Source organism: Phragmites australis, chromosome 3 (assembly GCF_958298935.1).
Source record: "Phragmites australis chromosome 3, lpPhrAust1.1, whole genome shotgun sequence".
NCBI lineage: Eukaryota > Viridiplantae > Streptophyta > Magnoliopsida > Poales > Poaceae > Phragmites > Phragmites australis.
In genome coordinates this window covers 50452211-50524299 of record NC_084923.1, presented here as the reverse complement: position 1 = coordinate 50524299, position 72089 = coordinate 50452211, and the positions used below count along the sequence as shown (strand labels likewise).

General features: G+C 42.5%; 3 protein-coding genes and 1 pseudogene across 4 annotated transcripts; 1 reads left to right on the top strand and 3 right to left on the bottom strand.

Moving 5' to 3' along the window:
• Window positions 1-248: 248 nt before the first annotated feature.
• On the bottom strand, window positions 249-4500 carry LOC133910846 (aquaporin PIP2-5-like; annotated as a pseudogene).
• A 12542-nt stretch (window positions 4501-17042) lies between these two features.
• Window positions 17043-26564, bottom strand: LOC133913854 (COP1-interacting protein 7-like). Its single transcript, XM_062357137.1, has 13 exons — window positions 26023-26564; window positions 25445-25624; window positions 25238-25358; window positions 25122-25161; window positions 24399-24451; window positions 24242-24303; window positions 23708-23860; window positions 22349-22557; window positions 20443-21926; window positions 18593-19513; window positions 18038-18413; window positions 17624-17677; window positions 17043-17524 (listed from the first exon to the last, which is right to left on the bottom strand). The coding sequence occupies exons 1-13, from the start codon at window positions 26079-26081 to the stop codon at window positions 17463-17465; spliced, it is 3774 nt and encodes a 1257-aa protein (XP_062213121.1). The 5' UTR covers window positions 26082-26564; the 3' UTR covers window positions 17043-17462.
• Window positions 26565-35562: 8998 nt separating this feature from the next.
• LOC133913853 (uncharacterized) lies at window positions 35563-36187 on the top strand. The gene is made up of 2 exons (XM_062357136.1): window positions 35563-35806; window positions 35927-36187. The coding sequence occupies exons 1-2, from the start codon at window positions 35626-35628 to the stop codon at window positions 36040-36042; spliced, it is 297 nt and encodes a 98-aa protein (XP_062213120.1). The 5' UTR covers window positions 35563-35625; the 3' UTR covers window positions 36043-36187.
• Window positions 36188-36219: 32 nt separating this feature from the next.
• Window positions 36220-50800, bottom strand: LOC133913852 (transcriptional corepressor LEUNIG_HOMOLOG-like). 2 transcript variants are annotated; one of them, XM_062357134.1, is made up of 16 exons: window positions 50517-50800; window positions 50113-50380; window positions 49785-50032; window positions 49632-49707; window positions 49412-49517; window positions 49063-49112; window positions 48786-48986; window positions 48434-48511; window positions 48125-48334; window positions 47908-48040; window positions 47726-47835; window positions 46108-46257; window positions 45061-45216; window positions 44843-44971; window positions 44560-44757; window positions 36220-36815 (listed from the first exon to the last, which is right to left on the bottom strand). In XM_062357134.1, exons 1-16 carry the CDS (start codon window positions 50549-50551, stop codon window positions 36672-36674), a joined length of 2292 nt encoding a protein of 763 aa, XP_062213118.1. In that variant the 5' UTR covers window positions 50552-50800; the 3' UTR covers window positions 36220-36671. The 2 variants fall into 2 exon arrangements, with proteins under 2 accessions (XP_062213118.1, XP_062213119.1); XM_062357135.1 differs by having other exon boundaries at window positions 50116-50380.
• Between the last annotated feature and the right edge of the window lie 21289 nt (window positions 50801-72089).

The window sequence follows — 72089 nt, the reverse complement described above, 5'->3', positions numbered from 1 at the left end:
GAAGCCCAGATTTTGCCACGACGGAGTACAACCAGTGGGGGAAGGAGAGGAAAGGAGGGAGCTCGGGGGAGAGAAGAACTGGCGGCGGGGTTTGCGGCGCTCGTTAATGGCCTTAACGGATAGAATCGTTATTCTACGATCCGATCCTATCAAACAAAAAATGATTTTAATGGACTCAACGGATCGATGCAGCACACAATGACACAATGAAATCAGATCGACGGATCGCAGATAGATAGATCGATTCATCAGGCGTAGTAGCTGTTGTTGCGCAGGGACACCGGGGCCTTGGCTGCGCCGGCGCGGAGGACGAACTGGTGGTAGAGCATGGCGACGGCGGCTCCGACGAGAGGTCCCACCCAGAGCATCCACTGATCCTCCCACGCCTTCAGCTGGTTGTACACCACGGCCGTTCCCAGGCTCCTTGCCGGGTTGATGCCCGTCCCCGTCACCGGGATGGTGGCCAGGTGCACCATGAACACCGCGAAACCGATGGGCAGCGGCGCCAGCACCGGATCGTGCGAGTCCCTGGCCTTGCGCTTCGGATAGGTGGCCGAGAAGACGGTGTAGACGAGCACGAAGGTGCCGATGATCTCCGCGCCCAAGCCCGCGCCCTTGGAGTAGCCTGCGGCGAGCTCGTTGGCGCCGCCGCCGTAGCGCGCGTAGTGGTAGCCTTGGAAGGCCCCGACGAGGCCGGCACAGCAGATGGCGGGGAGGCACTGCGCGACCATGTAGAGCGCGGCGCGCACCAGCGACACCTTGCGCGCAAGCAGCAGGCCGAAGGTGACGGCCGGATTGACGTGGCCGCCGGAGATGCCGGCGGTGCAGTAGACGAGCACGAAGATCATGCCACCAAAGGACCAGGCGATGCCCAGGACTCCGACGCCGCCGCCACACGCTCCCGACTCTGCCTGTTGGTCCTTGTGGCCGATGACACGGTGGCGAGCGTAACGTAGACGAAGAGCAGCGTGGCGACGAACTCGGCGATGATGGCGCGGTAGAGAGACCACTTGCCCAGCTCGCCGGAGTTGACAAGCTGCGCCGGGGGAGGGTCGCGGTAGTCCTTGTTGGCAGCCGCGGTCCCATGGTGGATGGATCGACTTGGTATATACGTATGTATATGATATTTTGCCGTATATTTTTGCATCAGCGTATACTCATAAACATAAAAGAAAAAAGTTAAAAAAGGAGAAAAAAGAAAAAAAAAAAAAGGTGCAGCTCGACTGGCCTTCTGCCTTTTGGGCCCGGCCGGTCTTTCTCCATTCTCCTTTTTCCCGGCCTCCGGCCCAGCCCGGCTCCTCCCTCTCTTATGCACCTGCCTGGGCGTCCTGTGCTTCTTCCCGAGCCGCACACGCCGACCGCTTTCCTCACACAAGCCGCCTGCCACTCGCCAGCTCTCCTCACACGCACAGCCCGCTGCTCGACCCTCTCTTGGGCCCTAGCCACTCCACCGCACTGGCAACCCGAGTTACCACGCCGCTCGATCCCCTAGGCCCGAGGCCGTCTGACCGCGTTGCCTTGCTTAGGCCCGTGCCGCCCATCTCCCTCTCCCTATCCCCCTCTAATCTCCAACAAACTAGATCCGGTCGGACTCTATCTTTTCTTCCCGATACCAAATCAGTTTGGGAATCGATGGGGATAAGCTCGTCTGCTGTGAATCTTGGCCGGGCAGAACTCTATCTACTTGGCCGAATCAATCCATATCTCCTCCGGCTTGAGGGGCCCAGTAGCCTCTATAAAAGGCAGGGGAGGGTGCCTAGCCGAGGGGATCGACGAATTGGAGAACCAGCGAAGCTCTACTGCATCGAAGCTTTGTCGCTACACTGACTCGTTGCCGTCAACCTGCCACCGACGCGCCGTCACCACCGTTGATCATCATCGCCGGTCTGAGCTCCTCTGTTCCCGCCGCCGCTTCGCAAGGTGAGCCCTAGCCGTGACTTCCCCGTGCTACTTCTCTCTGTGATGCTGGCCATCGAGTTGTGCTTGTGTCGGTGTGCCATGCTGTTATGCTGCATATGGTCATCCCCGGCCTTCGCTTCAGCGTGCTCTCGCTCTATGTGCTCGTTGTTGTCCTTTTGAGGCCGGTCAGCACCGCACCATGCTCCGATCGACCCCTGGCCGAGGCCAAGTCGGTGAGCCTCTGACAGTGCTGGTGCAGTGTCGTGGATCTCATGCCGAGCGTGCTACTGTCATGTTGCCACTTATGATCTTGCGCTCGAGCTAGCCGTTGTGCCTCATTCAGGCCCGACTGCTCGTGGTGTTGCCTATGATGTCATCTTACCGTTGCGCCCTTGGCTCATGATGTTGTTGATGTCTGTTATAGCGATCCATATGTGTTGAGGCTGCGCATCTGTTGCCTTTTGCTGATGCTGTGATGGGGCTTGCTGTTGCTTGCCCAGTGCTTGCATTGTTGGATGTTTAGTGTTGTTGGAATCCCTTTGTTGGTGCTATATGATTGTGCTAGTTGCTATTGCTATCTTTATTACCGGACGAGTGTGGGCTATTCTCCTACAGCCCCATTAATTCCAATGTTCATTGATAGTTGATTGCAGAGTATACATTTTGATTCTCGGCTGTTGTATGATGGCTTGAGATGCTTGATAGACCTGTTGTTGTGATGGCTCGAGATGCTTGATTGACTTTCTGTTGGTGATGTCTGCTGATGGCTCGAAATGTTCTGATCTTGGTGCTAACCGCAAAAAAATACAGTGCTCTTGCTGCTGATGGCCTTTGTGGCTTTAGTGTTATCACCCCACCTGTGTGGATGTGCCTAAGTGGCTGTACGATCATACTGATCACCAAAAAAACAAATATGCCATTGCGCCAGGAGCCTACATGGCCCAAAAAGTGATCACCCCGCCTTTGTGGCTCGTTGCCTGTTGCCTTCGAAGACGACCGATGAGGATATGTCTGACGCCCTGAAGAGGGAGTTAGTGAGTCAAGCACGATGTCGGAGCTCCTGGTTGTGGCCAAGCTACCACTTCTAGTAGAAGCTACACGTCGTGCTAGGCCCCTAGCTCACTTCTTCATATAAACACAATTCTGAGGCCTACGTGGCCAATGATGACCCGGGATACATAAATAGTCCAAAAAGCTTATTCTAGGCTGTTATCCCGTCTTCTTTACTGCTTTTGTTTCTAATGCTTACTTTGCTTGGTCTGTGTTACATGTGACTACAGCCTTACAGACTCGGAGACAACCTCGATAGGACGACCGCCAGCACAACTTAATCGGAGATAGCCCGAAGATGGGCGTAATTAACCGGAGAGCTTCACGAAGCCCTAGGAACCAAGACAAAGTAATCACCAAAAAATATGAAAAAGTCAGATAGCGTGTGCGTTGTGGAGTAAAATGTATAATGAGAAACTGTACTTTATGATTTCGACATGAATGAATAAAGTTTACATGTTTCGATTATTACATCCTCCTCTCTCTTGTATACTTTGTATACTGGCACGTCCGCAAACATTACATACACAGTTTCCAATACAAACTCAACGCGAGTTTCCCTTGCGCGAAACAACGTACGTGTGATGCAGCTAGATATAGCACAACACTACTACTGATGCAGCAATGAAGCAAGCTAGGTAGCTAGCGTGTCGGCTATCCTATGATCTCTGTCTCGCATCATCTCATGTATGTATATATGTATAGGCAGGCCGGCCAGGGCGGAATTTTTATTTTTTAGCCCTTTTGGAAAACATATTTTACAGATAGATCTTCCTAAAAATTTAACAAAAAAATAGATTATTTTCACGGCACCATGACATCAGCGCCCTAGGTACATGTTACGGTGCCAAATCCCATGCCGCCAAGATGTGCCACATCGGATCTGTGCGCTTGAATATTTGGATGATGTGTCAATTCACGGCGCCATTTCCTTTGACGTCGTAGTTTAGTATCATAGTGGCACTATCCTTGGCTCCATGCTCTAGGACTTAGCATCGAGTAAGGTTGGACAAAAAACCTCGAGGCTCATGAGCTAGCTCGGGCTCGTGAAAGTATGGCTCGGCTCAGCTCAGCTCTTTGTCCAAATGAGTCGAGTCTGAGCCACCTTACTGGCTTGTTGTCCAAACCGAGCCGAGCCGAGCTAGCTCGCGAGCCAAAACGAGTAGCCGAGTAGGGATAGGGGAGGGAGAAGAGCATGAGAGCCGAAGGGGAAGGACACACGGGGCTTCTCTGACCGGATTCCACCGCTCTCCCTGTCGAATCAAGCCACACACCCATTGAGAATGGATCTTTCGTGTCTCTAGTGTCTCTGTTGAGTTGAGCATGGATCTTTCGTGTCTCCGGCGTCAAGATCCACCCATAGGCGGCCGATGGAGGCTGTGCGTACGCGACCGAGGCGGAGTTGGGAGCATAGGCGGCCGATTGGGTGACCTCACTGGAGAGGAGCTTAGAGAAGGGGATGTGGACCTTGCCGATGTTGCGATCACCCAAGGCACGCTTAACGCGGAGGAGGACGTGGAGGGAGCCAGTGCTGAAGGGAGCCCGCGCCATGCAGGACGTTATCGCTTGGCAAGCTCATGAGCCCTCGCGAGCTAGCTCGAGCCAACAAATGCACCGAGATAACATTTTAGCTCAGTTTGCAAACCAAGCCAAGCTGAGCCGAGCCAATATTCCACCGAGCTTTCATGAGCTGAGCCGAGCCAGGCTCGGCTCGGCTCGTTTCCAGCCCTAGCATCAGGTTTGCTTCTCTACCTGCCTTATCTCTTGTCACTCACCCAAATCCCCGATGCTACCCTCTCGAGATGTCGCCCCACAGACCGCTGCCACCCTCACCCGTTGCTGCCCCGTACCTCCGTCACTGCCCTCCCCTGTCCCTGGCCCGATGCGTAAGGAGGCAGCCTCCCTAACGCTACCCCGTTCCTCCACCACAGCCCTCTGATGTGTGTTTTCCCAATCTTCTGAAGGTAATATGATAAGTTGATTGGTGGAGTTTCAACGTTAATGATCCAAAGGCTCCGACCAGAACGGATCGAGAACCCTCGCAACCACTACACTACTATTCTGTGGTTATCAACCGCAACCGTGCCAAGACACGGTTGACCTCGCCAAGAAAGCTTTTCCTACAAGCAAATCGAGAACACAAGCAAAAACAGGTGGATGCAATATGAATATTCCTAATTACCGAAATGCTTGAGTTGGGGTTCCACAAACCGAACAAGCGGTAAAACTGTATAAAACAAAATAATCTAAGCAAAACTTGAGCCTAAACTATACATAGGGGGGACATGAGGAGGTTGATCTAGGGTTGTGCATCCATGGAAAGAGGTGTACACAATTTGGACTCCGACCCCAACACGATTACAAGACCTAACTAGGTCCAAAACAGTGGTGCAGCACCTTATTTCTTTGACTCTAACTAAACTATATGGAGTATTTGGTCGAGCTCATATCCATTGGAAAGGGATCGTTGTAATCTTTCCAGAATGTCCAAGATTGCCTAAAATGGACTTCATATGAGAGAGTTATGCCCGTTTTACTGATGTGTTGTCCTGTGACTCGACCACGACCACGACTAGAGCTCAGCCTCGAGTCCAAGTAGACTTGGCCTTTGAGGGGTGACGCCCGGGTAAGGTTGTGGTGCTTCTCCCACGTTACTAAGAAATAAAACATCACAATAATTTAGTAGGAATCCATCCAAGGAAGCATGAACAGCGTGTAACGAGTTCACCTGGTGGTCTAATTGTCATGCACATGCTCTTGTAATTGGATGTTGTATGATTTTAGGATTATTGGCGGTATTGATTGTATCCGAAGGAGTCATGGGCTCATCACTACACCACTATTCTGTGGTTATCAACCGTGCCAAGACACGGTTGACCTCGTCAAGAAGGCTTTTTCTGTAAGCAAATCAAGAACACAAGCAAGAACAGGTAGATGCAATCTAAATATTGCTAATTATCAATGAAGTGCTCGAGTTGGGGTTCTACAAACTAAACAAGCCATGAACCACCTTCTCTGCACAACGTCCTATACATGTTCACAAGGTTCTTGTTCTTGAATTAGCGGAAGAAATTTGCATCCAAATGCCTCATGCACCACCTACTCCACATATCTGGCCACACATGTCCCATCATTTCATCATCTGTTCCATTCTACATATCCTAAATTGCCTTGAGCGTCCCTACATGCCAGTCATGTACAAGGAAGATGTTCGGATGAGCACCAACAATTATCATCTTGACATGGTACAGGAACCAATACCAACTACTGGTGTTCTCACTCTCTACAAATGCAAAGGATAACGGTAGCACTTGGTTGTTCCCATCAACCCCAATAGCATTCAAGATCTGTTCCTTGTACATACTGGTAAGAAAAGTGTTGTCGATGTAGAGGATATGTCGACAATGATCAAAAGCTTTGATACATAGTCCTAATGCGAAGAAGCGTCGCTTCAGGACATTCTTGTCAAGTTTGGACATCAATAGGTACTTATCAATATTGTAAGATGTCCTTGGGTTCCTCCGCGTGATGGTTGGCAGCAAGTGTGGAATATTGTCATATGACGCTTTGTAGGTCTCGAACCTCATCTCAATTGCCTTTCTCTTCGCCCTTAATGCCTCGTTGTAGCTGATAGTGTACTTGTACCCCTCCTCAATTTGCCTGATTATGGACCCTGGTTCATAGTTTAGGTTGTTCACAATCTGGGTATACATCACAATGGCAACAAAGCCTAAGGTGATGTTCTATGACTGGACTCAAGTTCGTCCATCGTGCAAGTATGGCTGGGCGTAAATCACATTGGTGTACGTCATAGTCTTTCTTGCCTGACTTGACAACACAAAACTATCGTCTAAGCGATGTCGCCCATTGAGTCATTGCATCCTTCATGGCCTTATGATGCGCGTTTGCCCGATCTTCTAAAGATAATATGATAAGTCGATTGGTAGAGTTTCGACGTTAACGATTCAAAGGCTCTGAACAGAACAGATCGAGAACCCTCGCAACCACTACACCACTATTACGTGGTTATCAACCGTGCCAAGACGCGGTTGACCTTGTCAAGAAGGCTTTTCCTACAAGAGAATCGAGAACACAAGCAAGAACAGGTAGATGCAATCTGAATATTGCTAATTACCAATAAAGTACTCAAGTTGGGGTTCTACAAACCGAACAAGCAGTGAAACTATATAAAACAGAATAATCTAAGCAAAACCCAAGCCTAAACTATGACGGGTACTGTGTATATATAGGGGGACGTGAGAAGGTCGACCTAGGGTTGTGCAACCATGGAAAGAGGCGTGCACAACCTGGACTTCGACCCCGACACGATTACAAGACCCAACTAGGTCCAAAACGATGGTGCAACACCTTATTTCTTTGACTCTGACTAAAGTATAAGGAATATTTGATCGAGCTCATATCCATTCGAAAGGGCTCATCGTAAGATTTTCAGAATGTCCAAGATTGCCTAAAAAGACTTCATATGAGAGAGTTATGCCTATTTTACTGATGTGTTGTTCTGCGACTCGACCATGACCACGACTTCGACTACGACCGCGACTAGAGCTCAGCCTCGAGTTCGAGTAGACTTGGCCTTCAAGGGGTGATGTTGTGGTGCTTCTCCCATGTTCCTAAGCAATAAAACATCACAGGAATTAGTAAGAATCCATCCAAGAAAGTATGAACAGCGAGAAACGAGTTCACCTGGTGCTCTAATTGTCATGCACGTGCTCTTGTAATTGAACCTTATATGATTTGAGGATTATTGGAGATATTGATAGTATCCGAAGGAGCCATGGGCTCATCATGACCACTAGAAACACTAGAGTGGTGCGCCTTCTGGTTGCAGTAATGGATGCTAAGCATATTCCAGATGCTATAGATATTGTGGTTGATGATGGAATCTATAAGATATTTTTTAAGGTTGAATCGATTGTCAATGGTGGTGGTAGGGCTGTGTATCTGACATCATATCATGGAAATGATGACTTGGAAAATCCGAACAATGATGAAAGTTACAAGGATTCTGATAGAGATCCTAAACAACCCAAAACCATTGAAAAGGGAGACTCTTTAGCGACACAGGAGAATGCCCACAAGGAGGATGTTATGCAGGAGGATGATCAAAATTTGCAACCGGTGGAGGGTTTGGAAAAAATTGATTGTGCAAGTGCCGCAGCGATGACAATGCCTGGAGTTGCTTCCTCTGTTCCTGTTTCATAGGCGTATTTGGCTTCTCTTGTCGAGGAGGCTATCTCAACGGCAGTTGATTCACTCCTTATACAGGTGGCTGACTGGGTGATCGAAGAAGATAACTCATAGGGGGACTCTAACGAGGTGCTTGTGGACACTACATTCTATAATGACTTAGTTAAGAATGGTCTGGCTGATGCTGTGCAGGTAGCACCCATGAATACGGCTAGTGATGTTGTGGAACAGGCAGCAGCTTTCCCTCCTCCGAGCTCTGCTGATCTTGGCGATCAACTTGAGCTTCTGGGCTTCAGACAGGCTGGTAGCCTGGTGGACAGGGTGGTTGTTGGCCTGGATGTTCCTGCTGCAGACGAGCCTCCAATGCTTGTCACTTTGGCTGTAGCAGCATCCGTGACTACCTGTGATGGCTACAACTTGTCACCGGCCATGCCGTCGGTGCTGGATGCCGCGGCGACGGTCAAGGTGCGGGTGCTTTCTACGTTGGCTTCCGTCGAAACTTTCGTCACGTCCCAAATCCTTAATCACGCAATCAAGCATAATCATGCTTTTTAAGCATTATGTTTAATTTTGCGTAATTGTAATTCAGAATACTAATGTACTTCGTTAAAAGTCAACTGGATGAGAGAAAAGAAATTTGGGAGGGAAAAGAATGAAATTCGCAGTCAAGACGGACCATTTTCTCTAAAACGTGGGCCCCACACGTGGGCCAACCACCCCACCTCTCTATGAGCAGCAGCCCCACCTACCCTCTCTCTCCTCCCTCACCCTCCCGTGCTCTCTCTCCACCCGTGCAGCAGCTAGGAGCTCCCCCTCTCACCCCCTCTCTCTCAAACTCTCTCTTCCTCCCTCAAATCCGAGCTCAAGAGGAGGATTTAAGATATGCATATGGTACCATTGCATTCTCTAGCTCATGAGCTGCTCATCTATCCACTTCATTTTCATTTTCATGGAAGATTCGAGTAGTTCTTGAAGTTCTTGGCATTCTTGAGCTTTTTGGAGAAAAAATGGAGTTTTGGCCGAATATGAGCTCTAGAGTCGTGTTGTTAGTTGATGAGTAAGTTCCAGGACCATTGGACTATCCCTAACATATTCCCTTTAGGCTCGGAAAAGATCGCAACTCGAATCGACCCAAAATCCACTCGAGAGCAATTTTCTAGGCTGACCCGGATATTCCGGCCTCACCCAGATACTTCGGGTTCAGCAGAAATCGTCCGTAGAATTATGTTCAAAATTAGTTAGGTTTTAGAATGCAAGATGGGTTTAGAATCCTTTGGATAGGGAATATACACGTTTGTGTAGCACAGATTGTAAAGTGAGTTGAATCACCGAGGGGAAAAGTGGTGGTAGAACCCAAATCTGTATCACCCGGATAATCCGGGTAAGCCCGAAGACTCCAGGTAGCTGCGTTAACGAATAACCGAGAGCCTCTCCCGGAGCCTCACCCGGAGTGTCCGGCACATCCCGGATAGTCCGGACCAACCCGAAGGTTCTAGGTTAAGTTAGAATAGTGGCTAACCGAGAGCCTTCACCGGAGGGTGGCCTGGAGACTCCGGAACCCGGATATTCTGGATTCACCTGGATACTCCGGGTCAGACAAGCGAAAGGCGGTAACAGAGCGCCTCTTCCGAAGGTTCACCCGGAGGGTCTGAACCCGGATACGCCGGATGACTATTATTTTCCGGATTTCGTTTAGATCGTTTAGTATTGCATTGATTCGCATATCTTATACTTCTAGAATGTTGTTAAGCATTGTGGCATACCTTGTTGCATTCATTCATGCTCATCATTGCACGCATTCTTGTTTAGTGAACAAGGAGCCGGAGCGGGAGACGACCGTGGTTGAAGACTACTCCAATCTTCCGGATTTCTGCGAGTATTGCGTGGGTAACTTTAGGCAGCCACCTAAGCATCAAGGCAAGCATCTATCATATTGCACCTTTGTCGAATTGAATGAAATCTAAATATTGATAAACTATGCTTATGTATAGGTTTGCATGTATGGGGAGTCGATGTCGGGTTTTTATGGGTAGAACCTATGTTGATTGCATAATCCCTACCTTGAATTGTTCATCTATATCCTTGTAGCCTTGGTAACGTGGTAAATGTCTAAGAGTCGATCAAAATGCTTAGCAATGCATAGGTCCTCGGTAGAAGACGAGCAATGGTTCCATCGTTGTTCGCGAGCTTAGGGCTTACTACTTGTTCACATGTATGGTTATGTGGATGTTGGTTGGATGAGTGGTGAGTATGAGACGAGATGTGGGCGGTGTTAGGGGTGACGTCTGCCTCGAAGGAAAGTCCTAGGGGCAGTTCGGGAGAGGAACCCGGACATCGAAGACCGCTTGCATCGTTTAAGGCCAATCATCGAGGTAGTTGGTTTTAGCACTTACCTTACTCACCACATGCCGATCTAATGGTAAGGCGAGCCGAATAGCTTTGCAATTGTGGCTTTGTGGGTCTGAACATTGACGGTTTGAGCGGGCGGGCTTGTAAGTGGTATTAGTTTACTCCGGGAGTAGTTCTAGTACCATTGCGCCGAGCAATGCATGATCCACACGGTTGGGGTTGGTTGGGAAAGGTTATCACGAGTACCCCCTTGTGTGCACTTTAGCGGGTGGCACAAGCCATATGATCCTCGTGTCGTGTGGGTCCAGGAGTATCCTCCTGCAGAGTGTATAAACAGTTCAAACTACCGCGCTCTCGGTCATGAGCATGTTATTGTTTCATTTGCACCCGGTCGTAGAGTTCTCATTTGTGGGTGATGGTTCAGATATGTGGTTGATGGTTCGGTTATTATGGTGGTGAATGAGTTGGTTCAGTTTACTTATATGTTCAAGTACGTATGTTACATTTACATTACAATTTCATTCATGTTTAGTTGGTTATTGCAGGGTAGAATGGCATGTTTGGTTAAGTATAGATGCTCACACATATGTTTCTAGGTTGCCTACCGCATATGTTTTACTTAACCTTATGGTCTTTCCTTGCTAACAGCTCAATGCATAATCCTTAGAGTCGAAATATTATATACTCATATTGTGTAAGTCTTGCGAGTACCTTCGTACTCAGGGTGCTACCCTTAAATTGATGCAGGTATTGCTGCTGCCGAGGAAGAGGCTGTCTTTGGCTACTTCGTGCCTGCCGATCAGGGTGGTGGGCAAGAGTAGTTCATCCTACTCTAGGAGGTTGTGCTTTTGGGACGGTGCCTAAGAGCATGTTGCACCACTCTCTCTTTTGTTGTATAGGTTTCTTCCGCTGTGTAGTTGTTATTTCCGTTTTGCTGTAAATTGTTGGAAACCGTTCATGTTTAAAGAACTTGTAATATAATGTTAATTACTCACTCTTTATTAAGCTATGTTGTGATGTATCATGTTGGAAGGCATGTGTTCCGATCTTGAGCGCAAAACACGTGTCAGGACTACCGGAGTGGTATTCGGGTTAATCGTTGAAGTCGTGATTAAGTAAATAATCGACTTAATGATTAATTCAAATATTATTTGAACGGTTCCTCACACCTTTCCTGCTCGAGGGCTCTATGGGGTTGGCCAATGCGGAGATGTCTGCGCTTCTGGTGTCGAATCCTGTGTTGATTCCTTCCCATGTCAAAGATGTGACTCCGATCGAGGCGATGATGGCACTAGTTTTAGTCTCTGGTACCTTCTGCTCAGGTAATGCATTGCCGGTTGGGGCACTGACTGCGCGAGATTACCGACATGCAGGAGAGAGATGTGGTGCGGGCAATGAGGGCCTTGTTGGGTAGCTTCTAAGGGACGCTATGCTCGGGATGCCACTGCTTGCTACTGCTCATTATGTGAAGCTTTCATATGCTGAAGCTCTGCTCAAGGTGGTTCCTAAGAGGCCGACTGAATCTATGGTTGATGTGCCGGCAAAAATAAATCTATCCGGCATTATCTTCTATTCTCTACCTCGGAACAAGTTGTAGGCATTATGCAAAGCAAATGGCATTAGGGCGAATATGACCAATAATGCTATGGCCGAGGCACTCCAGGCCCTACATTCTAAGGGACTGGATGAGCGTATTGCCGAGTTATCGGGACACAACATGTTCACTGTCCCGGTAGGGAACACTGGTGGCATGTGATCCAGTAGGCGAGTTGCAGCTCAAGATGATGAAGACGCATTGTCAAAAGCAAAACAAATAGCAGCGAGGAGAAATCTTGACGAAGGTATGCCCAGTTTTTTAGTTAAGTCTTTTAATTATTTACCTTCACAGCTTATTACCTCCAACATCAAGAATTTAGGGGTTTCCATGGGTTTTGATGATATAACCATTACACAATCTATTATTTCTTTAAAAAAAATATTGAGGTGGATAGATTAATTGTCTCTACAAAAACTCCTAATTCTAGAGAGGGTAATAAACAGGGTAGTAGAACAGTAGATCCTTATTCTTCTGAGGATGATGATGTGTGAGGAACCGTCCAGATAATATTCTAATTAATCATTAAGTAGATCATTTGTGCAATCACGACTACAATGATTAACCAGAATATCACCATGGTAGTCCTAGCATGTGTTTTGTGCCTAAGATCGAAACATAAGCCTTTGAAACAAGCACATCATCACAAGACATAATAAAGAGTGAGTAATTAATTTAAGTTACAAGTCTTTAAGTAGATTAAGTTTACATTAAAAGCATAAGCCAAACATTTTTAGAGTAACTACGCAGCGGAATAAAATACATGACAACAAAAGATGAGTAGTGTCATTTGCCCTAAGGCGCTACTCCAAAATAACATCAACCCAGTCATAGACGCCATTTTCAATGCAGTCATAGATGCATTGGATCTGCGGGAGATTGAGCTTCAAGGATGCCATTATACATGGGCAAACGACCTAGATCCTCCAACGTATGAAAAACTGGATAGAGTCTTTATGAGCACAGAATGGGAAGCTAAATATCCAAAAGTCACAGTGAAAACTCTAGATAGGGGGAGGTCATATCATACCCCTTTGTTGCTCAATACGGGAGCAACGTTTCAATATGGAAAATAGCATTTGTTCAATTTTGAGCTTGGTTGGTTGATTCGTGATGGGTTCTATGAGATGGTCACTGACATATGGCATAAAGAACATAGGGGATTTAATGCTATCGAAAGATGGCAAAATAAAATTAGAACCTTACGTCAATACCTGAGGGGATGGACCAAACATACATCTGGTGCCCTTAAAAAGGAAAAGAAACAACTCAAAATGAAATTGAATAAGTTGGATAAAAAAAAAGCCGAATCAACCACTTTGACGCCCCATGAGGTGGCCCTTAAGCAATACCTCAATGAGAGGATTGCACACTTGTTGTGAGAAGAAGAGCTCAGATGGTACCAACGAGCTAAAGTTAAATATCTTCTCAAGGGAGATAGCAATACTAAATATTTTCAACTGGTGGCTAGTGGCAAACATCGAAAACAAAATATATACAAATTATATCAAGAGGAAGGAACCTTGATTGGGGAATCCTACCTAAAAATACATGTCACAAAATACTACAAAGGTTTATTTGGTAAACCTGAAAATAATAACTTTTCAATGGATGAACTATTCTGGCAGATATTCCGCAAGTAAGCAAAAGAGAAAATGAGATGTTAACTGCACCTTTTAATGAAAAAGAGGTGAGGTAGGCCATATTTCAGATGGAGCATAATAAAGCTACCGGTCCAGACAGCTTTCCAGCTAAATTTTCTGGGAAGTTATTAAAAGGGACCTCATGGAGCTCTTCGCTAGTTTTCACCAAGGGAGATTATTCATTTATAGTCTCAACTTTGGTGTCATTACACTCATTCCTAAAAAGTGCAACACTCTAAAAATTCAGGAGTACCACTCAATTTGCTTACTCAATGTAAGCTTTAAGTTATTTACTAAGGTTGCAACAAACAGAAGTAGGTCTATCACTGATAAGGTGGTACGCCCGACTCAAACGGCTTTCATGCCTAGTCGTAATATAATGGAAGGAGTTATTATTCTACACGAGACCTACATGAGCTACATAGGAAAAACCTAAATGATGTGATCTTGAAAATTGATTTCGAGAAAGTATACGACAAAGTTAACTAATCTTTCTTGCATCAAACTTTGAGAATGAAAGGATTCTCAACACAATGGTGTTAGTGGATACAAAGTTTTGTATATGGGAGCCATGTTGGCATAAAAGTCAATGATGAGATCGACCCTTTTTTCCAAACACAAAAAGGACTCAGACAAGGAGACCCTCTCTTAACCATATTGTTCAATATCGTTGCGGATATGTTAGCGGTATTGATATCAAGGGCTAAGAACGATGGACAAATTGCGGGAGTTGTTCCACATCTGATGGAGGATGGACTGTCAATTCTGCAATATGCAGATGACACCATGATCTTCTTAGACCATAATTTGGAGCAAGCAATGAATATGAAGCTCCTTTTATGTGTCTTCGAACAACTATTCGCACTGAAAATTAACTTCCATAAAAGTGAACTCTTCTGTTATGGCAATGCTAAACAATATGAAGACCAATATGCACGATTATTTGGGTGTGATATTGGTACTTCGCCATTCAATTATCTAGGCATACCTATGATCCATCGTAAACTTCAAAATAGAGATTGGAGAAGGGTGGAAGAGTGCTTTGAGAAAAAAAACTGAGTAGCTAGAAGGGTAAGCTTATGTCTACAGGGGGCAGATTAGTGCTTATCAATTCTGTGTTAAGCAACCTTTAAGTTTTCATGATGTCTTTCTTCGTAATATCCAGAGGTGTCCTAAAAAGACTTGATTATATACGGTCGAGGTTCTTCTGGCAAGGAGAAAATCATAAAAAGAAATACAAACTTGTTAGATGGATATCCTCTACCGGCCCCGTGATCAAGGTGGATTAGGCATTACTAATCTCAAGATCAAAAACATTTGCCTCCTTAGTAAGTGGTTGTTTAAATTACTAAACGAGGATGGGGTTTGGCAACGTCTACTAAGAAATAAATACTTTGGTTGCAAAGCTCTAACTCGAGTAGAAGGAAAGTCAGGAGACTCTCATTTCTGGTCTGGATTGATGAAAGTTAAGGGGGGATTTCTTACATTGGGTTCTTTCCAAATACAAGATGGAACACAAATAAGATTCTGGAATGACATGTGGTTGGGCACAAAACCACTTAGAGAGCAAATTCCCTCTCTGTATAATATAGCAAGGAGAAAGCAAGACACTGTAGTGAAAGTAATGAGAGCAATACCTCTAAATATTTCATTTCGTAGACCTATTGTTGGCGACAGATTAATCGGCTGGCATAAGTTAGTGTCTAAAATACATGTTCACTTAACAAACAGAGCATATACGTTTCGATGGGGCATGCGTGCCAATGGCCAATTTTCAGTACAGTCCATGTATAGTAGATTGATTCATTGACCCTTTTCCTCTCCGTCACGTTGGCTTTGGAAGCTTAAACTCTCACTCAAAATTAAGATTTTCTTGTGGTATCTATCAAGATGAGTAATTTTGACCAAAGATAATCTAGCCAAAAGAAACTAGAAAGGGAACCTCAAATGCTGCTTTTGCGACCACAATGAGAGCATCCAACATTTGTTTTTAAGTGTCACTTTGCTAAGTCAATTTGGAGAATTATTCAAATTGTCTTAGGCATTACCATGCCAAGGAACAAGAACCACATTATGGGTGGTTGGCTACGTAACATGGATGCTAATAAAAAGAAACTTATCTTGGTTGGGGTAGCCACTCTATTTTGGGCAATTTGGCTATGTCGCAATGATATGATTTTCAATAAAACAACTCTTTTTTGCAGGCACTCTTCAGGGAACATATTGGTTCAAATTTTGAAGATTGCTACAAAAGGAGGATCAACGAGAAGAGGTTAGAATGGCTTGCCAGAATTTGGAGGTGACGGCTATATAGCTTTTTGCCAAGAATGGCTAGCGGTTTAGGCATAGGTTATGTGCTGAATAATGTCATGTAACCACTCCAAAATTAACTATCTCATTTTGTTTCCCTATCAGCAATAGGCTGTGATGATGTAATAATGCAACAAGGGCTATATGCATCTCCGGATGAAAAAGGCCAGAACGTTATCTTTTTTCTAAAAATATAAAAAAGTTCAAGCTAGGCTGTATATATACATATGCAACAGTTTGCTTCTAGGTTAAGCACACAAGTATGTATGCCAATTAATGAATTAATATAATCAGTCAGATTGTGGAACCAATCACACTACACATGTGACGAACACACAATCAGTATATATGTATATATACATATCGTATGGAGTAAGGAATTCTTCCGTCTTAATTTGAATAGCACACAAGTATGTATGTATATTTAGCTTTCTTTATTCTGAAGAGAATTATAAAGCTTTAACATCGATCGATCGATCGATCCATCAATACTAAACTCTTTCTAGCTTTAACATGGATTCGATCCCTTAGCTAAGTAATATACAAGTCTCTTTTCCATAATGCATGGGATATGATGGACACAACTAATACTATAAGATTTATATAGTAGTATCTTTTACGTACAACTTTCAATCAGTTAAAGCAGTTACATGTTTAAGCCGACCCTAAAATTGTATACACACTACTAGTATACTCCACTAGCTCATTGCAGGAACCGTCCAAGGAGAGGCACATGTGTTTTCCATCAACTGTTGTTGGTAGGAATATGTAGAATCAGCATGCATGCAGCTTTTCTTTTAGTTTCTCCCATGCACATGGATGGGCAATTTCGATGGATCTAGAAATATAAATTAAGTGGAGGGAGTAGCTAATGAATCTTGAAATATAAATTTTGATGGATGGGCAAGCAGGGCAATATACAATGGATGAATGGATGCCTTGCCATGCCCGCCGACACCACAGTATGGAGTATCAACAATTCATTATCGTCATAGCAAAAAATATTAAGGGATTCGATTCCACCAATAAAATTAAACACATGTGTACAGTACTTGCTTATGTCAACATAATAATCTATGTATTTCTCCTCCTCTCCTCAATCTGCAGATCACTCTGGTGAGCCAATGAGCCATTCCATAACACAACGAAACAGGTTTTGCTCTGCCATCATAAAAGTCACACAAATAGTTTTGGTACAAAACAAGAGTGCATGTACAAATACAATGCAAACCAACCATCCATCACACACAAGCTTCACATAGGCCGATTACAAACCGCTGTGTAGTGGAGTGTATATATTATGTACTAGAAAGGAACAAAAAAGCTGTTCCAAACTCATCACCAAAACCAAAAGTATGTACTTTACTGTACTGTACTATTCCTCCAATTACCACCATCACGACTGATCCTCACAGTACAATGACCTTGTGCTTGCTGCGGAACGATGACAGTAGGGAGAATGACCGAGAAGCTGTAGCAATGTAAAACATAGTGAGCAATCCACGAACGAAGTTCCAAAAATAAATATTCAAGTGATGCCTGATCAAGAACCAATTATGTAAGAAATAACCTTTAGAGGAAGCGCCAGGGTCATCTTGTGAAATGAGGTTCTTCAGCATTGAACCTGAAATATTAAGCACAGCAAAGGTGAAAAGAACACTCGACAACAGCTTGGACAGATTTAAGCCTTCAAAGGTACAGGCCGGGAGATCCCCCCCCCCCCCCCCACACACACAGAGAGAGAGAAGTGCAAGCGGTAAAGACCAACACAAAAGGTATAGAGGAAACCCCAAAAAGAAACAGCCATGAGAAACCAATATTATTACCAACAGTCACTTATCAAAGTTCTAATACCTCCAAAGTTTCTATCTTTTGGGAGTTCATGTTCCTTTCTTAAGCCATACTAGCAGAATTCCTTTAGAATGGCCTTCCGTAAAAACCTTATTCAAACAGTTAACAAATTATTTGGGACAGACTACCATACCATCTCCTGCAGTGGCTTCATCCATTGATGATGCATCAGCATGCATTGCGCCCTCGGTCAAGGCTGAAGTGTAGCTTTTCCTGCCAAATTTCAAAAGTTTCCTGAAGCCTTTTGGTTCTTTGTTTTGAGGTTTTTCATTTACCTCATGACTCTCCTCAACTGAAACTGTGTACACCGGCTCAGGTACTGGAGCCTTAATGGTCTCTTCATGCACAAGTGATTCAGATTCTTGCACAGGTAACTGTTGGGGGTAAGCTGGACTGTTGGCCGAGGCATTCTCCAATGATGTCACCCTAGCAAAAGGGGCCTGGTAGGGCTTATCTACAGTAGCCAAGGTTGGTCTCTCAAGCCCATCCTTTCGACACTCGGTCACCGCCTAGTGAAAATAAGCATTTTTTTATCACTTTGAGCTGAAGGAAATCATAATCAAATAACTAGGTACATTCAATTTAATAGTACGGAAGCAACTTTATGCAGCCCAAGGCTGCATTGCATACCAAATCAGAAATAACATGCAGAGAAACAATAAAACATAGATAGTAAAGAAGACCATACCTCATATGAGTTCACCTGGTCATCAGGTCCTTTGATGGCGAGATTCTCAGCCTCGGGAAGAATAACTGGAGAAGGTGCCCTGATGGCAGTATACTCCAACTCCAGATTGGGCTTCTCCATTCTGTCATCACGAGAAGTTTCCTTCTCTGCAATTATTCCAGAATGTAGAATGATCGGAGGTGTTAAAACCACCTCATTTTCAAGCATCACAACAGTTTTCTCAACCACCACACTGTCATCGCTGTCGTTTATCCTTGAGATGTTACTGTTGGTTTTTTTTCCACCAGCAATTTCTGGAGTAGGAGGTGATTTAGCTGTAATTGCACCCATTTTTGCTTCTTTTGCAGCTATTGCATTTTTCATAACAAGAGCTGGAGCTTGTGGGGATTTGACTTTCAGTGCTGGTAGAGTTACCGATTTGCTCTGGTCGAGCTGCATTATAGCTGAAATTTTCTTTGTCTGGGTATCTTGTGGCATGCTTCTTCTCCGTGAGTGGTCCGCGCTTGATGACTTGGAACTCGAAAAATGGTCGGTCGAAGCATTGGCTTTAGGTTCAGCAAGTTTTTTCAATCGCTCACTGGATGATTTGGTTCTCCCACTTTTCTCTTTCTTCATCTCAGTCAACGATGAGGTTGAGTTACTAACTGCATTTGTATTATCAGATAGTTTGCTAGCTTTTGCTGTTTTTCGGGAATCAGTCCCTGTGGTAGTTTTGGCAGGAATTTTTCGTAGAGGTGAAGAGGATGTCGGCTCTGTGTCGCTGAACTTTGAACTCTTGTAGGTACTGGGGGAAATCTTATGAAAAGGTTTCACTTTAGCCTGCTGAGGCGCTGATATTGTATTAGAAGTGCTACTTCTTGCAGCAATCCTCTTTTCTCTCTCTAGCTTAAGCCTTTCTAGCCGTTTGATCTGTTCCTCTTCCTGGAAATGCGAAAAGTTGCCAGTTAAATATTGCAGATCTTAGTAATAAGCAAAGTTTTAGAAATTTAGCTGCAACAACCAAGGTTGTCAGGGTCGAGACTGTCAGATCATGATACATCAAAAATAAAATTTTAAATATTATACGATCTAGACCAATATATTACATGGTAATACCATAATGCTCCTCTGTATGCAAATGTATGGCGTTTCAGAGGATGCAGTCAAAACTTTCAAACTTCTAGTACAAATATAAGCAAAAATATCTAGTTGATTTGAATCAATTCAATTTATCAAAATACTTCCATTGTAATACAACAACACATTGTAATAGTAATAAAAGTTCTATCTTGCAGACCGTGCCAATATCCAAAAATATCATTTGTATACATGGGGAGTAAACGATAGGATTCTATGTAAGACTGGAATCGGAATGGCCCAGTTTACGGCAACAACATTTCTACCTTCGAAACCAAATGTAGGTTAGACTAATTTTATCAATAAATAAACCTTCGTTAAAAGGACAGATGAGGACAATAAGAATTATTTGTCACTTTAGGAGCAAACTCTATTTAATGGAGGAATTGCATGAAAAGATAAGCATCTGATAAATGATGGTGGGCTAACCATGTACTGCTGCATAAATCATCATCACCTTGGTCTGTGTTCCAAGAGCTTGGACCGGAGGCAGTATTTATAATAATATTAAACCACATATTCATATTTTACATCAAAATTACAAGGTTCTTCAAAAACTAACAAGAGAACATTAGACCTGCAAATTCAAACTTTTGGACAACATTACTCATTACTTTAAGCAGACCAAAAGAACAAATGCTGAGTGGCAAGGAGCAGAGGATATTATCACACAGAAGCATGTAAAACAAAAGAATAAAAGAGTTGATAGGTCTAAGAAAGTAATGCACCGATACCTGCTCTTTCTTTGCCTTTTGAAGGTCCGCTTTGTACGCTCGCAAGTTTTGTGCACGTTTCTGTGCATCAGTCAGTGGCCCTTTCGATGATGACAGTCTCCTCGCTGAAGCATCTTTTCTTCTTTTATCCAAACTCTCCTGTGAACTTCTTAGCCTCTTATCTTTCTCTGGCTTCTTTACTTCATCCTCAATGCTCAAAGATGCATCCTCTACATGCGCATCTTCAACCATGGTGACAGGTTGAATTTGCATCTGACCATCATAATCCATTGCCGGATCATATCCACATGAAACATCTTCATATCTACGCTCTGGCATCAACTCATCTGGCTCATAGAAAAGCTGACCTCCAGCCTTAGCATCTGATTTTTTCTGATTGGTTGGAGGAAGTTCAACATCTATGTCAATCGCAGTACGACTTTCCGGACCAAGATTATCCTCTGAGGTGGACCTAAGAGGTATCATAAAGGACTCATCCACCACACTGTGCGCATTTTTTTCCACCAGTGTGTTGCTTTTGTACTGTACTTCTGCAAGAGGGTCCAAAGACATCCCTCTGTCCATTGGCTTTTCCTGTCCATAAACCATGAAATCATCATTTGTTCCTCTCCTGTATCCCCCAGTTCCAGCTTCGATCTCCTTTATGTCATCATCCGCAAAGCTCCTACCTTCCCCAGACATCATAAGTTCATCACCGGACAGCATCTGCCGGGGCCTAATTCTTCCATTCGCTGAATTGAAACCTATTGTATTCCGTTCAATGGCATCAGCAGAATCTCGCTCTGCCAAAATAATAGGATCGTCAATGCTTCTGCTCTCCTTCCTCCTTGCTGGGGGTGGTTCTTTTTCACTGGCAAATAGATCAGCGTCATTATCTCTCATCTTCTCATCAGATCTTAGTAGGAAAGTTTGGAAGGCATTCCAATTCCCTTGGTCTCCATCTTGCACATAAGACATTTCATCCGCGTTATATTTATCTGCAGACTCAAGAATGATTTGGCTTGCCTCTCTTTTCTTTGAACTTGAGCTCCTGTTCTTTTTTGTTCTGGATTTAGTGTATGAATCATCGCTGTCCTCAGATGCTACATCAGAGCCTGTTTGTGACTCGCTCTCTGATAATACATGCTTTTTTGATGTTACATTTACATTCTGTATGACAAAAACACTGGGCTTCTTCTTGCCCGCCTTTTTACCCTTTTTACAGGACCTGCCACCATGAGAAGTCTCCTTCTCTGAACTGCTCTGGTCACTTTCGTCATACAAAGTTTCCGAGTCCTTACTATCTGAGGAGTGTTTCCTTGAAATTCTCGTTTCTGAGTGGTGGTACCTGGGATCATCCATTGGGGGATAGGGAGGAGGGTAATATGGGTTCATCCCAGGATAGTAAGAGTAAGGTGGATGCATTGCCCATGGTGGGTATGCTGACTGATATGGACCGTGGAAGTACTCATGGGGAGCTCCTGAGTGCTGAGATGTCCTCTGATCTGTCAAGAACCACTAGTTATTATTGGGATCCAAGGAACTACTTACAGTAAAATGGGAATACACGTATCAATTATGACGTACAGATTGACAAACAAAAAGGTAGGAGACCGTGTTTGCTCAGGGGTTTGTGGTGTTCAAATTGGAAGTAAGTTACCAAAGTGAAATGCAGCATTAGAATAACTATTTCGACCATCACTTAAGATAACCAAAAACTTACAATCAAACATGGGCTACTAATGAAGTACAGTCAACAATCTCGTGCACAATGAATGCATAGCAAATCCACAGAAAGGAAGGCTCATGGATAGCAATTATCCAATCTCAGGGACAAACAAGTTGCCTTGTGGAATGCAAGTTCAGGCATCACACCAAACAGAAATTAGCTTACTGATTTGGATAGTGTTTGGACATCAAAATATACCAGCTTTAGAAGCATCTTCGCCGTTTGCATCTCCATTGGAAACAGACATTGTTTCCATTTGCTTCATGTTGTCTCCCATAAACATAATGCCAGCAGCATTAAAGGGAGGAAATTCAGAGCGCGCAGATATTGCTTCAGGTTCAACTTCAATCCATTGTCCAGTTTCATGCTTCTGCTTCCACAACTCAATGAATTGTGTGCATGCCTTCCTATTTATTGAAAACACACTGAAGCAGTTAGCATAAATGATTGATGCTAATGCAGTGAAAGTATTTGCTTTCAGGCAGCTCTGTAACTTGAGCAAGGAGGTCATTCGGCAGTAAGTTTTCCAGTTATTATGAATTTATCATCATAATAAGCGCAAGTGTGGCACTAAAAGTCTAAGAAGAGAATGTCCATAGCATGGTTCATGCAGCCTGGTGTGTAAGCTACTGACAGGACCATATGGCTGAAGCTACTTGTATACAGCAACAGCTTTCAGTATTTGGAAAAGGAATAAGTCTACTCTTCACCCCCCACCTATTCCCCCCCCCCCCCCCCACATATGAAACCGTCTAAATAACCCCCCGAACTATCCAAAACCATCTAAATAACCCCCTAGAGCGGTTTTAGAGGTGGTTTTGCCTACTTGAACAGTGACTGACACCCCTAAAAGATCTCCCTCCTTTCTCTGATCCAATGGGAGACCTTCCCAAGCTCCAAAAATTCTAGGATGATTTTTGTGGGATACTATAATTCATATGCAACACATTTTGATTGGTTTGACCCAAAAAGCCTGAGTCAAATTCAAATTCTTCAAAGTTGCAACCTTTTTTAACTTGCTCTAATTTTTAAGGCTTCAAAATAATTCCCTAAAATCTGAGAAAAATCACTAATATCCTTCATAAGACATGGACTAATTTCTAAAATTATTTTAAGCTTTGAATTTGGCTCAGGCTTTTTGGGCCAAACTAATCAAAATGGGTTGCATATGAATTATAGTATCCCACAAAAATCATGTTAGAATTTTTAGAGCTTGGGAAGATCTCCTATTGGATCAGAGAAAGGAAGGAGATCTCTTAGGGGTGTCGGTCACTGTTCATGTAGGCAAAACCACCTCTACAACCGCCCTAGGGGGTTATTTAGACGGTTTTGGATAGTTCGGGGGGGTTATTTAGACTGTTTCATAGGTGGGGGGGTGAAGTAGACAAACCTCAATAGGTGGGGGGTGAAGTAGATTTATTCCATTTGGAAAATGGCCTATGGTTACCCTGGCTCCCACAACATTGTATTGGCACCAGAGTAATACAAGAAAGTCAGGGGCAGATAAATTAGCAGAAATCCAATGTAGCAAGCTAGCCATAAGAGTGTTATACTTACATCAAGCGTGAAGCACCAAAATGCTCCGCAAATGTGATCAAGTACACCAAGTTGTCAATATCAAACCCCGCTGCTACAGCACGTGCAAAGGCCATAGCCTGCTCTTTGCGTAAGACTGTCTTTCGAGTCTCCAGAACTCTGAGCAGTTGAACTCTACAAAATAAGAAGTGTGTATTAAGATGATACCAACAACATCATTCTATAATGCAGCTAAATACCTCTTGCAAACACCACAGTACAGATCAACACTTCTCCAAAAAAGCACACATAAAGACCTCATCCAAAAATAAAGGGATGCAGATAAAGTTGTAAAAAAAATGAAGCATATGTTACTCTGTAAATTGATGCAGATAAAGTAGGAAATGAATTGCATTGCTTCATTAAATGAAGCATATGTTACTCTGTAAAAAAGATTAATTTTAGTTAAGACACTAAATGTTTCCCATGTAGACTAGTATCATTGCCAAACATGAAATACTCTAAGTACCACGCTACAGAAATAAACGGGAGAGGGGGCATTAGACATATGAATACTTTGAATTCTCCTCCTGTGTTGCATTGTGATTCTGCACTGGTGGAGTTGGCTGCGTGCTAGGCTGCCAACAATAAGGAATTATTAAAATTAGTAACGACATTTCACCATAATTTTTTTTGCAGAAAGAAAAATGCAGGTTTATGCGTACAACTTTACCTTATACGGAACAAGTGTCTTATCTGCATCAGGATCATAACTCATCTTGCTACCTGTAAACAGATAGATAAGGTACATTCAGCGACAAGGCAATAGGGCAAAAAATTACAACAGATGGCTCCAAATCAAATTGCAGCTCAGATCCATCCTTAATGAAAAACATGATTTTTATCCAGTTTTTCATGTTGATATCAGTCAGATTGAATGCAGCACCCTGCCAGTAGCTCCTGACCTCTGTTCCTATGGATCAGAAGCAAGCAAGAGGTGGAATACCACAAAGAGAAAGTGTGGTCCGTATTAAAGTAGTTGAATGAGAGTAAACTCTTCCTAAATTCATCATTAAGCGATAATTACCTCGACCTTAAAATGAACAGCTTCTAGTAAGCTAGCAAAAGTAAAACTAGCCAAGATTGCTCTTGCACGAAGCAGTATACACATTTCCCTTGTACAGACTAGTATTTTCAAATAGAGTTATCTGTACCTAACTCGGCATTGTGCCTGATGTTACATTGCACTAAACTCTATGATGAATAAATTCTAAAACAACAACACATCCTGAACTGCAATTTGATAAGTTTTGTGGTCCAAGGAAGTGCATAAGCTTTTTTAAAGTTACCAATAAGTATTGTCGAATAGTTAGGTAATGAAACAAAAAGCTCCACTGATATGCTGTCTGTTCTGAATCATGATGAAAGAAACAAGAAAAGCAGGTCAGTGTTTTACCTTCCAAACAGTCCACTGATTTCCCATTATGGTCTTCCACCTAAGAAAGTGAAAAGAAGAACATCTCATCTTTCTGATATTATTGACACGCTAATCAGCTACAGTTATCTACTTACAGATCTCAAGCTATGATTATCATTGCCCTGGACAGCAATGGCATCGTCAATCTGCAGTATCTCAGACTCTGTTGTCTTCACCCTCTCCAGGACCTCTGGAGTACTCACAAAACGAACAAACCTGCCAAGACCAACCATGCAAATCAGCACCACCTGACAGTGCGACGAGCAATTGCCTGATACGATGAACGGAACCCCAGCACCAACCTCTCCACCGTGCCCCTTGTAAACCATGGTGCATCAATCTCTGGATGTGGCTCAAGCGTGATCGAATAGCCTCCCTTGGCAATCTGTTCTTGTGCAACCTTCAGATGTGCGATGAATGGGTTCAGCAAACCGGAGGCTATCTTCTCCTTCCGTCCATCTGTTACCACAACTAAATCACACCTAGAAAATGGGGGAACAGAGAATCACTATGTGTGATGGACTGGTGCGCTTACTGCAAGTTGGGCATTGCATACAACAGCAAGCAATTAAGAGCACGAATACATCAGATCTAACGCTGCAGTTAGAACCACCCACACTATTGAGATGCTGAAGCCTACGTATAAGACAAATGCGAAAGCTTTTGCCATTTCACGGGGACAATGAGATATCATCATCCGTGTTCTCAGCTCGAAGAAAGATGGCGACTTTGCCATGTCCGGTATTCCAATTTGGATTTGGCAGCATACCCCATGTTCCTCTATTGGGTCGCATCACCAAAGGCAAAGGAAACCCCTCCAAAAAAAAATTGTCAAAGAAGTGCGAGTTTCTTTCTTGAGCAGATCCGGCAGCCCACTCACCTGGTGCGGGTGGGGGTGAGCTGGAACACCGCCGATTCAAGCCGCGTGTCCGGCCTCATTGCACAACAATTCTTGTGGATTTCCCTTCCGTGTCAGATCTTCTTGCAGGAAGAAGGATTGAACCAAACCAAATGGGTCTTGGATCAGAAGGCAGAAGGAGAGTGGTGTGCTTGGGAAGGAATTGAAGAGTATAAATGTTGGAGGAGGAGGAAATGCAGGTAAGGAAGAATTTAGATAAAAACGCTGTAAAGGAATTCAAGAGCATGAACAACAGGAGGGGAAATTCTTGTGCAAATTAACTAACAAAAGAGGCGATAATTAAGTAGCAAGGGTACTGTGGGTGAGTGCAAACTGCAGACAGGGAGGGGGCGGGGAGTTTGCTTTTACTGAAGAAAACGGTGGGAGGAAGAGTCTGGCCGAATTGCAGTTGGTGGAGGAAAATTAACATATTTTAGCGTCTTCAACAATCCATTCTAACTAGCTATAAGTGAGATCAGTAGCGAAACTAGAGAAAAAAGAACTAAGTGCATCACTTCATCGCGTATATAGCAACTATTTAATTTTCAAGTAATACACCATAAAATAGCATTGTAATTTTCTTGGACTTGGAATGGTCCATGAACCTGGCCACCGAGTGAGATAACATCAGATTTTTGCTCATGTGTAGGAGAAAATGATGAAGAGAGAGAAACAATAGTTATTGATCAGTATATAGTCTCAATCATTAAATACAATGATATTATAGTTTATTGCATGTGGTATCTACATTAATTTTATGAATAATGCTATAATTATACTATTGAAGAAGTTAACTATTGTACTATCTATTGGTGATATGTAAAACTCTTATAGATAGTAGCTATTTGTATTGTTGGAGATGCTCAAGAGGGGAGCATTTACTTAGAGAAATTTTCATATCATTTATTTTCCTATGGGTTAAAAGCAGATAAAAACAGGACACTCATATATACCATGAACATATATAAGTTCAAGATGAGATGTACGGATACTTCCTTTCTTCTGCATGAATTTTTTTTCCTTGTTCCAAAAAAAACTTTTTTTCTTTCTGTTTCTGACGGTAATTATATTGTTTCCCATGGAATTCTTAGATCACTCACTCGAAAAAAAAAATTCTTAGATTACATTCCAGTTAGGTACTACTTAGCAAGAATGATAAGATTGTAAGGGCTTTGGATTGTGACGAACAAGCAAAAAGGAACCCCCTCAGAAGAGAGATATATATATAGTTGGTGAGCTTATCTCAGATAGATTAAAAGAGAGATTTCGCTTTGTTTTCAGTTTGGTTTCCGTGGGAAGGTTCTAATGCAAGACTAGATTTGTTTCTAAGGGACCACGACGTCTCAATCTCATCTACAAAGTGAATTGAAAGCAGCTATCTGGTAGTTAAGCTCTTGTTTTGTTTTCCCCCTTTCTTATCTTACACTAAAAGTAAAAGTAGTGGAGGGTGAATTCGGTGATCTCCACTGACAGATGACAGAAACAAATTAAAGTAATCAAGACATGAACTTTGAGGAATGAAATATATATAAGTGTTATTTTCCTCCTATGGTCTAACGTATTAAATAATACCTACTGAATAAAATTTTAGTAGTAACTACTGAATCATGTTTTACTACTGAAATTTTGTTCAGTAGGTGTAGAATAATATGATGCATCTGGAATGTAAAATAGCATATATATATATATATATATATATATATATATATATATGGTGAGGCTATTCTACGATATGCGCAGTTGCTATTCGCACTGCGTATATTCCTCGGTTACAATCCAAAACACTGTGAGTTATAACTTGTTTGGTAGACTAGTTACAATTTTACGTCCAGAAATGCATAAATGCAACACGAGAAGCTAACACTGTGAGTTACAACTTGTTATTCGCACTACGCACATCCCTAATTACAACTCGAAACACTGTAAGTTATAACTTGTTAAGTAGACCAGTTACAACTTCATGTCTAGAAATACATAATTGCAACACGAGAAGCTAACACTGTGAGTTACAACTTGTTATTCGTACTACGCACATCGCCCAATTACAACTCGAAACACTGTGAATTACAACTTGTTAGGTAGACCAGTTACAACTTCACGTCCATAAATGCATAATTGCAACACGAGAAGCTAACACTGTGAGTTACAACTTGTTATTCGCACTGCACACATCCCTCAGTTACAACTCGAAGCACTGTGAGTTACAACCTGAAACAATACAACTTATGGAGTGTGCACAGACATGAACTATAGTGAGCATACCTGCAGAATATACATACAGTGTGTGTGTGTGTATAATACACACACGGCGAGGCTATTCTGCGTCTGTGGGCAGTTGCTATTCGCACTTGTCGATGACATAGGAACCAGGGGTCTCCGAGTCCCGAGGCCAGATAAGCAGAGTGTCACGTGGCGCCTTCCCCTGAGGATCCGAGAAGAACCAATTCTGGGAGGGGTGCTCGGGGTCATGAACAGTGATCTCCGAGTACCCGTAGTTCCCAGAGAACCCGAGAAGAACCAGTTCCGGGAGGGATGCTCGGGGCCATGAACAGTGGTCTTCGAGTACCCGTAGCTCTCCGAGGACCCGAAAAGAGCCAGTTCCGGGAGAGGTGCTCGGGGCCATAAACAGTGGTCCCCGAGTACCCATAGTTCCCCGAGGACCTGAGAAGAACCAGTTTCGGGAGGGGTGCTCGGGGCCATGAACAGTGGTCCCCGAGTACCCGTAGTTGCCCGAGGACCCGAGAAGAGGCAGTTCCGGGAGGGGGCGCTCGGGGCTATGAACAGTAGTCCTCGATCACCTAGAGTTCCCCGAGGACCTAAGAAGCCCCTTGCCGGTGGACCCCATAAGGGCTCAGCGGTGAGGTGTCAATTGGTGATAAGCCCGATGCTGCATTTAAGAGGGAGCATGGTCTGTCACTTCCAACCACTCCCCCCACGCCTGTCGTACTGAGTACGTCAGGCCCTGCCACCGCCTGGTAGGAAGGCGTGGGGACATTTAATGCGACGAGTCCCATCACACGTCACCCTGCAGGGCCCATAAAAGAAACAGCTTGGAGATGTCGTCGCTGGGCTCGAGGCATATCGCCTGCCCCGTTGCTGTGTCAGACCCGCTCTGACCGAGAGGGCGTGCGGAGCAGTTCGGCGGCTGCCGGGTGGGCCCCCCTGTACCTGCTAAAGTTGAGCGTAATGGGTGACAAGACCGGCCGGAGACACATTTTTCAATCCCCTGTAACGTCAAACTGCAGCCCCATGATGGTTGCTTTTCATTTATGGCGTATGGGAACTCGTGCCCCCGTTTCTAGGCACGTCAAGCCTCCCCCGACAGGATAAAAGGGGGTGCTCTCCGGAGAAAGACAAGCTAGAGGCAGACGGCAACAGGTCTTAGAAGTCTGAGAAGCTGAGCAAAGGTTCACCAAGCTCGAAGCAAGACCGAAGCTCTAGACTTAGACAAAAAATCTTATAACACAAGAGATCCAGAGAAAGGTATTCCCAGAGCATTAATAGCATACACACAGGAGTAAGGTATTACGCTCCGTGCAGCCCAAACCTATCTAAAATCCCTTGAGCATTTACTCTCACTAGCCGACGATCATCCATCCCGCCTAGATCTCACGTATTCGCATTAAATCCACGTACGAGGTAGATCCAAAATCAGCCCCCCGGCCGAATCTCCAAAGGGGGTTCCTCAGGATCCCCGCTTGCGGTGTTCACCCACCGACAGCACTGCGCACATCCCCTAGTTACAACCCGAAACACTGTGAGTTACAACTTATTAGGTAGACTAATTACAACTTCACGTCCAAAAATGTATAATTGCAACACGAGAAGCTAACACTATGAGTTATAACTTGTTATTCACACTGCGCACATGCCTCAGTTACAACCCGAAACACTATCAGTTACAATTTGTTAGGTAGACCAGTTACAACTTTACGTCCAGAAATGTATAATTGCAACACGAGAAGCTAACACTGGTGAGTTACAACACACTGCGCACATCCCCCAGTTACAACTCGAAATACTGCGAGTTACAACTTGTTAGGTAAACCAGTTACAATTTTACATCCATAAATGCATAATTGCAACACAAGAAGATAACACTGTAAGTTAGAACTTGTTATTCGCACTGCGCACATCCCCCAATTACAACCCGAAACACTGTGAGTTACAATTTGTAGGGTGTGTACAGATATGAACTATAGTGAGTATACCTGCAGAATATACATATAGTGTATATATATATATATGCATGTATACAGAGAGATAAAGTCTTTTCATAGATAAATCAAACAAACCAACCATCAGTTAGTTGAGTGCCCCTCTTGTCCCGTTAGTTGCGGCACAACATCACCTATCGTCTGAATATATGAAACTAATCAAAACACATATATGCTAGAGAGAAGCTTAATTTCCCTAATCAACACTAGCTAGGCCAAATTTAAATGCATGTACGTATAAAAGTAATTACGCTATTTGGCGATGTATAATTCTCACTGGATCGAGATACAATTAACATGTTCCCCCATGCTGAGAGTAGCCAGCCCCCACAGAAGGGAATAACAGAAATAGCTAGCTAGCATTGTTTTCTTGGGCTCACTAATTGGTCAACAAGAGAAAGAAAAAGAAAAAGGCTATTCTTCACATGATGTATATGAAGCTTCTTCGATCGATCGGGGCCGGGTATAAATTAAACATGCATGCATGTGGTAGCTTGCATGTACGTTAATTTGTAAAGCATATCTATCTATATGCATGTATATATAGGCTTTCTATCTATTTATATATGTATATATGTAGTGGAATGCTATTCTGTATCTATGCGCAATTTGCATGCAGCATGCGCATAGGCACAGAGCACACCTGACCGAGCAACGAACCAAATTTCTAACGCGCACAGCTAGCCTCACTGACCCAGCTCACTCCCATCCACCCACCTGCAGGCCCACTGGATGACCAGACACATCCCCACCCATGAGCAACGATTTTGCAACTAGTTACTACTACGTGCATAGAGGAATTACAACATGGTGAACATTGCACTTACAACTATTAGTGCAGCATGCGCACAGGCATAGAGCACGCCCGACCGAGCGGCAACCCCTATGTGATTGCATGTTGTAACTGCATAGAGGAGTTACAATATGCAATATAAAGTGATTGCAACTATTAGTAGCAACTACAAACATAAAGCATCGGTAATGTTATAACTGTACTGTTCAACATATTTGTAACTAGATTATCTACGATGTTGTAACTGTAGTGTTCACTATGTTATAACTAAAGTGTCTATCATGATGCAATATTAGTTGCATGATGCAATTGATTTGTTTTTTTTCATGTTGCAACTGTATTGCTTGACTATGTAGTTTTGATATGCATGTTGTAATTGCAGTGTTTAGACATGTTGTAATTGCTCTTAGTTGCATGCTGCTATTGATTTGATTTGATTTTTTTATGTTGCAACTGTATTACTTGACCATATCGCTACTGTACTATTAGATATGTTGTAACTGCAATGTTTAGTATGTTGTAACTAGATTATCTACTATGTTATAGCTGTAGTGTTACAACATATTATGCAGTGTTAGTAGCATGATGCAATTGATTTTACTTTATTTTTTCATGTTGCAACTGTATTGCTTGATCATGTTGTAAATACAATCATGTTGTAATTGCAATGTTAGTTGCATGATGCAATTGATTTGATATGCACATTATAACTGCAGTGTTAGACATGTTGTAATTGCTCTTAGTTGCATGATGTAATTTATTTGATTTTATTTTTTTCATGTTGCAACTGTACTGCTTGACCATGTTGCAATTGCACTGTTAGACATGTTGTAACTGTAGTGTTCACTATGTTGTAAATAGAGTATCTATCTTTCCCGATCAAACAATACAGTTGACACTCAACAATGCAGTTTACTATGTTGTAACTGTAGTGTTCTATATGTTGTAACTGGAGTATCTACAATGCTGTAACTATGTTACGTAACTTCGTTACGAGCCTAAAATTTCATTAAAATATAGTCTTCATAGATCTCATTTTGTTAAGCACATTTTTTCCAACAATATACTTCAAACGGATCAGAAATCGGATTTGTGGTTCTAGAGATATTGCATTTTTAAGATTCGGATATGCTGGTGGATAGAAATATTTGGTGACGTGACGCAAGCTGGTCCAGTTATTGTCGCTGGTAGGCTGGTTCGGCCGGCCAGTGCGCAACGCGAGGCTATTTTGCGGATAGGCGTAAAATAGCCTTGCTATATATATATATATATATATATATATATATATATATATATATATATATATATATATATATATAGGACACCTATTCTATACTCCTAGGAGTATGTACTTCCACATGCAATATACCACCTAAACAAACACTTTATACTCTTTTATCATTTTTAGTATACTCTAATACTAATTCTAAGATACTCCAATATGAGTTGTATGAAAAAAAATTCAATGTTAGCCTTTCATTTTTGCTATATACTCTTTTTTATACATAAAAGAAGTATATACGCAAATTATGATAAAAATCATGGAATTTCATAAAAAATTTCGTGGGATTTGTATTGTAGTATCTTATAATTACTAATGAAGTATATTTAAAGTGATAAAGAAGTATAACACACATGTAAAAGTGGTATATGAGAGGTGGGAGTACATATACCCAGGAGTACATACTAGTTTTCCTATATATATATATATACTCCTGGGTATATGTACTCCCACCTCTCATATACCACTTTTACACGTGTGTTATACTTCTTTATCACTTTAAATATACTTCATTAGTAATTATAAGATACTACAATACAAATCCCACGAAATTTTTTATGAAATTCCATGATTTTTATCATAATTTGCGTATATACTTCTTTTATGTATAAAAAAGAGTATATAGCAAAAATGAAAGGCTAACATTGAATTTTTTTTCATACAACTCATATTGGAGTATCTTAGAATTAGTATTAGAGTATACTAAAAATGATAAAAGAGTATAAAGTGTTTGTTTAGGTGGTATATTGCATGTGGGAGTACATACTCCTAAGAGTATAGAATAGGTGTCCTATATATATATATATATATATATATATATATATATATATATATATATATATATGAAGCATATTTGGTACTCCTGGGAGTATGTACTCTCACATACGTATCTCATAATATATGAAGTATCTCATGTGATAAATGGTATGTACATAGAGCATGTGAGAATATAAGATCATCTAAGTGGTATGTATACTTTTTTAGGTGGTTTGTACATATTTTTTTTGAGTATATTACATTTTATGTACAAATATGAAGGTATTATCAAAATCTATTAAAATTGATGGACTTCTTTTCAATTTTTTCATGTATTTCACATTGGAGTATCTTAGAATGAGTATATAAGTATACTCATAGTGATAAAAGAGTATATCCAATTCATTTATGTGGTATATCATAGTAAGGAGTATGTACTCCCAGGAGTATAGACTAGTTTTCCTATATATATATATATATATATATATATATATATATATATGTGTGTGTGTGTGTGTGTGTGTGTGTGTGTGTATGTGTGTATGTATGTATATGTATATGTATATATATGTATATATGTGTATATATATATTGATTGTGTGATTCCCATCTTAATTACTACTCCCTCCGTCTAGGATTCTTAGGCGTGTTTTTTCCTCTGATTTTTATCTTGGAATCTAAGATAGTTTGCTTTCCCATGTATGTTTTGCTGATTTTGGTCAGGAGTACCGGTCATTAACTACGTTTGTTGGCCAATGCTGGTTGTTTCGTACTTGATGCAAAGAAGTCATAACGGTTGCATGCATGCGTATATAGTGAACACACCAGCTGCTCTCCATGAAAGCACCATGAAAATGAACAGAGAAAACAATAAGAACTCCATGAGCATGAAAGATCATCGAGGAGGATGAAGAAGATGGAGAACCCATTGGTGAAACATAAAGTACATGAAAAATATAAGCAGCTCTATTGAACCCAAAAAAGAGGGACTAGTAGTACCTTACCAGAGTGTTCATCAAGGCCATCAGTTTCATTAGGCCCGTTGAAATTGAGTTAGAAAAAAGACAATCTGATTACTGAAACGCAAAAAAAAAAAAAGAACAAGACAAATGTGCAGAGGTTGTACTCCTAGCTTACCTCGGTGGCCATCATGGAATGGTTCATTCATGTCAGGCAATGGTGACTCCACTGCTTACACTAATGTACTACCAGAAATATCCAGTATTTATATCCATGCATGCACAAGCTTGGCGTTAATCTAATTTTCATTTAAAACTGCATTAGGCGGCCTCTAATTTTTCGTTCAAACTCTCATTAACGTCAGTACTAATCGATTATGCAAAGTGGAAATTTTCATTTGGCGGGGCATAGTATAGCTTGGGTTGATGGTTCAGTTGGAAAAGCTTGAGACGTATGGTCTACTCTGCATTAAATATGCATGCACTAGTCATTGAGCGTCTGTATTTTAGCTAAAGATTGTGAAAAGTAATTTGTAGATTTTATATTATAAAAAATTAGATTATAAGAAGTTAGATTGTATAATCTGCGTAAGTTGGTGGAACCCGAATTATTAAATTATTACAATCTGGAAACTGAATTGTTACAAGTTAAATTATGACGAGTATTTATTTATTTCAGCTAGCAGATTATGAATCATAATCTATGGTCTCTAGCTGAAACAAATAGAGCTGAGCTGCTGCAGTGGCCACCAAAGAATGTATTAATGGGTACCCAAGGAATAGACTAGGGACAAATGAGTCATTTTAAGTAGATCCTTGGTATATATAGCTGCTGTAGAGAAACACGCCTAAGATTCCTGGACTGATGGAGTATTAATTAAATAAATCATGGATGCATGAAGAGAGCAGTGCATGCAACGTAATGATGATGAGGTGGTTGCGCGCGGTAGGAGGGCGAAATCGAGGATGCATCAATCCTTATATAATCGTCTGATTAGTTAGTTGCTAAGTCTTTGTTCAGTGGGCCAGGGTGGCAGCATTGATTAACTCACTACAAGACTAACAACTTTTCTTCACAATTTCTTTGCAAGTGGCCAATAGTTTATATACTAGTATATTTGGTTAAGTATCTATCGTAACTGTGGATAATGAGTTTGTAGTGAATTATGTTGTTGGTAATTTGTTAAAACGGTAAGGAAAGATGCATGCAGGTAAGCTAGCGAGACAAATTAATATATCTTTTTTGGAACAGAGACAAACTAATATATAAGTATATCGATGGAAGATATATATAGCTTTTTGCTCTGGTCTTCTGCAACCCATCCATCATTGTATTGCTATTAATATCTCTGTTCTTTTCTACTCGTCGTTTACAGCTCCAGGTATAGATCACTAATTCATGCATGGGTACGATGGATGGCTACGGAACGACCACCGCATCTATATGCATGCAGAGAACGCATAAATAGAGATACAATCGACCCCTCCCTTTCGTCATCTCTCTCTCTACCCATACTAGGTAACACACATACACACAGGAGAGGAGAGAGAGATCATCTGATCAGGAGAGGAGAGGAGATGGAGTCGGCGACGGGAACGACGAGGTTGTTGGCAGCGTTGCTATGCTGCGTGCTGCTGGCGACGGCTCCGCTGCCGGCGCAGGGCAACTGCCGCGACGAGTGCGTCGCCGCAGGCTGCAACGGCAGCTGGGGCTTCATCTGCCAACTCTCCTGCACCAGCGCATGCATGGGACAAATCGGTACGTACGTTGTTGGGGCTTCCTAATCGATTCGATCACCATGCATGCATGCATGATTAATTTCTTCTCGCCGGTCCTTCACGTACTTGCTCATGATCTGTATTGGTTGATTCTGAGCAGGAATTTCAACCCTGAGTGTGGCATCACCAGAAAATAACTCAGCGGCAGCACAAGAGGGAGGAGCAGTGTCTGTACTCCGGGGGCTCAAACCTGCTGACGATGGACCCAAAAACTAACCAATCCACCTCCCTCCACCAACACCACAGGCATTCAACTGCTGCTGCAATATATATTCGGGATCGGCATCGATGTACTCGCTCCAATTCGTGTGACCGGCTAATTGATATATGAAAAAAAAATTGAAATTATATATTACATCTACCTCCTTTTGATCGTCAACATTTGTTCTCCACTAGTATACAACAAGAATTATATTGATGTCACAAATGTCCTAACTACAATACATAGCCTATCAAAGGCTCCATCAGCTTCACCAAAGCATGCATCCAGCAAAATCGTGAACAAAACATTCTGCCTTAATTTACAACATAAATCGCATCGCTTACACGCAAAGTCAGCCCAAACAATCTTTTAGGTCGATCATCAAAAGTATATCTGCCTTCTATAACAAAGGAAACAGCCCCAAACAATCTTGTGAACCCCTAAGGTCGATCATCAAAAGTATATCTGCCTTCTATAACAAAGGAAAGAGCCAAGGTACACCTCTGGCTGAGTTGAGGCTACTCAAGTTAGAATTATCACCTTGGGGACGTCCAGCCGCACTGTATCATCACGAGTTACTCTTATATATTGATTTCGTCATGGAAGCCATGATCGATTTCCAAATGAAACCATTCCCACCTTTCTATTTCCAGAGCTTTACGTATCTGTCATGACTACCAGACGCAATCATTCCGGTGAATGGGGAGTGTGCCAAAGCAGCTACCAGGCCTTCATGTGCCTGGATGGGGTTGCTCTGATTATCTGATAGGCTCCATAGCTCCAGAGTCTGCACATAAACAATTGTTTCCGATGAATAACTGAGTCCCAAAAACAAAGGCAGGTAAAATATAATGTCCCGCCCCCAGATAGAGTATAAACCAGTAACCACAATTAGTGAATCTTTTTCCATTCAATAGTTCACAGATTTACTGGACAAAGAAGAATATGATCAACAAAGATGGAACTTTATATGACATTTATATGTGCACTGGTATATATAAGTAAGAAAAGTATAAATAATTCTACATGAACCTGTATATACTGATTGTGCCCCAACCCTCACACCTCAGTCCCTCCCAAAACAAGGAAAACGGAAGAAGTGATTGTTGTCATTTATGCAAATTTTAATGTTGAATTTTTGCATTTGGGCCAACCAAATGAGCCCACCTCCTTTTGGCTCATGCAGTTTTCGGCCGAGGCCCTTGTGCGGCTCTCTCCTTGAACTGGTGCTGCCCTAGGGTTGCTCGTGGGGCTCATTGGGACCGGTCCTGGTCCCAGGTGGCTATAGAGAGCGGCGGCACTTGGCTGGGCAACGGAGCCCCGGGTCCTTCGCGTCGTGCGCACGTCCTGGGGTTGGCTGGCCTCCGGCTTGTCCCCTGGATGAGGCTTGAGCAGTGGGGATGGATTTGAGTGGCGCAAGAGATAGGGATGGAAAACCGATTTTGGTTGACGTGCCCAACCGAGGCGCGCGGGCTGCTGATGAACTCCTCAAAACCTGGGAGTCTCTTTCTTTTGGGTTGGAAGAAAAATAGAGTGACATCTCTCCTTGCTTTGGTTGACCATCTTCTTGTCGGGTAATTGTATTCTGAGTTCATCGGCTTGCTCGGCTTGGAGAATCGCTAGAGGGAGTTGGTGGTGGTGGAGCCGGTGCTGTGTCGCCTAGGCCCGCCTGCACGTGGCGACGCAGTGCAGTTGGTTTTGTATCTCCGATCTCCTTCACGCCGCCGGCAACGGTGGGTGCTAGGTTTTTCAGGGACAGCGGCTTTTGAGCCGTGCTTAGCCTCTCTTTGTCACGCCTTTGAGCAGTTTTCTCTGTGAGTTTTTTCTCTCCCTTTGCTTTGGACAGTACGGTTACATTCTTTTTCATGCTCTGTGATGATATATTGTATTGAGATTGGACATAATAACTAAGTGCAATAGTAAATGCCTGAGTTTGTAGCCCCTAGAGGTATGTGATGTGCTGTTCGGTCTGTTAATATGTTCAGATGTTGTAATGACAGTATGGTAATGCCGAAGAAACTCTGTTGACATATTCTCCAGTGTCCTCTGTTTTAGTGCTGTTGTGACTCAGAGGAAGCTAGTCTTTGTTTCTGAATATCATTACTGATTTAATCTTCTTGCTACTGTCAGTACTTGGATTTGATTCGATTATTCAGATTTGTGCACTCTGTTGTCATAACAGTGCTGTCAGAAGGGACTTTGCTAGTTCTGTCCAGGTTATTTACTAGTTGGAACTTAGTTTATTGCCTAATATGTGATGTGTACAATTGAACAATTAGGGGGCAGAACATACACAGTTCTGGGGCCAATTGTTGTTTATCTGAGAGCAATGTTTTTCTTCCTTAGAACCTGATGTCGAGTTTCTAAAGTACACATGTTGCTAGTCTCAGTTCTTTATGTTGTGCAGTACATTTACTTCAAGATCATGTGTAATGAAACCTTTATGTATTGCTCTTGCATTTATACTTATGGAATGATATTCATGCTCATATTATCGCAATTATTACAACAATCCAGAAAACCTAGTGGTGCTTCAGTAATGGTTAGTTCTGGCTCTTCTGCTCTACCACTGTCGTCCTCGAACACAATTAAGCCTGAGAATTTTGATGGAACCGGCTTTAAGCGCTGGCAGGCCCGGACGAGGCTGTGGTTGATGGAGCTCGGATTATTCTGGGTCCTCACCGAAGAGCCGCCCGCCCCTCAGGGGAAGCCGTGCTAGACGATGTCGAAAGAACGTGCCTCGACGCGTTAAGGGTCCGTTGGGAGACAGCTAATGCCTCAGCCCTAGCACGCCTATTGGCCGTCCTATCGAACAGGCTCTTCGATGTCTAAGTGGGGTTTGGGAAGCACGGAAGGTGTGGACGAAGCTGAATGACAAGTATGCTGAAAACGACAACGGCAACGAGTCCTTCATGGTGGCAAGCAACCTGAACTTTCGAATGGGAGATGACAGATCAGTCATGGAACAAATTCATGAGTTGCAGTTAATCGTGCGAGACTTAGACCAGTACGACTGTGTCCTCCCTGAGAATTTTCAAGTTAATGCCATTCTAGCCAAGTTGCCTACTTCTTGGCGTGACTTTGTCACTGCACGTCGGCACTTAAAACAACGATTGACTCTTAATGAGCTCATTGCTGCTATTAATGTCGAGGAGAAGTCTAAGGCAGGCTATGGTGGGGTGAAGGCGCCCGCTCAACCTAACCTTGTTGAGCACAAGAACCATCCTGGGAAGAATGTGAAGAAAGAAAAGCCCAAGCCTGATTTTTCTGGACCGAAGGCTAATGCTATGAAGAAGAAGAAGCCTGAGATTGTCTGCTACGTTTGCGGCAGGTTAGATCACAAAGCCAACAGATGTTGTGATCGTAAGGGCAAGGGGTCAATGCCTGAGCAGCAGAAGGCAGCCAAAGCCTAAGTGCATGTGGTAGTTGCAACAGCCGATGATACCGGCAAAGGTGACTCCACGAGTGGAGGGCAGATGATGGATCCGTACTGATGGGGAACAGGGTCTCGGCAGCTGTGCGCGAAGTAGGACAAGTGAGCCTGAAGCTGATTTCCGGCAAGACTCTTGTCCTAAAGGACGTGCTGTTTGTCCCTGCCATGACTCGTACTCTACTCAGCGGATCGATGCTGTGTCGGCAAGGAATAAAATTAGTCTTCAAGTCAAATAAAGTAGTGTTGACCAAGTGTGGGTCGTTTGTAGGAAAAGACTATGATTGCGGAGGCATGTTCACATTTCGATTCTTGATAGCTCTACAAACATTTTCTACTCTTCATATTTTAATAAGAACATTGATATATGGCATTCTCGCTTGTATCATGTTAATAATGAAGCAATTGTGTGTTTGAGCAAGATGGATCTTATTCCTTCGTATAATTATGACAAGAGCCATAAGTGTGAGGTGTGTGTGCAAGCAAAGCAGCCTCGCAAACTGTTTCACTCGGTCGAGGGGAGAAGCACTTCGCCACTTGAGCTGATCTATTCTGATCTGTGTGAGATTAATGAAATTTTAACTAAGGGTGGCAAAAGATACTTCTTTACTCTTATAGATGATGCTACTAGATTCTGCTATATCTATTTGCTTAGAACAAAGGATGAAGCATTAGAATACTTCAAGATCTATAAGGCCGAGGTGGAAAACCAGCTGGGAAACACAATAAAGAGACTGAGGTCTGACAAAGGTGGGGAATATATTCGCAGGGATTTCTTTTGAGTTCTGTGAAGAAAGTGGCATAATCCATGAGTTTACACCACCATACTCACCACAGGCCAACGGAGTAGCCGAGAGAAAGAACTGAACAATTTGTGACTTGGTTAACGCCTTGTTACAAAGTTCTGATATGGCTAACTCATGTTAGGGTGAGGCTGTTCTCACAGTTAACTATGCCCTGAACAAGGTCGCTCCTCGAAATCACGAGGCAACCCCCTTTGAAGGATGGAAGGGGAGAAAACCGAATCTGTCCTTTCTTCGCACCTAGGACTGTTTAGCAAAAGTACATGTTCCACTGCCGAAGAAAAGAAAATTAGGACCAAAGACTGTCAATTGTGTCTTTCTATGGTATGCACACCAGAGTACCGCCTATAGATTTCTAGTGGTCCGTTATGAGGTCTCAGACATTTCCGTCAACTCGATAATAGTCTCGGGATGCTATATTCTTTGAGCACATCTTTCCTATGCGAGAAAAGGAAGTAGTACCCATGATCTTTTAATTGATAACCTTGCTCCTCAGAGTGTCATTGACACGATTCCTGAATTGGAACTTAAGAGAAGCAAGAGGCAAAGAACTAAAAAATCATTGGGAAATGATTGTCGCCTATGTCGTGGATGATGAACCACGAAACCTTTCAGAGGCATTCGCTTCTCAAGAAGCGGAGTACTAGAATGAAGCAATCCGTAGTGAGATGGATTCGATCATCACTAACGGAACCTGGGAGCTAGCAAACCTCCCAGTTGGCTGCAAGCCAGTCGGCTGCAAATGGATCTTCAAGAGAAAGCACAAACCTGATGGTATTATAGAAAAGTACAAGGCCAAACTAATGGCTAAGGGTTTTACGCAAAAGGAAGGAGAAGACTATTTTGATACGTATTCCCCTGTTGCCAGATTAACTACTATCCGTGTGCTTTTAGCACTGGTAGCTTCGCATAATCTCCTTGTGTATTAGATGGATGTCAAGACCGCTTTCCTTAATGGAGAGCTGGATGAGGAGATTTATATGCAGTGGCCAGATGGATTCGTGGTAACAAGATAGGAACGTAAAGTATGCAGACTAATCAAATCAATGTATGGTCTCAAACAGGCCCCTAAACAATGGCATGAAAAGTTCGATACTACACTGTGTTAATGAAGCCGATAAGTGCGTGTATCACTATGGTGGGGGACGCGGTGTCATTCTATTTTTATTCGTGGATGACATATTGCTGTTTGGGACAAACCTGGAAATGATTAACCAGACTAAGTCTTTCCTATCTCAAAACTTCGATATGAAGGACCTGGGAGAAGCTACTGTAATTTTAAACATCAAGCTCCTAAAGGGCGAGAATGGGATAACTCTAAGTCAATCTCATTATGTGGACAAGATGCTTACATGTTTTGGTATGATAGACTGTAAGTCTGTAGTCACGCCCTATGATCCAAATGTTAAGCTGAAGAAGAATGTAGGCCATAGAAAAGACCAGTTAAAGTATTCGCAGGTGATAGGTTACTTGGTCAGTGCAACTAGACCTGACATCTCATATGCAATATGCAGGTTGAGTCGTTATACGTCTAACCCAGGAGATGATCATTGGATAACACTGGAGAGAATTCTTAGTACCTGAAGGGGACAAAGAACCTAGAAATTCATTATTCTGGCCATTCTACAGTCATAGAGGGATTCAGTGATTCTAACTAGATCAATGACTTGGATGATATGAATGCTACGAGTGATTATGTTTTCACCCTAGCAAATGGAGCGGTGTCTTGGAGGTCATCTAAATAGACCATCCTTATTCGCTTCACGATGGAGACTGAGCTAGTGGCGCTAGACTCAGCAGCCATAGAGCCAGAATGGATTAGAGAACTCCTTTCTGACTTGCCGATTTTGAATAAATCAATTCCGGGTGTTCTCATCTACTGCGATAACCAAACCGTTCTGGTTAAGGTGAAGAGTAAGAAGGACAATATGAAGTCTTCGAAGCATATAAAACGGCGACTGAAGTCGCTAAGTCATGCAGTAGAGACGGGTATAATTGTTGTGGATTATATTCAGTCTGAAAGGAACCTTGCAGATCCTTTCATAAAAGGAATGGCTAGAACAATCATTCAGTCAACATCAAAAGGAATGGGGTTACTACCCACTGATAAGGTTCACATCAGCAGTAACCTATCCTAGAAGATCGGAGATCCCGTGAACTAGGCTCGAGGAAAACAAGTTGTGTGGACATAAGAGCAGATCAATCCCATTCGCTGTTTTGCTCTTCTGTAGGAAAAGGTGAGCTGTTAGCTCTTAATGAACTCAATGTTGTATGGCAATAGATGTCGTCCTACATGACATCTAGAAGAATTCACCTATGTGAGTGCAATTGTGTGGTCGCAATCTTAGAGAAGCCGGGTACTTCTCTAGGTAGCACTCATGAATCAAGATACATGGACATAACCATAACGTCCAACACGAGGGTTGAGAGCAAAACAGACTCGTACAGGGTACTATATGAATGAAGGTCCGCACACCAAGGTGGAGGATCAAGGTTTTGTCCTCTACCTGTGTGAGCTGGAGCTTGTGTAGCTCGATAATATGTTCAAACCCGAAAGGTACATGTTGCTTAAAACCTGATATAAAACCAGTACTTCCAACATCAAAATTTTGGTGGGGATTGTTGTCATTTATGCAAATTTTAATGTTAAATTTTTGCAACTCCTTTTGGCTCATGCTGTTTTCGGCCCAGGCCCTTGTGCGGCTCTCTCCTTAAGCTGGTGCCGCCCTAGGGTTGCTCTTGGGGCTCATTGGGACCGGTCGTGGTCCCAAGTAGCTGTAGAGAGCGGCGACACTTGGCTGGGCAACAGAGCCCCGGATCCTCCACGTCGTGCGCACGTCCTGGGGCTGGCTGGCCTTGGCTTGTCCCCTGGATGAGGCTTGAGCGGTGGGGATGGATTTGAGCGGCGCAAGAGATCGGGATGGAAAACCGATTTCGGTTGAGGTGCCCAACCAAGGCGCGCGGGCTGCTGGTGAGCTCCTCTGTATATGGGGTCTCTTTCTTCTCGGTTGGAAGAAAAATAGTGTGACATCTCTCCTTGCTTTGGTTGGCCATCTTCTAGTCTGGTGATTGTATGCTGAGGTCATCGGCTTGGAGAATCGCCCGAGGGAGTTGGTGGTGGTGGAGCTGATGTTGTGTCGCCTAGGCCCGCCCGCACGTGCCGATGCAGTGCGGTTGGCTTTGTATCTCCGATCTCCTTCACGCCGCCGGCAACAGTGGGTGCTAGGTTTTTCTGGGACAGCGGCTTTTGAGCCGTGTTTAGCCTCTCTTCATCACGCCTTTGAGCAATTTTCTCTGAGTTTTTCCTCTCCCTTTGCTTTGGGCAGTACAGTTACATTCTTTTCCATGCTCTATGATGATATATTGTACTGAGATTGGGCATAATAACTAAGTGCAATAGTAAATGCCTGAGTTTGTAGCCCCTAGAGGTATGTGATGTGCTGTTCGGTCTGTTCATATGTTGTAATGACAGTACGGTAATGCCGGAGAAACTCTGTTGACATATTCTCCAGTGGGCTACTTCATGATTTGTCCTCTGTTTTAGTTCTGTTGTGACTCAGAGGAAGCTAGTCTTTATTTCTGAATATTATTACTGATTTAATCTTCTTGCTACAGTCAGTACTTGGATTTGACTCGGTTATTCAAATTTGTGCACTCTGCTGTCATAACAGTACTGTCAGAAGGGACTTTGCTAGTTCTGTCCAGGTTATTTACTAGTTAAAACTTAGTTTATTGCCCAATCTGTGATGCGTACAATTGAACAATTGAGGGGCAGAACATACACAGTTCTAGGGCCAATTGTTGTTTATCTGAGAGCCCCCTTAGAACCTGCTGTCGAGTTTCTGAAGTACACATGTTGCTAGTCTCAGTTCTTTATGTTGTGCAGTACATTTACTTCAAGATCATGTGTAATGAAACCTTTATGTATTGCTCTTGCATTTATACTTATGGAATGATATTCATGCTCATATTATCGCAATTATTACAACAGAGATGAGTAGCATGTCTTGCCCCTGGTCTAAAAGAGGGGAGTTGCAGATCCAAGCTATAATTTTGAAATGGCCACTTTGTGCATCTATATTTCAATTTCCAGTTCATTTCCAAGGTCTTCCGTATCTATTTCATAGAAACTCGACTTTTATGGGGAAAATTTTGAATTCAAAATTGGCAAGATTTTCCCAGAACACGATCTGAATCCCTGTGCTAGAGCCCCCTTGACCATGGTACAATTTTATCTCATCGAGCATGGTAGCATTGGCAAATCGCCTAAATGTGATCAGACATTGAACAGCATTTACCTGATAACCACCAACAATCAAGACTTTTGGGTATCTTGGGTGGAATATGCATGACTGGTATTGGTTTCCATGAGATCTTAACTCATGAATGCACGCGCCTGATGCTACTGACCAGACTTTCACAGTGTCCTGACTTACAGATGCCAGATATTCACCACTTTCATCCCAGCAGACGCAGTTTACCTCACTATTATGACCCTAAATCAAACAAATAAAACGGCAGTTAACTACATTACATTGCCAATTCTGCGTACAGTTAAGAATCTCATGCATAATTTATTACCTTAGGTGGAGAATGTAGATTGGCTTGCTTTTCAACATCAAAAATGTTCACCATGCTTCCAGCTGCCACAGCAAGGAACTTCCCACTTCGAGGTTGAAACCTGACTCTTCCGGTACCACCCTGCTTCGCCTATGATGATGTAAAGGAGTACATATAATTGAACTAATGATAGAATGAACAGTTCATGAAGTTGAGAGGCTGAGGCACAAAGGACCAACCCTAAACACATGAGAAGCTGTACTTTGACCAACTTTCCAGAAGCGGATTTCTCCATTGTCGTCACAAGAGCATAGAACCTCTGTCAATCTAGGGTGAAAATCTACTGAAGTCACATGAGAGCTATGCCCATGAAAAGTTTGTAAAGCACCACTTTCCTGGAAAAGGAGGAATAGCCATTGACTTAGGATATTAGCCAACTATTATTCGGGCAATCTGATGTTGAGCCACTAATGTTGTGAAGTTGAACATAAATCAATAAGCATTAAACAAGGAATCACAAGGTGTTTGTTAGTGGTACACAATTCAGCACAAAATTCCAATGGTGTAATGTGAACCAGCAGTTATCTGTAAGTAATTAAGCCAATCAAGTGTGTGATGTTTGGTTTCCTCGATTTGCTATACAACTGGAAACTATCAGCACACCATCCAAATGAATGCACTGAATGAATCATATGTACTAGTTCAATGTGTACTTGTGCTGCTGCATTCAACATTAAAGTGTGTAGAAATAAAGCACAGTGTCCTTTACTCCTTTTAATCCATATATGCGGTAGTACACATAATCTGGTGAAACAGACAGGGAAATGGTACAACACTGTGAACTTAAATACTCAACAGTGCAGGCCACTATTTTCATACCACTTGGTTCTTCAACCTAAACAACTGAGGAAACTACAGACAGAGCAATTCAAATTAAAATCTACCGAATCTACCCTAATAGAACTCTTGTATCCTGCTTTGGATATGAAGATAATTTTAGAAAGAGACTGCTTATGGAGATGGAGTGAGATGGATTTGAAGAAATGAGGTGACTCCCAGTTGTCAAATGGAGCTGCCAGTATTCAGACTTGTCACAAAGAGATGAAAACACTATGTTGTAGTGTGGGTAGGTCCAGTTTGACGTATTTATCTGTTATCTTGGTTTCCAACAAGCATGCAACTAATGACTAAAGAAAATAGTCATAACTTACCTAGCTGGTACATGGCAGTAAGAATTGCTACAAAAAAGGGATAAACAAATAAAAGAGAGAAGTAGAGAAAATTACGTCAGCAGCATTCCAAAGTCGAACAGTTCCATCAGAAGATGATGTAGCCAATTGAGTTGAATTTGTTTTGAATCTTATGTCCGTGATAAAGTTTGTATGGTCTTCTATTTTGGTATCCATCTTAAAATTGTCCATATTCCACAGGAAGACCTACAAAATCATAGAAACTTTCCGCTTAAAAAAAAAACATCATAGGAACTTTAACTTCTACACATAAAAGGCTGAGTAAAATACTTTTGCAAGTTCCAAACTTCCCCGAGTAAGACAGAGAGAAAAGACAGCCTTCTGAATAGTAAGGTAGAAAAAAATGCTTGTTGACTAAGGTGTACAACAAATATGGCATCCAAAAAATTTTGTCGCGAATAGAGTTTGTGGTGATAACCATGATGAAACCAAATGTTAAGTTGCAATGTATCTTATTCATTTAAAAAAGGGGCATTCACATTTTTGTCATCAGTTTGTTTCAGTATTGCACATTTGCCATTAAAAAAGAGCAAACTGTAGATTTGCCACTAGAACGGGTCGTGACCCATCAATCCAACCATCCAAATAATAGATTCGTGAAACGGCGTTCACATGATACAAATACCCCTCTCTTTCTCCCTCCTCAATAGCCCACGGACCTGCCGCCAGCACCAATGATCGATGTGGCCGTGTACTGGATGACGAGACACCATCAACAGCGAGAGCAACAGGCGTGCCCACAAATCGATCCAAGCAGCAAAGAGACCTGCAGCAAATCGATGGAAAGGAAGAAATATTTGGATTTGGGCTTCCGAAGCATTCAAACAACAAATCGCAACAAATCCTCCAAGCAAGCTGCGGTTTAGTAAGTCCAGATGGATCTGCACGGGCTCAGCTCCCGGCCTAGCTCCTGGCCTCAGATAGCCCGGCCGCCTACAGGTCCTCCTGCCGCCGCTAGCGGCTCGCTTCCTGGCCTCCCGCGGCACCTCTAGCCCTTCCCTTTCACGCTCAAAACGCCGCCAGTGTATGGGAGAGGAGATGGAGAGCATCGTCGGAGGTGAGAAGGAGAGTTGCAGGAGGGGAGCCGAGGGAGGGTCAGACAGGCAACTGTGGCCGGGAGACGAGTGGTCCTGCCCCAAATCCACCCACGTGCCATCGGCCCCTGCGGCTCCCGTGGCCAAGCTGGCCACCCCGCTACTGAGTTCGCTCTCTTCGCCAAGCTCGTCCACAGGCCAATCTCGTCGCCGGCCTCGCCCAACCTCTTAGAGTTGGGGAGATACGAACTGGGATGAGGAATAGAGGATAAGGATGAAGAGAATGGGCGATTTTGCCATTTCCTTGTTCTATTCTATGCTGTTTTTTTATTTTCATTTGTTTTTGTGAAGAAAAATAGCAGGACATAACAGCTGAGACATTGTAGTGGCACATGGAATGGATTTGTGCACCTTTTAGTGACAAATTTGCAGATGGACTTTTTATAATGGCGAATGTGCAGTTGGGGATCTTTATGAGTGGAAAATATGCAATTTCCCCTTTAAAAAATGATGGGTTCATAAGACAAAGACAGCATTAATCTTTTAAACCATCTGGTACAAGCCAACAACTTGCAGCAATAGAAATTATTTGATATATTCCTAAGTTTAAAACATTTTACCTTTTTCTCGTGACCAGCACTAGCCAGTAACTTCCCATCTGTAGAGAAGTGACAGCAAACAACCTTGTTGTTGCTTGTACGGTTATTACCAACCTCATTCAAAGAGAGACCTACACAAGAATGAACAGCTTCTAACCATTTTCTTCAGAGCACAACAAAATTCGGGAGGTTAGACTATTTACTCTTAAAAGAGTCTGAATTGTGCTCCGAAGACCCTTTCTTCAATGCAGCGAACATGTCTCTTCCATCTCCATCATCATTTGACAAAAATGAATCAACATTTTCATCGAAATCGACAAAACTATCCAAATTATCCTGTCAGTAAAAGAATTGGCTTGAGCACAAACCGACTCCCAAAAATTGAAAACATCAATACAAGAGCAGAGCAACGAATTATACCATCTGGTTTGAGGATGATGCAAGGCCACTGGTTCCATCTGCGCCGCAAATCATTGAACTCCTCAGTACAATGTTAACGTTGCTAGCTGCTGGTACTCCACCACCAGCAGTTTGAGTGGATGGAGTTGATGGTGGAGAAGGCCCAACAGTATTTCCTGTGCCAGTACTATTAGCTGCTCCAGAAGAAGTTGGCTTCCGCTTTCTAGTATTCTGGATGTCAAGAAATATGGAAAATTCCATAACTATCTGCCAGGAGCGACAAAACTTAAGATTCTTCTTTGCCATATCAAGCTAATTATTCCATGCTACCTGTTGCAATTGCTGGTGCTGCTGTTGCAATTCCATAAGCCGGTGGCCTGAGGACTGCTGCATCTGGGGCCCTTTCAACTAAATATTGCAGACAATGCGTGATAGTCAATGACAGCAAGCATAAAATACCGGTGAAAGGACATATAAGGTAAATGCGAGCCTTATCAATACCATTTCCATAACGAGAAACAGGAGAAAGAAGGTGACCCAGTAAAATATGGAAAGTTTAATTGAAAAGGGCAAACATCTTAGGTAAAAAAAAAAGGAACAAAAGAATAAGTTTATTTGCATTGACAGACATTATGTTTCGGCACATGCTTTACAAGGTTTATCGAAACTTGTTACAACTGACCTTCATCAGAAAATCTGGATCATCTGATCGAACATTCGGCGAACCAGATGGTGCTGGAGAACCCATTCTAGCAAGGTCATTCTGCGTTTGTGCTTGAGCAATCAACTGTTGATGTGGCGATAAAAGTTGGAATTGGTTTGAAGATGGCATGAGCTGTTTCTGCACACCTAAATTTGACCGGAGTTGGTCAATACCTGGGACCTTTAGCAAACAACAGAAAAGATGTAAGCATCCAAAGCAGAAGAGTCTGCAAACATGGAAAGGAATATGAACTCACAGTTAGAGGCCAGCCTTTCAGTGGTACACTCCCAACACCTTGGTTTAGTCCTGAGTGGAGGGAAATGAATTGTAAGAAAATTATTATTAAGCCGGTTAATAGTATTAGCTGGAAACAGTGATCTTTTACAAACAAAATAAATGGCTACAACATAGTATTAAAAGTGCACACTGGAAAACACATCCACCCCTGAGGGCACTAATGCTCTGGCCCATAACTTTACTGGCGGGCCTTTTGTTATGAAAGCCTGGTGGGCCCATTTTCACCAGTACAGATCACTGTTTTATTCAGTGAGAAATACAGAGAGCAGAAGAAATCTATAATGTCAAGAAATTAGTAATATACTAACCAGCCGCAACTAGTCCAGGTTTTGACTGCATCATCCCTGATCCATATAACGAAGAAGGGTCCGTAGGCATTGTTCTTTGTGACATAGCAACTTCACCTTTGATGTCCTTTAAGATTGATCGTTTAACAGAATATAAGAAGTGCAGAAGCAGTAAAAGGCTACAATAATAAATAAGGTTGTAAAGAGAAATGAGTTACAAGAAGAAGATATAGTATCTTACAAGTTGCTGGTTTCTTGATGACTGAATCTGGTGCATAGGTGGCATATTGACAGAGGTAGCACCATGAACCAGTAGCCTATAAGGACAATAAGTAATTATAAGGATAGAAATATCAGAGTTGTCCGGATGGCTTTGGTACCAAAAAACGATTACCCTGTTTGGTTGGTTGCGGACTTGAGAAGAGCAATCCTATTAGCGTCTAGGAGCTGTTGGGATGCCTCGGAGTCGACAGGGTTGGGGTTCCTCATTCGATCCTCCATCATCTTGGAAGCGAGGACCGCGGAGACATCAGAAGAGTTGAGGGCATTCATGGCGGCATTAAGGGACGGATCTCTTCTGTGGAGATGGGCGTGCTGCTGTTGCAGTAGGTGGAGCTTCATCTGTTGTTCCCTCGACTTAATCTGGAATAAGTAGGACAAAGTTAAGTTATTTGTGATGCATGGATGGGTGAAAAGGGAGGGGTTGTTATTTCTGATACTACTACATCAGGGGAAGGAGGAGGAGGAGGCGTGGTGCCGCTGCCGATGCCGGTGCCTGCTTGTAGTTGTGGAAGAGGAGCTTGTGGAGTCGTGGTGGATGATTTGGTGGAATGGAAGATATCCCAGAAGATTGACCACCACTCGAAGAGAAATCCCCCCGGAGCATCGATGGCGACGGGATCGGTGGCGACCTCGCCCTCGGTGATGAAGGCCTTGGCGGTGGCCTGCAGGTTGCGCTTCACAAGGTAGTCGTAGATGTACACATCCAGCCTGCGAATCGAATCGAATCGAATCGAATCGAATTGCAGCAGCACAAGACAAGGATCCCATCGAATCCAATCAGGTACAAGGATCATAGCAAAGCAGTAAGTAGAGTGCATCGAGATCGAGAGAGGGAAGGACGCACATCTTATCGGCCTCCCAGTTGGTCCGCGCCGCCATCCTCCCTCCTTTATCCAAATCCACGGCAGCTCTACTCACCCCGACGAAAAGATATCGAAGAGGAAACCTCCCCTCCAATCCAATCCCCTTGGCCTTGGGTCGTCTTGTCTTGTCTTGCTAGTGTTGAACAGCGAACTAAACACATGATAAAGGAAGGAAGGCAACCTGAGCTGAGCTGACCTAACAAGGAAGGAAGGAAGGAAGGAAGGTTACAAGGTTTATGAGCAGAGGAGGAACAGCCCAAACAAAAACAAATACTACTGACTGAGTAGGAGTAGTATATTAAAAGCAAGGGACTGTTCCTCTGCTGCTGTATCTATCAATCAATCAATCAATCGAATTGTAATTTCTTTTTCTTTTTCTTTTTCCCACCGCAATAGCTACAAAATCTGGAAAACCATTCAAATCAACCGCAGCAGCTTTAACATGCGAAAATCCATTACCGAGATGTGATCATGCGATGTGGTCATCCCACCGGAAAACCAAAAGGAAACTTCACCAAATGCCATGCAGAAGCTCGCCAACTGTCACACAAGTACAGCCTAGGCCTCACAATTACAGCTTTATCGCTCAACTCAAAATCGGTACCACATGCCTTTTTCTCGGACCAAACAGCACAGGCTCGTATTCTTTTTCCATGACCACCGTGTATTCAAATTCAAAACAGGAGCCGACATTTATGTTTGGCGTGTAATTAGGTAACATCTCGTTAGCACGGGTCCGTTCAGGATATTCGTCGTTTTTTCAGCGACGTGTGGCTTATTTACAAGCAAGCTTGGATCGACATCTATAGGAATCGCTACTCGGACGATTTAGGAGTAAGTCGATAAAGAACTACCATCCAAACTAGTCCGGTGATTCGGTGATCATCAAAGATCTCACCGAATAATTTTTACCAAAGAACATTTTTTGGCTAAAAACCTTCTTTTTCTCACCGGACGGTGATACCTCGAAATCTCTATCGGACTATTTCTTTTAGAGAGCAAGTTTTCGCCACAAATTGACCTTCTACACACCGAATAGTCCGGTGATACTTCGAAATCTTCACCAGACTATTTCTTCCAGAGAGCAAGTTTTCGACGCAAATTAACTTTCTACACACCGGATAGTCTGGCGTTTTCACTGGATCATTCGTCAGATTATTTTATACAGAGAGCATGATTTGCTGTACCAAATTCTCATCCCATTCTCTGAATAATCCGGTGTTCAATGAGCCCCTCACCGGACTATTTTTTCCAAAAAGTATGTCTTCTGGCCAAAATCGAACTATAAGCACCGGATAGTCCGGCGATGACACGGCATTGATCACTGGACTATCCACTGTATAAAAAATCTGGCCGTGCCATTTTTTGCTATCAACACATGCCCTCCTATTTTTTGGTAAAGCTTGCGCACCAAAAAATATTTTTACACAGGAAAATCACGAATATCTCATCTTCTATTCCAAGTTAAGACTTAGAGCGATACAAACAACATATCGGCCATATATGTATGTTCTAAGGGCGATGATATTCACACCGGCCACGTACAATGATATATCTTAGGATGATAGTAAATTACATCGGACATGTATAGTTACCTTCTCAAACATCTTGTAAAATGCTCGGATAATATTTCTTCAAGTATTTCCCATTGATAGCGTGAGGCATTTTGTCTCCTTGTACAAATTGCTGCATGTATGAATTTTCAGGCACAATTCCTACAACTTTAAAAGAATCTTTCCAACTATGAGACCACTTCCCGATTCTACTACTCAAAATCGGCTTTTGCAATATGTACTTAATAGCATCGGTTGGCATGCAACCATATAAGTACTAGAAAGCAAATAATGTCTCAATTTGGTGCATACATAGTATAAAAATAAACATAATTTTTCAATAAATGCATACCTTGTTTCTGGATCCAAGAGACGCCGACTCAAATAAGTGATCGCATATTCTTTCCCTTCGCTTTCTTGTGTAAGAACAACACCTGTTATAGTCTCTTGTGCAGCAACATATAGCCGAAACGGAATCCCAACCTTAGGCGCCATTAACACAGGAGGCGATGACAAATATTTTTTATGTCATCAAAATCTCGTTGATGTTCTGCCCCCCAAGTAAAATCGGCTTCTTTCTTTAACCAAAATATGGGAGTAAAAGTACTAATCTTGCCCAATAAATTAGATATGAAACACCTCAACTAATTTACTTTTCTTAGCATTTTTTGGGCATCTCTCTTTGATTATGGCGCTCCTAACTTATCTATGGCTGCTATTTTGTTAGAATCTATCTCTATCCCTCTTTTATGTATTATGAAACCTAAGAATTTGCCCGCCGATACACCAAAAGCACGCTTAAGTGGATTCATCTTTAAACCATACCGACACATTCTTTCAAAAGCTAAACGTAAATCGGCTAAATGACTATCCATAGCATCCAATTTGATAACAATGCATACTCTCAATTTATGACTATATTTCTTCTCAACCGGGACAATATTAGATATCCATTCAGCATATCTACAAGGAAGAATAAACTCCACTGCGAGCAACCGGCTTATTTTTTCTTTGATTCGCCCATACATGTTAGGATTAAACTTTCTAGCCGGTTGTTTGTGAGGTCTAAAACCCGACTTTATGGGAAGCCGATGCTCTACAAGCTCACAACTAAGTCCCGACATCTCATGATACTCCCAAGCGAAACAATCGATATATTATTTGAGTAATGCAATCATTTCAACTTTCTGAACATCATGCATATTTTGATTCACAAATGTCGGCCTAGGAACAATACCATATCCTATATCTACCTCTTCTAATGGATCAACCGACGAAAAACCTTGTACTAGCTTTTCTATCTCATCAAAATCATCAATAGTCTCATAAATATCGTTCTTTTCAAACCGATATTGCTCCACACGCTGTTGCAACCATTCTAAATTACCTAAGCCGAGATGAAGAAATTGGTTGTACAGACACGGGTACAAAACCATCTCTAGTAACACTAAGAAAATCATACCCCGAAAAATCTTGACCGGAGAGATAATGTGCATTCCCATGTTGCCAATCTACTGAAACATTGGCTGAAGCAACAAAAGTTGATGTATCCACATATACAACCTCTATTTCATAGTCTAGCTATTGTATCAAAAATTGGTGCAAACTAGAAGGTACATAACGATTTGCACGAATCCAATCACGGCCTAATAAAACGTTGTAGTTACCTTGCACGTCGGTGACAAAGAAGGTCGTAGGGACCATCTTGCTCCCAACAGTGAGCTCCATGAAAATTACGCCTTTTGCCTCCGTAGGCTCGCCGGTGCAGCCATTAAGCATCAATCTTTGTCTTCTTTTCCTAGCTTCTTGAAAACTGAATATGGCATTAGATTCACGGTGCCTCCAACATCCACTAGCATTCTTGAAATCGGCCTTCCATCAATATGCCCCTTGACATATAATGGTCTCAAATATTGGCTTGATTCTTTGGGCTTTTCAAATATAGCTTCCTTCGGACCAAGATTTAGTTGAGCAACCTCTTCATCAACAACCCGAAAATCTGAAGGTAAAACAAAAAACATATTGATATCTATATTATCATGTGGTGGAGTGTCATCTCTAAGAATTGGAGAGTCTCCTAGCATATCATCTTCATCATCACTAGATGTCACAATAGGCTACTCTCCATTCTTGCCGAATAGGCATCATCGGCTTGATTTCATTGAATATTTGATCTCTCACCTCTTCAGCTTGTGCTTTTCTCAACTCTTGTTTTCATAACTTTTGTAGCCTCCTCTTTTGGGAATGTGAGAGACTCCTAGGTTAGAAACACTCGTGTTCTTCACACGATAGACCTTCTTAATATGTCTCCTATCCCTCCTATCATTTGACTGATTTTTGGGATCAAACTGGTCTTGTTTAGCACGAGATAGTCTATCGAACGCCGAAGGTTGTGGTGCTGTCCACCCCGGGTGAAATGGTGCAAATGGCATAGAAGGTAGTGCCCAAGGTGCACACCAACCCCACGACAGACATGGAGGAAAAACCATCGGAGGAGATCCCCACATCATAGGCATTGGTGGCCTGAAAGGAGAGAACGAAGCTGCTGCAATATTATCCTCCCATTGCCTCCTCCTCCCTTTAAACTCACGCTTCGGAGGTGATCTTGGACGTTTAAGAGCATTGGGCCGCCTGCCCCTTTTTTGGCTGGCCTTGCCACTCTCATACTTAGACAAAAGTGTATCAAATGTAAGTTTTGGCTTCTCATGCTTCTTAATAGCTTTGTTCTTATCTTCATTCACTTTCCAACTGTCAATTTCTAGACTTTTAGGTTTGATCATCTTTGACCTTACATTATTATCATTAATGATCACACTCTTGCCTTTAGTCGATTCGGCTTGAAACAGCTAAACCAAGACCTTCTTCCCTTCAAAGCTCATCATGTTGACAGGGAATGGATCATCATCTAGCTTCATGTTAGACTTTTCAGCAAACTTCAATCGTCCTTCATTAATAGCCGATTGAATCTGTCGACGGAAAACATTGCAATCATTAGTAGCGTGAGAATATGAATTATGTCATTTACAATATACATGATTCTTAATCTCCTCAAGTGATGGAATAACATGGTTAGGAGACAAACTAATTTGTTTTTCTTGTAACAAGAGATCAAATATCCTATCATATTTAGTGATATCGAATGTGAATTTCATCTCTTCTTGCCGATTGTTTTGTGGGGTCGGCTTCAATGCGGAGCACACAAATGGCTTAGATTTGGATTTCCATGTCCATTCGGCTACACACACATCTATGCTATCATCATCCAACGAATCGTCCTCATATTCAACTACATTAACACCTCGACGATCCACCTTGTGTTTTTCACTAAACCTTTGAACATTTCTATGTTCTTTGGCATGACTTTCTTTAGCCAGAGCCCGCTGTAAAACTTGGTTCACATCTGAAAATTCTTGCCCCTCTAACCTATCTTTGATGTGTGCATGCAACCCGGCAAAAGCTAACTCAATTAGATCTCTATCGTAAGAGCGAAACATTGAAACATCGGTTTTTAGTACCTCTAAATCTTCTAATATATTCAGAAACAGACTCATTATACTTTTGTGTAACCGATGTCAAATGAATTAACCTCAACTCCGTGTCTCAAGTATAAAAGTATTCATGAAACTTTTGCTCAAGTGGTGCCCATGTATAAATAGAATTAGTTGCAAGCGAAGTAAACTAAGTAAATACATTGTCGAAAAGTGATAAAGGAAATAAACGCAAACGACAAGCATCGCTACTACTGGCATCACCACATTGTGCAAAAAATTGCCATGTGTGTTCCATTGTGGTTCTACTATCCTCCCCATTAAACTTGACAAAATCAGAAACCTTAAACCCATTGGGATATGGAATCGTATCATAATAATCAGAATATGGTTTTTGATAAACACGTGCCCTCCCTTTAGATTCTACCCCAAAGTGCTCCTTCAAAAGACTACCCATCTCCTCTCTAATGCTCTCACGTCTCATAGGTTGTTCGGCCATGGGCCGAATAGGATTTGTACTACTTTGTGGAATACTTTGCGGAGGCACTACAGGCTGTGCAGGTGTAGTATCTAGTGGAGACACATTGAAGTAAGTATCCGGTAATGGAACATAAGGGATGCCGGTACCTTGTGGAGGTATGGGAGGTGTGCTATACGTCACGGTATTGTATGGAACTAGTGGCATACTTGCTGAAATTTCAGTAGCTCGGTTATTAGCTATGTGTGGAACTGAACTAGTTATGCTAGATGAAGTGCTTGGAACCAGAAAACTCAATGATGAAACTTCTGGTTTACAAGTATTCAATGTATTAAACGGAGATGTCGCCGCATTAGCCGAACCCACATTGGTCCAGCTTTAAATTGACATGTTTTGTTGTATAGGTGTGGGTGTCATAGACTGTGCCGATGAACGGGACATGCTGAAATTTGCCATAGTTATTAGGATTCGAAGCGCTAGCATCAAATGACAAAGGCTGTTTAAATTTGTCCTTAATGTTTTGCATGTTGTCCTTAATGGTCTACACGTCAAAAGCTATAGAATCATAGCGTCTGTTAAGAGATTGAGCTAAACCCTGAGCTAAAGCATCAATTTTATTACTCACTACAGCTTCTAAGGACTGATCAACCGTATGCACAATGTATTCTTGCAAAGCATGAGGAACATCACTTACATTGGGCTTTATCTGAACTTGGTCGGCGGGTGGTGGAGAGTCTTCTTTCTTGAACACGCCATGCCGAGTCTTCACATAGCGCGAAAGGAGCTATTGCCGATGTCGTTCCACATCGGCGTCGAGCGCCAAACGCGTCTCTTCTGGCAACTCATCGTAGGACGCCATTATGATGTTGTCTTTGTTGATTTTCGAAGTAGCATGGCTAGGGTTTCAGAATTCGACCAAGAGATAGCCGAAAAAACTTTATCCCCAGCAGAGTCGCCAATTTGTGTTGGCGCGGAATTGGGAACCACCTCACTAACACGGGTCCGTTAAAGATACTTGTCGCTTTTCGTAGCGACTCGCGACTTGTTTACAAGCAAACAAGCAAGGGTTTCGACTGGCAACCTTGGGGATCACCACTCGGATGATTTATGAACAAATCGACAAAGAACTACCACCGAAACCACAGGGATTCGAAGTAGCAATGAAGAACTAACCCTAAATTGCAGGAAAGTAAAGGCAAAACGATAAGTAGATGCAATATATGCGATTGATTGATGGATATGTAATCGGCCTCCACCCCTCGACTATTTATAAGGGGAGGTATGGTCTTGACCCTAGGGAATCGAAGTAGGACTCTATTCCAATCCTAAACATGTCCTGTTCGGCCAAAATCGCGAAAGAGATACGAACAAATCCACAAATCCACCTCGATTTGGTTTCAGATTGAACACCAGATGATCCGTGAGAACAAACTCCAGAACACCGGACCATCCGACGAGTTCACTCTGCTGAAATTCTAAGACTCAATCTTACACACACCGGATATTCCGACGTCATATTTATACTCACCAGAGTATGTCACCGGACCAATATTTGCAAAGAGCAAATTTTTTGCAAAGTTTTCCTTTTGAACGCACCGGATGATCCGGTGATCATGAAAGACCTCACCGGATAATTTTCACCAGGGAACATTTTTTCGGCTAAAAACCTTCTTCTTCTCACCGGATAGTCCGGTGATACCCCAGAATCTCTAACGGACCATTTCTTCCAGAGAGCAAGTTTTCGTCGCAAATTGACCTTCTGCACACTAGATAGTCCGGTGATACCCCGGAATCTCCACCAGACCATTTCTTCCAGAGAGCAAGTTTTTGACGTAAATTGACCTTCTACGCACCGGATAGTCTAGCGTTTTCATTGGATCATTCGCTGGAATATTTTATACAGAGAGCATGATTCGATGTATCAAATTCTCATCCCATTCTCCGGATAGTCCGGCGTTCAATGAGCCCCTCATCGGACAATTTTTTCCAGAAAGTATGTCTTCTGACCGAAATCGAACTACAAGTAGCGTATAGTCCGGCGATGATACGATATTGATCACCGGACTATTCAGTGTATAAAAAAATCTGACTATGCTTTTTTTACCATCAATAGTTTGTTAGCAAGTTCAGCAACAAGCAAAAGGAGCTTGCCTCGGTAACCGGTTTTGGTGTCTTTGCACAAGAAACTATTTCCATGCATTTCGACCACCAGTTTTCTGTGGCTGCTCGGCAAGGTTGATGAAAAAAGCAAGAGCATTAGGCTTTTGGTGAACTGCCTCTGCAAACAGGCTCATCGAACAGACATACAAGGCTCTTGGTCTTTCTGGAAAAAAAAGTATTTGAAAATTATTTAAATTTTCTTATCAACTTAGCTTTTTTTAATTGGTTGGTGCGTGCAACTCAATATAGTATCAGGGTCAGATGTCTCGAGTTCAAATTTTGACAGATGCAATTAAATAAAAATTGTATTTGACTCTTATTTCAACATTTGAGGTCTGAGGGAGCCTCTATGTGAGAAAGAGTGTTAAAGTATGAGTGAATTGACTAAATTTTTCTATCATATTTAGTTTTTATATGAGCTGGTCGATAAATATAACTAAATACGCAGCTGCAATTCTTGGCGTCCTGCTCCAGATTTGAGGTCCATCTAACATTGCTGCAGCTAGGCTGTTACGCAGCTGCCAAGTAATTGTTTCGAAAGAAGATTAGGTACAGTTCAAAAATAGCATTAGTCATCTATGTAATAATATGAACAAGGGTTCCCGATCTTCCGAAAGGTTCTGGTAACTCTCGATTTGGTGGAAACGAGACACAAGTCGATCCGGCTTCCGAACAACACGATCCGAAACCCCGCAATCGCAGCACCACGTCTCCTCTGGTTATCAACCGGCGTTGCACGGTTGACCTCGCCAAGAAGGCTAAAATCCTTGCCTGCGAATCGAAGAACACAAGCAAGAACAAGGAAGAATGCAACCAAATTGCAGATGAATGATTAATCTCACGAGTTGGGGTCTCACAAACCGACGAAACGGCGAAACTGTTCTTGACAGAATAATCTAAGCAAAACTCAACCCTAATTAGGGCGGCGGCTACTGTATATAAAGGATTAGGGTCGGCCAAGGACCCCTAGACGCGTCCCTAATGGACTCCAACACGATACATGGCCCAACGGACCAAAAACGGTGACGCAGCACCGGGACAGATTCTGGACGCTGACTTGTTTCGACGTTTCCTGTTGACTCAGAAGGAATTTGGACCTCAAACCAACGCCATTGGTTTCCTTATGAAATTATCTTTCCAACCATATGTGAATCGTCGAAAACGGAGTCCGGATGCGTCCTGGGCGTCCGTTTTATTGCTCGCTGGTCCTGGAGGCCGAGGCTGATTCGGACTCGAGTTGGACTGGACCTCCTGCTGTTGTTGGACGTCCTAGCTGCTCCTCCACGCCTCCAAGCCTTCCTCTATGTGTTTTCTTGTCCTCTCCATGATTCCTAAACAACACATAATCATTAGGTAGTAATCTATTCTCAAAATTATATAAAGAGTTGCTTAGGAACGAGCTCACCTCTAAATTTAATTGTCGTGCGCGAGCTCTTGTGATTGTACCTTGAAAGTTCAATGGAGGATCATTGTATGTATCCGAGGGAGTGATGTCCTCATCATCCTCCCCCTCTTGAATTGGAGTCGTCCTCGACTCAAGCTCATCATCGGCTCCCAAGTAAGGTTTCAAATCTGCAATGTTAAAAGAAGGACTAACCCCGAACTCGGGTGGCAACTCAAGTTTATATGCATTATCATTTATTTTCTCAATTATCTTATAAGGACCAGCAGCTCTTGGCATTAATTTAGACTTACGCAGCTCTGGAAACCTATCTTTTCTTAAATGTAACCACACTAAATCACCCGGTTCAAGTTTGACTTCTTTCCTACCTTCACTACCAGCAATTCTATACTTTTCATTCATCTTTTCGATATTTATTTTAGTTGTTTCATGCAACTTACGAATAAAATCAGCACGTGCACTAGCATCACTATGTGTTCTTTCAATGGTAGGTAAAGGCAAAAGATCAATAGGAGCGCGAGGGGTAAAACCATACACTACCTGGAAAGGACTTACCTTGGTGGTAGAATGTGTTACCCGATTATAAGCAAACTCCACGTGGGGCAAACATTCTTCCCACATCTTCAAATTTTTCTTCAAAATAGCTCTCAACATGGTACCCAAAGTGCGGTTCACTACCTCCGTTTGGCCATCAGTTTGTGGGTGGCAAGTAGTAGAAAATAATAGTTTTGTACCCAACTTATTCCATAGAGTGCGCCAAAAGTGACTCAAAAATTTAGCGTCGCGATCTGAAACAATAGTAGAAGGCATACCATGCAAGCGAACAATCTCTTTGAAAAAGAGGTCAGCAATATAAACGGCATCATCACTTTTATGAGAAGGTATAAAATGTGCCATCTTAGAAAAACGATCCACAACAACAAAAATGCTATCCCTCCCCCTCTTAGTCCTAGGCAATCCCAAAACAAAGTCCATCGAAATATCTGCCCAAGGAATAGAAGGAACAGGAAGAGGCATATACAAACCATGTGGATTCAAGCGAGACTTAGCCTTTTGACATGTGGTACAGCGTGCCACGAACCGCTCAACATGTCTCCTCATCTTTGGCCAAAAGAAATGTGTGGCCAACATATCCTCCGTCTTCTTAGCACCAAAATGTCCCATCAATCCTCCTCCATGTGCTTCCTGCAACAACAAAAGACGAACGGAACCAACTGGAATGCATAGACGGTTAGCTCTAAACACAAATCCATCATTGATCACAAACTTGTTCCATGTACGTCCCTCTTTACAGTTCAGCAATACATCTTTAAAATCAGGATCAAGCACATATTGTTCTTTTATTGAGTCAAGTCCAAAAATTCTATAATCAAGTTGGGACAACAAAGCATATCGTCTAGACAAAGCATCAGCAATTATATTATCCTTCCCTTTCTTGTGTTTGATAACATAAGGAAAAGATTCAATAAATTCAACCCACTTAGCATGTCTACGATTCAGATTATTTTGAGAACGAAGATACTTAAGCGATTCATGATCTGAATGTATAACAAATTCTTTAGGCCACAAATAATGACGCCACGTCTCTAAAGAACGTACAAGTGCATACAATTCCTTATTATACGTAGAGTAATTAAGAACAGGGCCATGCAATTTTTCGCTAAAGTATGCAACGGGCTTACCTTCTTGCATCAAAACACCTCCAATGCCAACTCCACTAGCATCACATTCTAGCTCAAAGGTCTTACCAAAATTTGGAAGTTGCAGCAATGGTGCGTGCGTAAGCTTGTCCTTCAAAGTGTCAAAGGACTCCTCTTGTGCCTTACCCCAATGGAACACCACACCTTTCTTTGTCAACTCGTGTAAGGGGGCAGCAATGGCGCTGAAATCCTTCACGAAACGACGATAAAAACCTGCAAGTCCAAGAAAACTTCTCACCTGTTTGATGTTTTGGGGCACCGGCCAACTCTTTATGGCTTCAATTTTCATCTCATCCACCTCAATTCCCTGTGGAGTAATAACATAGCCAAGAAAAGAGACTCGATCCGTGCAAAAGATGCACTTCTCAAGGTTACCAAATAAACGTGCATCACGTAAAGCATTAAAAACAGCACGTAAGTGATCCATATGTTCATCCAAAGACTTGCTATAAATCAATATGTCATCAAAGTAAACCACCACAAATCGTCCAATAAAAGCTCTTAAAACCTCATTCATCAAACGCATGAAAGTGCTAGGTGCATTAGTTAAACCAAAAGGCATTACTAACCACTCATATAATCCGAATTTAGTTTTGAAAGCTGTTTTCCATTCATCTCCAAGTTTCATTCTAATTTGGTGGTAACCACTACGCAAGTCGATCTTTGTAAAAATTACAGAGCCACACAACTCATCAAGCATATCATCAAGTCTAGGAATAGGATGGCGATATCGAATAGTAATGTTATTAATGGCTCTACAATCAACACACATACGCCAAGTACCATCTTTCTTAGGAACCAAAATCACAGGAACAGCACAAGGACTAAGGCTCTCACGTACATACCCGCGGTCCAAAAGCTCTTGGACTTGCTGCTGAATTTCCTTAGTCTCCTCGGGATTGGTTCGATACGCAGCACGATTTGGCAATGTTGCTCTCGGGATCAAATCGATTTGATGCTCTATCCCTCTCATAGGTGGCAGTCCCAGGGGTATCTCAGCTGGAAAAACATCCTCATACTCCTGCAAAAGGTTAGTGGCAGCAGGAGGTATCGAACTAATAACATCATCAAGCGAATACAAAACTCGTTTGCAAACCAAGGTGTAGCAAATATCATTATTAGAAATTTCAGCAAGGTCACTTTTTAGTGCAAGCATAACACCACCCTTCAATTTTATGCCCTCTACCTTAGAACTAGGTGGAGACTTATCCTTTTTAGGTGGGTAAACAGAATTAGCAACTTGCTGATTTTCAGATTTAGTATCACGCAAATTAGCAGCTCGTTCTTTATCAGCTTGTACAATTTCAGCAGGGGTCATAGGAACCAAAGTAATTTTCTTTCCTTTATGCATAAAAGTATATGTATTACTTCTACCATGGTGTATAGCATCATTATCAAATTCCCAAGGTCGACCCAATAAAAGTGAGCAAGCTTCCATAGGTACCACATCACAGTCAACATAATCAGCATAGGAACCAATGGAAAAAGAAACTCTGCAAGTTTGTGTTACCTTAGCTTTTCCAGCATCATTAAACCACTGAAGATTATATGGATGGGGGTGTTGGCGTGTGGTCAAGCCAAGCTTCTTGACCAAATCTGAACTCACCAAATTATTACAACTACCTCCATCGATGATGACACGTGCTCGCCGATTTTGGATGACGAAGAAAATCTGGAACAAGTTATGGCGTTGCAGCTTCTCTGGTTGTTGTACCTTTGTGCTGAGCGCCCGCTGCACAATGATGCTCCTATAGGTCGCTGTGTCATCACTGCCCAAGATTTCGTTGCTCTCCTCAACAACTGGTTCTTCTTCTTCTTCAATGTCAGAGGCGCTGATGTACCCATCTTCCGTTGCAATGTATGCCCGCTGACTTGGGCAATCCTTCTGCACATGACCGAATCCATGGCAGCGACGGCATTGAATGCCAGAGGTGCGTCCCGTTGATGCAACAGAGGAAGCACTCTTGGAAGGTCCCTGCAAAACAGAATTTTTACCTGAGCCCGAAGGTCGTGTAGTGACAGGATTTGGTGCCGTAGCTGCTTGTTGCTTGCTCGCTGGTGAGGGAGCCCTGTAAGTGGATGGTTTGGACAGCCCAAAGGATGGTCCTGTGCGCGGCGTGTATGTGGTGCTGGCCTTGTACTTGCCCTGCTGCTCACGCCCCTGCAACTCCTTCTCTGCAAGCATAGCAAACTGAAACAACTGGTTGACATTGTTAAATTCTTTATAATCAATAATATCCTGGATTTCACGTCTCAAACCCGAATAAAATCGACAAATAGAATCTTCGTTTCCCTCTACTATGCCACAACGCATCAAGCCCTTTTGAAGCTCACCATAATAATCCTGCACAGATTTATCTCCCTGTTCTAAGCGCATCAATTTCTTACGCAAGTCTCTATGATAAGATGGGAGAACAAATCTATCACGCATAGCAACCTTAAGCTCTTCCCATGTACGAGGTGTGGCACCATCTGCAGCTAAACCAGTCCACCAAATAATAGCAAAATCTTTAAACTCACTAGTGGCTTGTCTAACTCTATGTTGTTCAGGTACTTGATGGGCACTAAATTTTTGCTCTACTGTCATCTCCCAATCAAGATATCCCTCAGCATCATAATGTCCCGAAAAAGAAGGTATAGTAAATTTAACCTTAGCATAAGGATCTTCAGGAGCTCGATTATACATACCTCGATGGTGGTGGTGATGTGGAACGCCACCCATACCTGTGGTGTTAGTGCGAAGACGACGCCGTAATCTGTTTTGCAATGTCGCCGCTGGATCAACATTAACATCGTCATCATACAACTCATCACCGGTGTTGCTTCCATTCACATCTTCGTTGTGCACAGGACGGTTTTCCAAAGCATTTACCCTGTCGGTGAGCTCGGATAACCGTTTGTCCACCCGCTCAACCGCGTTTGCGAGTTTCATCTCAATTATCGCTTCAGTTACAGCCTTGATGACTGTCTCTCTCATCTCCTTCTGAGCATTGTCTACAACAGCTTGTAGCTGCTCTTGGCTGACACACTCCTTGAAGTCCTTTGGCGTTTTATCTCCTTCAACTGACATTGTGGAAACAAACACAACAACAAACAGTGAAGGTAATCCCTAATAATCGTACTACCAAGATGGAGTGGTGCCTCTCAATCAAGATCAGCAAAGGTAGACACCTTACCAAGCTCTTACCAGGGTTCTTACCAGCAAAGCAAAGGATACCTGGAAGGCGTGCGAGCGATTGCAGGGATGCAAACCAGTGCTGTTCAGAAGAATCTGTGGGGCTTGGAAGGCACACAAAGAGAACAAATATGTATATGTGGAACACAAATCAGAAACAGATAGTAATGCTGAATTATAGTCCCAAGTACTTGTTCTCGTTGCTGGCCTAAAGTGTTAAAAGTACCAAGTATGTGTGTTAAACAAGGTGGAGAAACAAGTATGATGGATAGCAAGAGCAACAGAAACAAAGAACTAAACAGCACACGCTAACACAGCTCACTTTGCCCTTCTCTATGTGCTCCTCTAGATATTGTTCCTCTTTTGCCCCTCTCCTTTTTTCTATTTTTTTTGGGCTGTCGTTGTTTTTTTGGGAAAATTCGACTTTTTCTTTTTATTTTTTTGATTTTTTTTTTCACTTAGGAGCACACAAGAGGGAACCACAGAAAATTTGAGCTTAAACAAGTGAAAGACGTGGCCTGTAGAATTTTCTGAAGTTCAGCCGTAAAATGAGAAAAATATTTGGAAATTGAAAACTCAAACTTCGGAGGCGAATTTGGGAATTCTGATTTCGCCGAACCCGGCGAAGCGGGGGACGAACGGATCCGAAACGCTGTTTCGATGCGAAAAACTCTATGACTTTTCTGAAAACGGAGTTCGTATGCGAAAGTTATGCCCGATTTGAGAAACGACTCCGAATTAGAGGACAAAACGGGAAGAAAGTGAGAAAAATATGCGACGGAGGCTAGGGTTTGATGGAAACGGTGGGGGAAAACACACGAACTGGACTCTAACACGACCTAACCAGCAACAAGACCTTGACCAGGACAAAAACTCAACACGACGAACTCTGAAACTGAAATATGCAAAAGCTAAAGGCGCGGAAGGGTTGTAGGACAGGAAAAAAAAATGATATGGCAGTGGACTATGGAACGAAGGCGAAAACACTCGAAACTAAGGGTAGATATGAACCTGACGGTATACCTGAAGCTCTGAATACCACTTAATATGAACAAGGGTTCCCGATCTTCCGAAAGGTTCTGGTAACTCTCGATTTGGTGGAAACGAGACACAAGTCGATCCGGCTTCCGAACAACACGATCCGAAACCCCGCAATCGCAGCACCACGTCTCCTCTGGTTATCAACCGGCGTTGCACGGTTGACCTCGCCAAGAAGGCTAAAATCCTTGCCTGCGAATCGAAGAACACAAGCAAGAACAAGGAAGAATGCAACCAAATTGCAGATGAATGATTAATCTCACGAGTTGGGGTCTCACAAACCGACGAAACGGCGAAACTGTTCTTGACAGAATAATCTAAGCAAAACCCAACCCTAATTAGGGCGGCGGCTACTGTATATAAAGGATTAGGGTCGGCCAAGGACCCCTAGACGCGTCCCTAATGGACTCCAACACGATACATGGCCCAACGGACCAAAAACGGTGACGCAGCACCGGGACAGATTCTGGACGCTGACTTGTTTTGACGTTTTCCGTTGACTCAGAAGGAATTTGGACCTCAAACCAACGCCATTGGTTTCCTTATGAAATTATCTTTCCAACCATATGTGAATCGTCAAAAACGGAGTCCGGATGCGTCCTGGGCGTCCGTTTTATTGCTCGCTGGTCCTGGAGGCCGAGGCTGATTCGGACTCGAGTTGGACTGGACCTCCTGCTGTTGTTGGACGTCCTAGCTGCTCCTCCACGCCTCCAAGCCTTCCTCTATGTGTTTCCTTGTCCTCTCCATGATTCCTAAACAACACATAATCATTAGGTAGTAATCTATTCTCAAAATTATATAAAGAGTTGCTTAGGAACGAGCTCACCTCTAAATTTAATTGTCGTGCGCGAGCTCTTGTGATTGGACCTTGAAAGTTCAATGGAGGATCATTGTATGTATCCGAGGGAGTGATGTCCTCATCATGTAATGAGGCTTCTCATAGATTCAAAAGTTCCAGGTAAACTGGAGAGTGAGAATTACTTCACTGCATTCACAACCCCAAAAGAAATTGGCGAATTCGACTAGGCCTCATGCTTCTTGGAGGATGTGTTCCACCCTTGTTTGCAGGACCAGTGTGATACAAAGAAAAGCATAGCGCCGTGGGTATTTTTATATTTTTAAATCAAATATTTGTAAATATATGTTTCCATTTTGAAAAATTGTAAGTATAGGCACATGTCGCACGTTGGTAATCGCTTGTTGGAAGGGCAACGGACAACATATCGCATTGGACATGTCACCCTTCTAACGGGCGACATGAGCTGTCAGCGTCCTTCCAATGATCGGCAAGTCTACAGTGGCATCCATACCGGAAGCCATCAACCCAGCTGCCCATTAACAAGTATTCGTATTTAACGGGTACACAGGCTCTCCAGCCGAGCATAGTGCTCATTTTATTGGTTTTCCACCATCGCAAATAGAGAGAAGAGGAGAGAAAAGCGGCGAAGCTCTATCGGAATCCACCTTTGGTGAAGGCAAAGAGTCTTAACTTAGTTTTTTACAAACTAGTTAGGTTAGCCATCAGATCTAGTTTTTAACATCGGTTAGTATCAGATTTCGTATTTTTTAAGGAATCCTACCAGTTTGTCATAATATATTTTGCTTTTGTAGATCTAACACATATACTTATTGTTAGTCAAAATAATAGTATAGTTTTGTGTCGATTGTAGGTAGGTATGTTAGATAAGTGGTAGTTCACGATTTTTTTATAGGAAATGGGACATTGTTTATGGTCCATAAGGGGTAAATCTTGACTCAGTGGAGAAGGGTATATCTAGACTAATGGAGAAGACTTTTTGTGGGATTGCATGGCTAGTTAATGCGGGGTTTCAGAATAGATCCTGAGCATGAAAAGCTGATTGTTTACATTATAGTTGACCATGGATTGAAGGTACTTACTGAGATATGTTCTAGCTTACTAATACCTCGGTTTGGAGGAGATACCTGGAGTGAGAAATAGAGAGAGGTTAATCACCTATGTTGCTTGTGTAATGGAGGTATCAGAAGGGAGTTGGAGAGTTGCAGGACGGAGGTGATATGGAGGAGGATAAGGAGGTGGAAGCACCGGATGTTGGGCAATCCTCAGCCAATCCAATGGAACTAATTGGTGAGGCAGACAAGGGGGCACTGATTCCTAGTTTAATTGATGGAACTAATTGGTGAGGCAGACAAGGGGGCACTGATTCCTAGTTTAATTGAATAAGTGGAGCGGGAGGATCAGGAGGATGAGGAACCTCCTGTGCATTACAACTTTATTGCTCTGTGAGGATCGGTGAATTATGACACTTAAAATCTATTGGCTCTAAAAATAACACAAGACAAACCTACATTAATTTCTATCTAAATGTGCTCCAGATTTATCTAGTGTGTCTGCTCTACCGATCCAAATGCATGCATCCTATCTAAGAAGGTAAATTGCAAGTAAGTAAATGCAGAAACATTAATAAGGTAGAGAGAGCAAACTCGGCACAAGGATTTTTTCTGTAGTGTAGATGGCATGAATGCCACCCCTAGTCCACATTGGAGCTCCACCAAGGATATGCTCCCGGTCGGCACCCGATCACAACTATTAAGCTGACAAGTCACAAAGACAAGACCTCAACCTGGATGAGCCACCAAGGCAAGGCCTTACCACAAACCTCTCTTCCGGTCCCTTGCCGTCATGATTACTTCGGAGCTTGAACCACCAAGGCAAGGGTCTCCGCGTTCCCATACACGTGTCTTGCCACCGCTCCACACCAAATCGGAGAGTCAACAAGTTGCCGGCGAGTCACCAAGACTCTAAGGTGCCAACATACGTCTCGGTACACAGTTGTATCACTTCTTGATCCACTCTATAAGCAGCAATCGCCTAGCAACATTCTCTCTAGGCCTATAAGCACTAATCACTCACTAATCTTGTGCTTAATCACATTGGATGATCACTTTAAGCACTTCGGTGGCTTGGATGCCTTCTCAGATGTTTATAGACTTCTCTGGACTCCAACACCTTCAAATGACTGAGCGGGGGAGTATTTATAGCCTTAAACCCGCCAACTAGTCGTTTGCCCCAATGGCTCAGAAAAGTTGTGAACACCGGATGATCTAGTGAGAACATTGGTACTTACACCGGATCATCTGATGAGTATCCTCAGAAACTAGGCGTTGGAACCCCTACTCAACCCTTTGTGAACACCGGACACTTTGGTGTAACTTCATCACTGGACCTTCCGTTGAGTTATCTTGACCCAAACCGCGTCTTTGCAGCCTCTTTGTATAAAATGCTCTGGTGCATTCATACGGTGTTTATTCCATTCACACTGGACTATCCGGTGAGTTAAAGCTTCTCTTCGTTTCCCTAAAAATGCTCTGGTGCAATTATCTCTGTGATCACCGGACTATTCAATGAGTTGATCTTCATTCTTCAGCACTTGGAATCACCTCTGCAAGAAATGCTCCGGTGCTTTATACCATTCATCACCGGACTATCCGATCAGTTCATCCATCTACTTCAATAGTTGCAACCTCTCTGGTAGGAATGCTCCGGTGTGATCCTCTGGTGCGCATAAGCTAATCACCGGACCATCCGGTGGGTTGCTCTTCAATCTTCAACAGCTACAACATTCTCTGCAAGAACACTCCGGTGAGTACACGAGTCTCAACACGGGACTATCTGAAGTCTTCTTTCTCCTCCACCGAGAATACTCCTGTGAGTATAGCCTTCAGTACAACGAACCATCCGGTGAGAACAAATCTCCTGGGACTTCTCCAATTCAATAAAACTTTATTTCGGCTGTGGTGGCTTCTTTATTTATTGCATCCATGAGACCTACTAACATATATTCTTGACAAACATGTTAGTCTTATTGACTATGTTATCATTAATTACCAAAATCACAATCATAGCCTAATAGAACCATTTTCGCTACACGCTCAACTCAAAATCGGTACCACATGCCTTTCCTCAGACCAAACAGGACAAGCTCGTATGCTTTTTCAATGACCGCCATGTATTCAAATTCAAAACAGAAATCGACGTTTGTTAGCAAGTTCAGCAATAAGCAAAAGGAGCTTACCTCGGCAACTGGTTTTGGTGTCTTTGTACAAGAAACTATTTCTGTGCACTTTGACCAGCAATTTTCTGTGGCTACTCAACAAGGTTGATGAAAAAAGCAAGAGCATTAGGCTTTTTGGTGAACTAGTCCTGCAAACAGGCTCATCGAATAGACATACATGGCTCTTGATCTTTTCGAAAAAAAAAAGTATTTGGGAATTGCTCAATTTTTCTCATCAGCTTAGGTTTTTTTTTTTTTGAACTGATTGGTGTATGCAACTCAATATAGTATCAAAGCGAGATGTCTCGAGTTCAAATCTTGACAGGTGCAATTAAAAATTGTAGTTGACTCTTATTTCCATGTCACAGGCCTAAGAGAGCCTCTACATGAGGAGTGTTGAAATATAAGTGAATTACCCAACTTTTTCAATAATCTTAGGCTTCTATGTAAACTGGTTGGTACATGCAACTCAAGGTCTGTTTGGTTCGGCTTTTCTTCTACTTCTGTGAGCTGACTTTTGGAAAGTTGAAAATCTGGCTTCTAAGGAAATAAACTAAAAGCTGAGAAGCTGGTTGAGAGGAACTTTTTTGGCTTTTGGTGCGCTGAGAAGCTAAACATTTATTGCAAAACCTAATAGCAAAATGTCAGAAGCCAGAAAAGCCAAAAGCCTCAGCCCAACTAAACAAGCCCTCAATATGATGAACCACCAAGCATCGCTGCAGCTAGGTTATTACGCAGCAGCCAAGCAATTGTTTCGAAAGAAGATGAGGTACAATTCAAAATAGCATTCGTCATCTATGTAATGAGCCTTCTCATGGATTCAAAAGTTCCAAGCAAACAGGAGAGCGAGAATTACTTTCTAGCCCTCGTAACCCTAGAAGAAATTGGCGAATTGACTAGGCCTCGTGCTTCTTGAAGGATGTGTTCCACACCTGTTTGCAGGACCATTGTGACGCAAAGAAAAGCATAGTGTCGTGGGTATTTTTATACTTTTTAAATCAAATATTTGTAAATATATCTGTCACCTGTTGAAAATTACCTGTTGGAAGGGCGATAGACAACCAGTCGCCCTTCCAACGGGCAATAGGAGCTATCAGCGTCCTTCCAATGGCTGGCAAGTCCACGGTGCATCCATGTAGGAAGCCACCAACCCTGTCGCCCGTTGATAGATATTCGTATTTAAGGGGGCATGCTGGCCCTCCCACCAAGCATAGTGCTAATTTCATTGGTTTCCCACCATCGCCAATAGAAAGGAGAGGAGAGGAAAGCGTTGAAGCCCTGCCGAAATCAACCTTTGGTGAAGATAAAGAGTTTTAACTTAGTTTTTTTATAAACCAGTTAGGTTAGCCATCAAACCTAGTTTTTGACATAGGCTAGGTATCAGATCTCGTATTTTTTTTAACCCTAGATATTTGTTATAATATATTCTATTTTTTTAGATCTAGCACATATACTTATTGTTAGTAGAAATAATAGTATATTTTTGTCGATTGTGGGCAGGTGTGTCAGATAAGTGGTAGTTCAAGATATTTTTTGGGGAAGGGGACATTGTTTACTGTCCGAAAGTGGTAGATCTGTCGGGTTTTGACTCAGTGGAGAATGGTATATCTAGACTAATGGAGAAGACTTTTTTATGGGATTGCACGACTGGTTAATGCGGGGTTTCAGAATAGATCCCAAAGAAGAGCTGATTGTTTACATTGTAGTTGACCATGGAATTGGAGGTGTTCACTAGCATGTGTTCCAGCTTACTAATACCTCGGTTTGGAGGACTTACCTGGAGTGAGCAATGGAGAGAGGTTGATCATCTATGTTGTTTATGCAATGGAGGTACCGGGAGGGAGTTGGAGAGTTGTTGTAACACCCCAGGGTCCCACAGAAGCTTGGAATTCTACTTAACTACGCTTTAAGCATACCAAACTATATAAAAAAAATGGTAACAACTCTCTTGAAACGAAAGGCAATATGAAAGCAACAACAGATAGAGATATATATTATGAAATAACACCACACTAACATCTAACAATATTCTAGTAAAGGAATATTCTAGTAAAAGAGAAGAAGAGTTTGACAACTCTAGTGCATTTTTAAGATAGTCGAGTAACGATAATCAGCATCTATCACATTATTATTGCAAAATTACTTTGAATGGTGTATGTTGTGTCATGAACATGTAAGACATGTAGCTAAGCCCTTCCCTTCAAGCTAGCTTCAAGAAGGCAACCTCGGGATGGGAAATGCAAGGATGAGATTGGGTAATCTCAGCAAACAAACTACTTTAACAAGCTATTTAAACCACAATATTTAAAGCATTAATTTAAAACTTAAATAGGTATAAAAAGATATTACATTATTCATCATGTTCATTTTAAAGCAAGTTAAATAGTTACTTCTAAAAGAAGATCAATAAATACATGTTTATAGCAAACATAACAATAAAATAAGCAAGATATAAAAAACATCTATCTTACATAACATGATCTCAACATCAATAATTGACTTCAACTTCTAAAAGTTAAATAGGAC

Bases quoted from the DNA above. Each gene is read 5' to 3' on its own strand.
- LOC133913854 (XM_062357137.1), bottom strand. From the start codon at position 26,081: ATGAGGCCGGACACGCGGCTTGAATCGGCGGTGTTCCAGCTCACCCCC. The intron at 19,514-20,442 runs GTATCGGTGCAT...TCGCATTTCCAG, and splicing joins AAAAGGCAAAGAAAGAGCAG to GAAGAGGAACAGATCAAACG. The intron at 18,414-18,592 runs GTATGGTCTTCT...TATTTTCACTAG, and splicing joins ACCAGGTGAACTCATATGAG to GCGGTGACCGAGTGTCGAAA.
- LOC133913853 (XM_062357136.1), top strand. From the start codon at position 35,626: ATGGAGTCGGCGACGGGAACGACGAGGTTGTTGGCAGCGTTGCTATGC. The intron at 35,807-35,926 runs GTACGTACGTTG...GATTCTGAGCAG, and splicing joins CGCATGCATGGGACAAATCG to GAATTTCAACCCTGAGTGTG.
- LOC133913852 (XM_062357134.1), bottom strand. From the start codon at position 50,551: ATGGCGGCGCGGACCAACTGGGAGGCCGATAAGAT. The intron at 49,708-49,784 runs GTAATCGTTTTT...TTGTCCTTATAG, and splicing joins TCCGCAACCAACCAAACAGG to GCTACTGGTTCATGGTGCTA. The intron at 45,217-46,107 runs GTAATTTTCTCT...CTCCTTTTCCAG, and splicing joins GACTTTGGAATGCTGCTGAC to GAAAGTGGTGCTTTACAAAC.